Genomic DNA, 71254 nt, shown 5'->3' with positions numbered 1-71254 from the left:
TTGATGATTTATGATTAAATTCTACAAACTCATATTCACTGAAATTTTCGGTAACTTTATCAATTTTTATTCTGGATCACCCGAACTAACCAAGTCCTTAAATTTTTACCACTGTAACTTTTATGCGTTAGATACTTAAATGAATTTTTACAGAATTTATTTTGTACTTGAACTATTTTTAAAAATTCGATAATTACAGACTAGTTAATAAATTCACTGTTTGCGCGCAGAAAAGTTTTATAAACGTTAAGGGCCTTCAAAGCTTCCAAAAAAATCCAAATTTTTACTGTACACTCTTAACATCTTAAAAATATTTCTGGAAAAAAATAATCTTCCAGTTCATAAAATTGACCAAGATATGACTATTTGAAGTAGTCCTAAATCTGTTCTGAAAACTCAGTTTTGCGCAGTTTTGTTATAAAATTCGTTTGACAACCTTAAACTTCATATTTTTACACGAAACCAATTCCACCAGAAAGTAGACTTCCTGAATTTAATTTTAGACACCAAAAACTTGACTTAACCATCTTCCATGACCAAGATACGACCTTTCAAAGTTAATAAACCGAATCTGTCCAGATTCTGAAATAACTCAAACTTACTGTTTTAAAAACTACTATAACTAATATACATATATAAACTTTCAAATCTTTCCAACACCTATTTACATCTGTTATTATGATTTCCATGCCTTCATAATTGGATTTCTTTAATTACATTAATTATTATGATACAATAAATACGTAGAGTTTTAACATTAATATGATTTATACTTCAAGCTTTTGATCTAACCCTAAAAAAACCCTTTAATTCATTATTATAAATTTGCCATAATATGTATTCATCAAATAGGCTACTTATAAACAAAAGATCAATAAAAAAAAATATAGTTATATATATGAAAAGATAAGATAAGTAATTTACCCCAAGATTGATGATCACTCCTTAGATACCAAAATCCAAGAGATCTTTAGGATTAATACTTTTGTTAAAATAGATTATGAAACTTTGATTCTTGGGGTGGCATGTAGATCGATGGCAGCATCAACAAGGGAAAATTTGGTTTTGTTTTTTTTTTGTAACTAAAAAATGTATATATATATATTTGTAGAGAGAAGTATTTGAGTTGGTTTAAAATTAAGATCAATAATTTATTAAAGACAAGAGTTCTAATTAAGTTATAATTCTTGTTGACGTAAATCACAATTGGGTGTTGACCGTACATTGTTATAATTTAAATGTTACTTTTTCTTCAATTATAAATAATGATATATTATAGTTAATTATTATTATATATATATTTATAAATATTATTATTACTTGTATTAATTATAAAAATTACTTTGATAATTATTGATTTTATTCACCAAAATTCTACACTTGTTATACTATATAGGCACATTGACTAGTCAAGAAATTTGGAATTTAAGTTAGAGGCTATAATAAAGTACCAGTTTTGGTGACGGATGTCATACATTTTACGTCTATCCTATCATTTAGATTAACTAGTTAAATTGTTAATAGATTGTAAAAACGGACGTAATAAGAAGAAAAATCTAGATTATTAGAAAGTATTTACATTTAAAAATGTGAGTAGGACATTCAATATATTATATTGTATATTTGTTCTCTGTGAAATAGCAAAAAATTTTACATAAATTTTCAAATGAAAAATTATAAGTATAAAAATCATAGAGATGTTAAATAAGGATTATAATTAACGTACATAAAAAAAATTAAATATTGTAAATTCCCATAAAAAAAAAAAACACAACCCTCAATATTATGATAAGAGTACAAACATTTTATTATTATTATTATTTACTAAAAACATCAAATTTTGATTTTTCTTCAATCTAAAATTGAAGTATAAGAATTATCCAAGATAGAAAAAAAAAATTCAAATTTTAATAGTTATATAAAACAACTTTTTATTTTTTCCAATTCTTTAAATCAAGTTAAAAATCATATCCAAAATAAATAATTATTCCGATGTTGATGATATATGTAAGTAGTTCTTTACAATCAATAAAAGTCAAAAGTTACTTTTATTGTGAACTTAGGGGGGTTTGGGCCCCGCCCTGCAGTTTACTTTTTAGTTTATTTACTTTGAGCCTATTTAAAAATTAAAAAAATGAAAAAAAGTGTGAAAAAAAGCAAACAATGAAAAACCTAAAGAAAACTAAATATGTTTATTCGAGAAAACAAAAAAAACACATGGAAAAGTTTGCAATATCAAATACATACATGTAGTTTAAACAATAAAATTAAGAAAAAAGAAAAAAGAAAAAAAAATAATAAAAGTTGCCAATATATTAATTGAAGCCACAAAAGCAAAAAAACTATAGAAAAAAAAAAGAGAAAGAAAAAAATCGAAAGTTTGCAATATCAAATACATATATTTAGTTCGAACATTAAAATTAACCAAAAATAAAAATGAAAGAAAAAAGAAAATATTGAGTAAAAGTTTCCAATATATTAGTTGAAAACACAAAAACAAAAAAAAAAACTGTAAGAAAAAAAAAAGAGAAAGAAAAAAAATCCAAAGATTGATGCAAGTATAAGATGGACTAATCAAAGAAAACACAAAAGTAATAAAATGTGAAAAAAAACCAGGAAAACAGGGAAAAAAGTTCCAAATGAGATACGATATGACAAAATACAAATAGTGATGCAAGGTTAAGATGAACCAATAAAATAATGCTTGCCCTTAATAATATTTATTTATTTAAACTTTAAAGTATTTTCAGGTGAACAGTAATCACATTTCATAGGTTAAACAAAAAATGTCGTGAAATTTATTTATAATCCGGGCGGTGTATTGCAATTAAAATGGTGAACAGTAATCACATTTCATAGGTTAAACAAAAAATGTGGTGACATTTATTTATAATCTGGGCGGTGTATTACAATTAAAATGGTGATAGACCACTTCATGGCTTGCTTTGAGCCTTAAAATTTTTGGGATACGGGAGTTTAAGCCCGCTCGTCAACATGTGGCCTTTTAATTTTAGACGAGCCAGGGTGTCCGCACGATGCAGCGGTGATTGTGGTAACGACAAAGGTGTGGCTGCGACAATTGTGGCGATGATGTGCGGCGGTAGGGGTTAATATGGTTATTTAAGGATTTGAGAATCTATGTTGTAGTTTATTTTATTAAGGGTATTATAGGTTTATAGGTAAAGATGTTTAAATTAGTGAATAAATAAGAAGGGTAATATAGTCATTTCAGGTTCTTAATTACTTAAAGGGGAAGGACAGTTTGCTTTATATAGTAGTATAGATGATGAGGCACCTTTCCGGATTACCATAATTATTTACCTTTAAAATTAATTAACATACCACCTTTAAAAATAAAAATAGAAAATTTAATTAACATACCAATCATAAATGCACATGTGGCATTTTCATGATAGATGTGTGATATGTACGTGATATCTTTCTATAATATACCGATAATTATAATATGTTCAATTTTTCTAAAACTTTAGTTTAATTATTTAAAAAATTATGGTTTAAATAGGCTATTTGTTTGTGTAATACTATATTATGCTTATCAACTAACTACAATTTGGAGGATAAACACTTCATCAAAATTATCTATAAGGCATGACAAATGCAATTTTTTTCCATTTGGATCATGTTATATTGGAATAAATAGTATAGTTTGTGATCTTCTTACTTACATTACCAAACTATTTTTTTCATTAGTTAATTACATATATTTTTTAGGTTTGATGGTATGAATTCGAGTCTGTCTTGTAGTTATCCCGTGCCAAAGGCCGGAAATAATGCTGGTTATTATCACAATAACTCTTATAATTTATATCTACCATGAAAAATTTATGCATTATTTTGTTTTTGAAAGACAGAAGAATACATATATTAATAATATATGACCTAACAAGATGCTAAAAAGTCATGAGAGTACAATTAAATAATTACAAATGTTACATATATAAGAATACTGAAGGAAAAAAAAATCTGATCCTCCAAGATCTTTATAAATAAATTCACACCATTTTCCGCTTTTAGCTCCTTGAGTCTTACATGATTCTTGATCCACTTACTCATAAACTCTTCTTTTATCTTGATTCATGACGCACTTTTCTATTAAAACATGAGTCCTTTCTCTCTTTCCATAATTTGTTACTTTTATTTATCTGTTTGTTCCATAACTCTTATGATTTCCATAAGTTGTTCCATGCATAATTTGTTCCTTTTATTTATCGGTTTGTTGCCGCTCTAAGAAAAGGTCAGCAACCTACAGTTTCAAGAAATCAGGTACTGCCAAAAAAAAAACCATAAAATGACAACAGAGACATTATTTGCCGTTATTCGACATTAATTTGTTGGCTCATGTTTGTCAGTACTTATTGTAAATGTCTCCGGAAAACAAAAAAAAAGGTATATAGGATATATGGATTCAATCAGAAAGAAACAATGAGTGAAAACAAACAACAAAATTACTTCCATAATCATGACTTTAAAGGTGCAATAATTTACAAAACAAAAAAGGTTGACGGTTGTTATGATGTGTCATTTTCAAATTGTTGTAATATATGTCATGTAAATAAGCTATGTTCTTGTTCATTTCACAATTTGATTTAGTAAGGGAGTATACAAAGAAGTAAACTTGTAATCATTCGCTGATGAATAAAGCTTTACAAACAATTTTCAAGCCATTCTTGCATTTCGGGTTGTTTTGGAGCATGTTTGGGCAAATAAGCTTATGGTTGAATAAAAGATGTTTCCGTATGATTCATGACATGCTTTGGACAAGAAACAAGGTCTGAATGATACATTAAATTTTAAACATATATGTATGTATACTAACATGCAGTTTGTGGCTGCTGATGCAAAAACAATCAAAAAGAAAAAGAAAGAAACAAAAAACTGTATTACAACAGAACATGGGGAAAAAAAGGTAATGGAGGGACCTAGCCACAGTAACACAGTTGGATACCCATCGACTCATCCCGTATGAGCCCTACCGGTACAATACCTCCATCCTAATCCCAACATAATCTGGCACCCCGATGGATCGAACCCATCGAACTTGAAATCTTAAAGTCACGAGCCTACAATAACTTCACATGTGGGTCTAGGCTTAATTGGTAACGGGTACTTTAAAGAAATTATTTTTTGTGTCAAGCGGGGATCGAACATCGAACTTGAAATCTTAAAGTCATCAAGTGTTTTCCTTACCAATAGACTAACTCCTTGTTGGTAACAAAACAGGGTATAGTATATAGAGAATTGAATAAGTCTATTATTTTCTTTATGAAAATTCCTGCCTAGTTCCAGAGACTCAGCCAGACTTGATAATCGACTTTGATAGTACCATATATACTGTATAGTGTTTATAGGAAGAATATGTTGGAATATGATCACGTAAAATGAACGTATGTCCGAAAAGTATTTAAGCCTACGGGGTCACACCTCAACGTGAATGTAACTATAATTAATTAATATATTAAATGTAATTTATTAATTAATTTGATCACGAAAAACTAACGGTCGTCTGTTAAATGTTAATAGTTAACGGTACTTAACTGACGGACTTAACGGAGGAGACAATTGTGATTAAATGAAAAATTAAGAAACCTTCTAGAATATTCCTAGAGGGGAGACGCCACTTTAAGGGTTTTTTAGAAAACCCTAAACTTGTTTTTCAAGCTAAAGTTTGGCTATAAATACAAACCCTTTTCTTAAGTTTTTCACACACAATTATTAAGGTTTTCTAAAACCCTAAAATTCTCTCCTCCTCCCTCTCTCTTGGTTTCGGCCAATCCTCACAAAAACAAAGGGTTTCGGGTTTTGTTTGGTTCTTGTGAAAGGGTATTAACAAAGGGTTGTTTGTTCATGATCAAGTACTAGCATACGTACGTTCCAACGTTGTGCGTGCAATCGTAGAGAGGTTAATTTAAACCTTTTTTTGTTTTAATCTCTCCAATATAAGGTACATATTCTATACTTTGGTTAATTAATTAAACTGCATAGATCTTGTCTTCCGCTGCGTGTTTTGTGATTTGATTTGATAAATAGTTATATAACCCAACAGTGGTATCACGAGCCTACTATGTATGTTTTTTGATTACCAAAAGATCAAAACTTGAAGGAGGGTTAGGGTTCTTGATTTAAAAAATTTTTGATTATATATATATATATATATATATTGTTAAATTGATTTTGTAATTTAATTACATTATTTAAATATGAAAAAAGTTTTAATATATACATATATATATATATATATGGATCGAAATTTCCAGTTGAATAAGAAAAAAAAAGTTTTTTTTTAGGGTTCCTAATCCAAGTTTTGATTAATTACATGTTTATGTGATAAATTGTATGTAATTATATGTTGTACCTTTAATTTTAATAGTTAGAAAAAAGTAAAAATCATGAATTTTTCATGCAAATCATTCATGATTCTTACTTAGATATATTGATATGAAATCTTGATCATTAGGGTTAATTATGCTAGATAATTGTATAATTAATTGTGTGACAATGTGAATTTTTCGTATAAACTTTCTGTTTTGCGACAGTTTACTAAAAAATTCATATCTTTTAATCCGTAATGAGTTAGAGGTCGTTCTTTGAACTGTAGATGCTCAACACATAGGGATAAAACTTTGTAGTTCTGGTTGAAATCTGAATCGGACCAGAAACAGGTCTAAACAGGTCGTGAAGCTACTGGAATTTCCAGTGAGCAGACTATGTGATTATATGATAATTGTTTGTGTTGTATATGTTTAAGGCTTACGCAATCAAGTCGACTTGATGTATGTGGTCCTTTTCTTTGAAGGGGGAGCCGGATTAGACATGAATAAACCATAGTGACATGTTTAGGTGGCCTACCATAACTCGTTACATGCTTAAAAGTTATAGTTTATGATTTTACATATTTATTGTGATATAAATTGTGATGTAAAATTGTTTTGAGAAAATATAAACTTGACTAAGCAATATCGAAATAGAGATTTTTTAATATAATTGGAGTCTTACAATCCTGAGATACACCGGCTCACCCATTTGAACAAACTCTAAGAGAGGTATAAGCCGGAGTGCGCTAGCCTTCTAAAAGGGCGGGTTTTTAATTGCGTTCATCGCAAACCTTTGCCCTTGCGCTTCTTTGTGCGTTCAAATGGAGCTACCGAGCTCTCTTGTGTTGTTAAGACTATACAAATGATTTTATTAAATATTATGTTTAGAAGATACGCATGAATCTTCAAAACATAACTTTTTGATCACATCTCAAATTGAATGACCCAATAAACTTAAGTCATTTGCCATCCAATTTGTCAAGGACACATGGGGTCGTTGTTTTACTCACTGGTACACAGTGGTGAAATGGCGATTTCATGGCGAAACCCATTCACTGGTACACAGTGGTGGTCAATTTTGCACGTTCTTAGTTGGACAACTTAAAGCGAGTTAAGCGGTGAGACCTTGACCCGTGGCAAAAGATGGGACAAAACATGACTACAAAAGATCACTTGATGAATCGAGTGTTTTACGTAGGTCCCATACTTTCTAGGAATTGCACTTGTAATGCAATTATTGATCGTCACTTACCTTTTGAGTGTAATCATTTCTAGCAGATCAACTGATGAAATGGTTGCATGTCATTGGGATCCTAGCCTTAATAAAATTAATTGTTTATTCTATAAACATTGGGTAATTAATTTCTTAAGGATTTATTATCGAAAATACCGATAATTGAACTTAAATCTGTTTTGTAAATGGCAACAAATCCTTCACAAAACATACACCAATCGGCTTTCAGGTCGATGCTAGAAAGAGAAAACTTTCTGAAACCAATTTCAATGACGGTTTTGTCAATAGAGAATTGTTCTAAAAGTTGAAAAGAAAACCGATGTCATTTGAAACTCAGATACCGCTATTCCTGATGCGAATGCCACTGCTTTGCAGTTGGAAGCATAAACTACTCGGTACAATAGACATATTGAGGTTGCTTATTTGATGTTAGAAGCATGTCTCCTGAGCTTCAAAAAGCAATTCGGATTGCAAAATCCGTGTGATATGATCAAATAACTCAAGTCTATGTACGGAAAACAAGTTGGAGATGAAATTACTTGAGCTAATTGAGTCACTCCATAACTTGAACACGAGTATGGGAAACCGGTAAATGCTCATGTACTCAAGATGAAGAGTCACTTTGAGCATTATGGAAAGGATTAAACTATGTGTATCTTCTTTCAATTCTTATTGGTATAAAAGATAATTGTAGATTTGCATAGTTGGACTTCATATCAAGTTGATTGAGTATGAAGAAAACCTTTCAAGAAATCTGAGATACCTCAAGTTCTTATGATCAAGGGAGGAATGGTTTAGAAAGCAAAACAACCGTAAAGCTAAAGGCAAGAACTTAGGTAAGAGAAAACAAAGTGTTTAGTCTCAAAACCTTAAAAGACCCTTTGGAAAAAGGAGCATACGGCTAAAGACCAGGCTTGTCATCACTATGCTATAGTGAGACACTGGAAGAGGAATTGTCCTAAGTATCTAGCTGAGTTGAACAAGAAGAAGAAGAAGCAAGTTGGTTTAACCAGTTATTCAAGTATCTTCTTAATTGAATTATAAGTGCTGATGAGATTCAAATGATAATTCAATAGCAAAAGAGTCAAGTTAACTTGGACTCTATCTTTGACATGGTCATCTTGTTTAATTTTTGTCAAGAAACGCCTTTAAAAGACTTCCATGTGAAGATATCTTACAAATCAAATGATGAATCATTTGATAAATGCGTGTCTTCGACATTATCATTAGCAAGAAACGCATTAAAAGTCTTCAATGTGAAGAGATCTTACAAATCAAATGATGAATCGTTTGATAAATGCATGTCTTACGAATTCCCATTAGCAAGAAAAGCATTGAAAAACTTCAACGTGAAGGGATCTTACAATCAAATGATGAATCATTCGACAAATGCATATCTTGTATTTTCGGAAAGATGACAAGTATATCTTTTCTGCATAAAACCGGAGAGGGCTAAGGAACTACTTGGACTAATACATATTGATGTATGTAGCCCTTTTAGACATATGTCAAGGAAAAATGCTAGCTACTTCATTATTCTATGAATAATTTCAGTCGTTATGGTTATGCTTACTTACTTAAACATAAACATGAAGTCTTTGAAATATTCAAAGAGTTTAAACATGAAGTAGAAAATCAACTCGGTAAAACCATCAAGATTCTTCGATCGGATCGAGGTGGTGAATACTTAAGCCAAGAGTTTAAGGATTATCTTAAAGCATGTGGAATTGTCGAACAACTTACTCCTCCATATACTCCTCAGCATAATGGAGTGTCTGAAAGGAGAAATCGAACCTTGTTAGACATGGTGAGATCAATGATGACCCGTACAACTCTCCAATTTTCGTTTTGGGATTATGCTCTAGAGACTGCTGTACGCATATATGGTTCCAACAAAGAAGGTTGACAAGACACCGTACGAATTATGGCATGGTGATGTCCCTAATTTGTCTTACTTAAGAGTCTGGGGATGTGAGGCACTTGTGAAGCGCGATACGCATGACAAACTTGAACCCAGAACTACTAAGTGCATCTTTGTCGGATACCCTAAGGAAACGATGGGTTACGACTTCTATGATCCCGCCAAAAACACTGTTCATGTTGCTTGATATGCTGAATTCTTTAAGAAGAAGTTAGTTCAAGAGAACAGTGGGAGGATTGTAGAACTTGATGAGACTCAAGAGGAAGATGTGTCACCTTCTGAAGAAACTAGCAATCATCAACTTGGGGGGGGGGGGAATTGTTCAAAGTGATGAACCTCAAGTCGATGATAATGAAGCGATTCCACTTCGTAGGTCCGAAAAGACAAGACGTCCTACTGAAAGACTATGTCTGATGGTAGAAGAAGACATTGTTGGAGATCTCGATGAGCCTCCGAATTTCAAAGCTGCATTATCAGATCCGGAATCTGACAAATGGCTTGAGGCTACGAAGGTGGAAATGAAATCCATGAAAGACAATCAAGTTTGGAGCTTGGTTGATCTTCCACAAAATGCTCAAACTGTTGGGTGTAAGTGGTTCTTCAAGAAGAAGACGAACATGGATGGAAATGTACACACCTATAAAGCTCGTCTCGTGGCGAAAGGTTATACTCAACGTTTCGGTGTTGACTATGATGAAACCTTTTCTCCAGTTGCGGACATTAGAGCTATTAGGATTCTCTTAGTCATAGCAGCGTACTATGACTTTGAGATATGGCAAATGGATGTTAAGACTGCCTTCCTAAATGGTTACTTGGATAAAGAAGTCTATATGGATCAACCGGAAGGTTTTATTGATCCGAAACATCCCAACAAAGTATGCAAGCTTCAAAGGTCCATTTATGGACTAAAGCAAGCATCAAGAAGTTGGAATAAATGGTTTGATGAAGAAATCAAAAAGTTTGGTTTTGTTCAAAATCCCGATGAGCCATGTGTATATCGCAAAGCTAGTAGGAGTAATGTTACTTTCCTTGTCTTATATGTCGATGACATATTAATCATAGGAAAACACATTACAATGTTGCAAGATGTTAAATCCCATCTTGGAAAGTGTTTTGCCATGAAAGATTTAGGAGAAGCGACATTTATTCTTGGAATCAAGATCTACCGAGATAGATTAAAGCGGTTGTTTAGGTTAAATCAAAATGCTTATATTGATAAGATCTTGAAGCATTTCAAGATTAAGAATTCTGAGCGTGGTTTCGTTCCCATGCAAGAAAGACTTAATTTATCTAGCAAGAACAGTGCTTCTACACCTAATGAGGTGGAGCGTATGCGAAAAATCCCTTATGTTTCGGCTATGGGATCTGTTATGTATGCGAAAAGATGCACTACACCTGATATTGCGTTCGCGCAAAATGTAGTTAGCCACTATCTGCAAAATCCTGGATAGGATCATTGAATTGCTGTAAAGAATATTCTTAAGTACATGTGTGCTACTAAAGAGTTATTCTTGGTGTATGGAAGAAATCCTGATCCAAAATTCAAAGTGAATAGTGATAAATGTGATTCAAAATATCAGTCGGGATACGTCTTCATTGTTTAAATGAAGGCACGGTGGAATGCTATGAGCTAAAAACCACAGTTGCCATGTCTACAACAGATTCTGAGTACATTGCCGCCTCAGAAGCCACAATAGAAGCAGTCTGGATAAGGAAGTTCACTAGCGGGCTTGACGTGATCCCCTCAAATGAATTACCCACTGATTTGTACTGTGATAATACCGGTGCATTAATCATTGCCAACGAACCCGGAGTTTAGAAAGGTGCCAGACATTATGCTAGAAGATATCACTATGTTCGTGAGCAGATCGAACTAGGTGAAATCAAATTACTCAAAGTTCACACAGATTTTAACTTAGCTGATCCTTTCACAAAAGCTTTGTCTAGGCCCAAGCTTGAAAGGCATGTCGAGGGCATAGGACTTAAATTAGCTAGTTATTTCATGTAAATCTGTTGTTTCAGTATTTGGATAAGGGATGTTAAACAATTTATATTTTCCGTAATGAAATAAAGTACTTGATATGTCTGATTTCATTCAATATTAAATTGTGTCCTATATTTGCATGTTTAATCCTTGAATATTTTATTAAATACTCTAAATCGTCAATTGTCGATTAATTATATGGGAATACAATTAAACAAAGACAAATGTGAGTGATTGGTTATATTCTTGGAATATGTAATGGATGGTTCCCACCAAACTCACATGATATTCATAGCGGATGCATAACGGACTACCCCACTAACGAATTATCACTTTATGGATCGACGTCATTAAGTGAAATTCGTAAATGGTTACTTTTATTGATCCTTTGACTTGAGATACAAGTAGGTCAGCATGTATGAATCGAACTTACTAGATGTAGTTCTAACTCACCTAAATAAGGAAGTACATAAAGGGCTATTTTCAGAAAGCGTCGTGAAGTATGATGACTGACACGTGTAGTCAATATAGGATTTGTTCCTTCAATGTGAAATTGAAGCATGATACCTTTTGGCGCCCTCATTAGGAGTAATTAAATATGTTTGCATGGTCGTGCCCAAATAAATCCAGATAGTTCTCGATTATATTTGGTAATCATTAATTAGTTATAGAATGAGAAACATAATCGTTAAATTATGAAATGACCTCGATTCATATTCATATTTAACAAAGGTATCTGAACAAAGGGATAATAAATGACTTAACCGTTTAAAACTATACTTAAATGTTTTCGGGAGCATTGGCGTGCTGCTAGACGCTAACCAATGTTATTACCTTCATTCATTACGAGCTCAAGTGGAAGCTGTTGAAATATGATCACGTAAAATGAACGCATGTCCGAAAAGTATTTAAGCCTACGGGGTCACACCTCAACGTGAATGTAACTATAATTAGTTAATATATTAAATGTAATTTATTAATTAATTTGATCACGAAAAACTAACGGTCGTCTGTTAAATACTTAACTGACGGACTTAACGGAGGAGACAATTGTGATTAAATGAAAAATTAAGAAACCCTCTAGAATATTCCTAGAGGGGGGACGACCACTTTAAGGGTTTTTTAGAAAACCCTAAACTTGTTTTTCAAGCTAAAGTTTGGCTATAAATACAAACCCTTTTCTTAAGTTTTTCACACACAATTATTAAGGTTTTCTAAAACCCTAACATTCTCTCCTCCTCCCTCTCTCTTGGTTTCGGCCAATCCTCACAAAAACAAAGGGTTTCGGGTTTTGTTTGGTTCGTGTGAAAGGGTATTAACAAAGGGTTGTTTGTTCGTGATCAAGTACTAGCATACGTACGTTCCAACGTTGTGTGTGCAATCGTAGAGAGGTTAATTTAAACCTTTTTTTTGTTTTAATCTCTCCAATATAAGGTACATATTCTATACTTTGGTTAATTAATTAAACTGCATAGATCTTGTTTTCCGCTGTGTGCTTTGTGATTTGATTTGATAAATAGTTATATAACCCAACAGAATAGACTTCAATTCGCACGAATATGCTACCTAAAATGCTGATAAACAATTAAAAATGGGAATCTAGCCAGCTTTATGAAAAGTTGATAATTTGATTAGCAAGTTTTTCAATATCTAGAGAAGACGATCCATTAGAACTGGTAGCCATTTCCGCCATTTTCTTCCACTGCATAGCTTTTTCCTTCATTCTTTTACCCTCCAATCCATCCATTAAGAGCTTCACGAGTTTCTCCACTTCATCCCTTTTGACACTCCTTCCGATCTCCATTCCAACGTCCCAATGGTTGCACATTTGCCTACAATTAGTACGCTGGTCCCCTGAATATGGCCAACAAATCATTGGCAGTCCAGCCGACAAGCTCTCAATAATCGAACCCCACCCACCATGAGTCAAAAACCCACCAACAGATGGGTGGCTCAGGACCTCTTCTTGTGAACACCATTTTGCTAAAAATCCCTTCGTGCGCATTTCCTCTTCAAGTTCTTGGGGCCAAACCACGGGCTGTTCTTTAACCAAATCAGTCCGAATAATCCACAAAAACTCATGGTTACTGTTGACAAGTCCCCAACCAAATTCTGTTAAATCTTCTAACGACATTACCGCCAAACTTCCAAAATTAACATACACCACAGAACCCGGTTCTTTTGACTCTAGCCATTGTAGACACTCAGGTTCTTCCTTCCATAAACTATAGCAATTGAGACCAGTCCTTTTGTTTTCTTTTTCTTCGATCTGATTCAAAAGCAATTGGAGAGGTCCAACTGTATAAACATTAGGAAATGTGTATTTAATCTCGTTCACGAGCCTAGCTTCTAGTTCCTCAAAAGTATGGATGATCATATATGAAACATTATGAGCCGCCTGAGCTGTTCCGTAGTGATATTTAAAAATAGGATCATCCAGCTTTGTGACTAGCATATACTGAGGTAGATCCTTCAAACGACAACCTTCCATTCCTGGAATCCAATCTATTTCCATTTCAAGATACCCATTTGTCAAATAACTTTCATCTGCCAAAACAGAGCAAGATCAATTATTAATTATTTAAATAAATCTGATTTTTGCTAAGAGTTTTACAAATTGATCAACTTAAATTCAAATTACCGAACCTTTAAGTGGGAGAAGCCCCTTATCAGTTAGAACCTTCACTTGGTAAAACCCCATGAATCCACAAGCAGCCATGGTCCAGAAAAGGATGATAGGGATCTTAAGCTTTTCGGCGGCAGTAATCATATTCGTGTAGGTCATGAAACCATCACAAATGATACATGTTGCCGGAGTACTTTCTAGCCCAGATACAATATCAAGAAAGGAATCAAAGAAATTGTCTGCAAGGTACATCCAAACTTCAGCAAGTGTTGGCGTCATAGGTTCAACACCATCATCCTCTGCACCAGAAGAAGGATAATCCGAAACAGTTCTGAATTGAAAACCAGGAATATCCTTGAAGTCATGAGCCCCACCAGACTCTACGAGTTTCTTATGGTTGGACCGGGTGTTGATGAAGGTTATGTGGATACCCTTGTGGTGCAATAGCTTGGCTAGCTTGAGCATACACTTGATGTGGCTTTGGGCTGGAAATGGTATGAACACCACATGAGGCTGCTTCTCAACAACTCTGGTCATTGTATTCATCTCTATGTGTTCGGTCTTGTTTTCTTGTTTTAATTTTTTATATCAAGTGATCTGGAATAGCTCTACAAGTGGTTATCGCTATCAGTATATATGGTTGAAAAACTTATCTATCATTGTTATGTTGTCGGGACCTTTAAAGTAATCGAGTGATTTGCTAACTAGCTCTACAAAGTAAGTTTTTATTTTTTATATAATCAAAATATACATTGCTTATTAATTCAACTTAATTATTATTTTTATACCAATCATAAATGTATATTTTCATATTTTTAGAAAACTGGACTTTATTAAAGTGTCCAACGACACTAATTAACAAATCCTTTAAAATAAATTTGTGTTATTAACATAAGGTTTTCTCCCAATTTAGCGTCGTGTAGCGGCTAAATTGGTGTGGTTTTCCCTCGATGTGGTTTACTGACTCGTGGATCGGTCGCTAGTGACTGTCTGCCTAATTGGATGTAACGGCTAGCCGTCCCGTGATACGAAACAAAGTTGCTTTAATAACTTATCGACCAATCACAACTCTCGATTTGTTAATGTTGACTTTTTTTTCAATTTTGACTTTAATTTACATTTTTTTGTTTTTCATCACAAATTTACACTTTTTACCCAAAAGTTTTAATATAATAAATAAATAATAATAGCTTATATATCCGATAAAATAATAGCTAATATTTATCCAATAAAATAATAGCAACTCAAATTATGATTTCTTAAATTTTTTAAAAACGTTACAAAAAGTATTTTTATTTAATTTTTTAAAGTTACAATTGCCACTCAAACCAAAAGTCCTAATTGTTATCAAACAATATGAAACCAATCATAATTGTTATATAATTATCATTGGACAGTGGTTGAAAATAAACATATTCATGTTATGGGTCGTATCATGATCAAACACGTATACTTGAATGTCAAATACGGGATCACAAGTATGTTTATATTTTAATTCATAATAATTTTTCATAATAATATCACAATATGAGTACAATTGGTTTCAAAAAATTATATAATAGAGAAATTATTGTAGCATGTGTCTTGTGGAATGACTATTACAAACATCTCATCAATGTGTATCAGCTAATAATGACTGTAACGAACATGTGGTTATTGTACTACAACTTGCAAAGTATATCACTTAGAACCGTATATCTTCCAAATTATAAGTTTTTATGAATTAAATGTATGAATATCTAATATTGATAATATTGTAAACCTCGTGTCCAGTGTCGGACACATGTCTAAAATCTAGTTATTTTTTAAAGGACATAGCCTATTAGGTAGGTTACCCTATATCACCAATCATCTTATATGACCTATGACTTCCAGCAGTTACCCTTATTAATATTCTAAAGGGCAAAACCATTATCGTATCTTTATATGTATAGCTCACTAACTCCATATATAAAAATTTTTATTCATATTTTTACTTTTTTTTATATATTTTGACTTAATTAATTTTTTAAAAAAATGGAAAAAGTGAAATAAAGTAATCTCAAAAAATAAGCTAAAAAAATGAAGAAGAAACCTTAGACAATTTTCATTTAGAAACCCTCTTTCAAAATTTCAACTCTCTCTCTCTCTCTCTATATATATATATATATACTAATGGGACGGAGGAAGTATAATTTAAAGAGAAGGTTAGTGGTACATTTAACACTCCTTAAAGCTCTTTTTAGACATAAAACCACCTAATTAATCTAAAGCTCTTTTTTTCTTATTTTTTATATTTTTATTTGCTTACTAAATAAATAATTATATTTAAAACTTTATCATAAATCTTTTTTTATCCAAACAAATCTTTTTAAAGATATATAATATCCTTGTAACTCTCACAATAAATTATTATATATAACCTACTTTTTATTAATTGTTTTCATTCATATTATTTCTCACATTTCTACATTTTATAAACAAATAAGTTAACTTTTTTTAAAACAAAACATACTTTTTTTTTTCTTAAAAGAAGAACATTTGTTTGCCACATAATTAAAATGGGTCAAATAAGAGTCTTTGGCCTTGTTTCATTTTTATTTAATAAACTTAATAGTTAAGAACTTAATTATTCAGTCAAATTTCATGTTTCTTTTTTAACTTAATAAACTAAAATAACCGTCAATTACTTATATTTCACTTAATACACTCAACACTTAATGACTAACAAAAAAAACGGGCACTTATTATAAGAGATTTTTTTTAGAAATAGACATAATTTTGTGTGTGTTTGTCAAAATAGGTTTTGGTAAAAAAAAATTTGTGAATCTAGTAAATCCGGTAATTCGAAAACCAGATTCACTTTTTTTGGTCATATCCGGTGAGTGTAAATCCGGACTAGAATTCAAAAACTTAGTCCAGTAATCCGAATACCGGACTTTAGGTTCGTGTAGCTAGAAGACAAAAGTGGCAGACAACTTGCAGTGTATGGCAGACGACTTGCATGCTTGAACAGTGGTGTTTGGCACTTTGATCAAGTCCGATTATATATATATATATATATATGTATATGTATACAAGCAGCCATTAATATTTTTTTTATCTCCATTCCTTCTCATATATCTCAAACAAAAATACATATATATCTATACAAATGGTCAGCCAATCATCGAATGGTAGTGGTGCATTCCCAAACCTCACTAACTTTGGAATGAAAAACAACATTCGGGAACACATGCGTTTGGATAACAGGGATAAAACGGAGGTGGCATTTTTAATTCAGTGGTTAAGTGCGAGAAAGTTGGATGTCGAAGCCGAGATTGCAGAACGTTTAACAGTGTTCTGCCCTAACCCAAACGACACTAGCTACCTAGCATACCTGCAGCAGAGGGTTTAACCATTCACCATTTTACTCATGTCGGGATTTCTGGCTAAACGATGATCGGGTGCCGCGTCTGCGTCATAACGTTGGTAGTCGGCCTGAAGGTTACGAAACTGATCCGAGAGAGGAATACGCTGACGACCCCCAAACTGCAGAACCTGATTATGAACACTATGAATACATTCACTGTAATGATGGTGACAGTGACTTGTCGTCTGATAATTCTCGATTTGGTTCGCCTTATAGATGCTAAAATAATGATTGTAATTTTAATTATTAGGATTTATGTAATTTGATTAAGTTTTAAATAAAGTATCTATTTTTTTTTTTAGTTTTTAATGTTGGTTTTATTTGTTTTTTATTATAATGTGACAAGAACATCTAATAACAAAAAAAAACTGAAAATTGAAATTAAAAAATGCCACATTACAAGAAAACACATAAATTCATTTAACACAGGAAAAAAAAAACAATAAGGGAGACAGATAAAAACGACAAGATTATTGTTGAGGGCATGTTTTCCTATTATGACCCAATCCGTTGCAAAGGCCACATCTTGCTTATTGTCTTGAGGTTGAAGACCTGCTGATAGAACTCTCATCCATCTCATTACGGTACCGTTTGGTGCGTCTCCTACCTCTATGCATGACCAGTTTTGTCGGGTCTCCTTGGATCTTCTAATCGATCTCTGCCCAGAGGGGAGCAAGTGCACCACTATATTGATTTATCCAGGTCCTGGTTGAGTACCTCTTACTTGGAAAATTAGCAGCTCCCCCCGTCTAAATCTGCAAACAGCAATGGCATGAGAACATAGAAACCTTTGATGTTGCTAAGCTCCATATGAGCATTTTTTCCTATTCATCATTGGTATAAGGTGCCTCATCACCATATTCATCAAGTGGTGCAATGTCATGTTCATCATCTTCATCGTCATCGTCTTCATTGTGTTCATCTTCTTCGTTGTCGTCATCTTCTTCATTATCTTCATCTTCTTCATTATCTTCTGACTGGTTACTCGGTTGAAAGAAACATTGACTTTGAGTCAAGCTTAGCAACTGGTTCGTAAAAGTAGGCTCAAACTTCACTTCAAATTGTGCATCACCAAGATGATAAATCATCCCCAAAGTATTATCACCAGTAATTAAATTTCTAAAAGGAACACCCTTAAATTCATACCATAAATATAATTACAATTTGAAAGCTTCTTTTGAAACACCAAAACAACTGTAAGTGATATCACAAATTTCTGAATAAGTCATTACATTAAAAAGAGGAAAACTTCTTCTTTTTGATGGATCTTCATTTTGAAGAATCCCATTTACGAATGATACACAATCATTCTAAATTAACTGCACCATAATTGGGTTAAATGATGATGAAGATGTCATTTTTAAAAAAAAAAGTTTAGTTGAATATAGTAGGTGTTTGAAAGTATATAATGAGTACTGATAAAGTTTAATGTTTGAATGCTTGAAAGTATGCTTCTGAAATACAATATATACATCTAATATATAATAGGGTTACATTAGTTAGAGTTTCATGATATAAAGATACGTGTTAGGGTTTTTTTAATCTGGTATTATAAAACCCAGATTAAAGCTCATGTCCCATCACTGTGCTAGTCAAACTTCACGCCTGCCACTCATCTGCCAAATTTTGTCTTCTAGCTTCACGTTCTTCTAGTCCGGTATTCGAATTACCGGACTAACCTTTTGAATTATATTCCGGATTTACAATCACCAGATTTGTCCAAAAAAAGTGAATCTAGTTTTCAAATTACCGGATATACTAGATTCATAAATTTTTTTTTTTTACCAAAATTATTTTGACAAACGCACAATAAATAATGTCTATTTCCAAAAAAAATTCTTATTATAAGACACCCACGGCTTTCAAAAAGCCCAATCACCCAAGTGAATATGGGCTAACCTTAACATACAACTATGCAAGTATACCATTGATTCCAAAACAGGAAAGCCACCGTTTGCAACTTTGCATTTCATCGCTTCAAATAAAAGGAAAAACAGTTTATCTATATTTATTTACAAAACAAGAACAAAATAAAAAAATGGGTGAAAATAAAAAAGAAATACGACCTGAATATGATCTTAATGCAAAGTGGGACGCCTGTTTGGATTTGGGTATTCGCCGGTTTGTTTATGCCTCCGCCGCCGGTGCTTTTTCCGGCCTTCTTCTATTCCGTGAGTTTTCTTTTTAATTAATCATATTATTATTCAGTTTTATTTTATTTTATATGAAATGATATTTGAAATTCTTGAAAAATGTCAATAAACTGCTACTGTTGGATTTTTGTTTACCCCTAGTTATTTTATTTTCCTTTTTTTTTTATGGGTTTTGCTTTTGGTAAAAAAAAATGGAATTAATTTAGGAAATTTAGTTAGAAAGTTATTTAATTTTGTGACTTTGGGGGGTTCGGGTGGGTAGGACTTAGGAGGACGATGCGTATACGCTCACATTGCCTTACGGATCAACGTTGCTGGTTATATACGCTTTGTGAAATTGTTTTACAAAAGGTTTAGATTGACCGGGTGCCTTTTTGGCACAATGCATTGTCTGAACCACAAAGAATAGGTTTAGGGCCCAGGCAACTCGGCAGGGCTTGAACCCAAGACCTCATTAATATCAAAAAGTCCTTTCAGTGTGGGTACCAATTGAACAAAGCTATGCGCAATTTGGGCTTCGCGAAATAATTAAAAGTCCATAAGTATGCCATATGTGGTTTTTTTAAGATACATTTCAAGGTTTCTTATATATCACGGAGATATAGTGTAAGCATTCACCACCCAACTTTTGTATAATCGAGTGGGATGGATTTCTTGGGTTTTCATCTTACTTCAATTTTTGGTGGTCTGTTTTTTTTCCTTCAATTCATTGGGTATTGCTAGTACCCTTTTGTATGTTATATCTTTTTGACATGGACCCTAAATCTGGCAAGTTTATAGCTAGGGCTTAAACAAAACCAACTTGAAAGTTGGGTGGTGTGTGATGTTGTTTTGATATTAGGCTGGCCAAGTATGCTGTTTTGACATGGGTTGGCCTATACGTTGTTTTGATATATTGGTGTCTTTATTGTAATTTTTTAATTCTCCGGTGGCATATCAGCCGTTCTTCCTATTACAAATGTGGCGTCATGCAGGGGGTAACCCCTTTTACTCCCTGTAACAAATCTGCAAAAAGAAAATAATCATAAAACACATCTAATAGTGAAGACATATTTAAGTTATTTTCCAGTGCTGAAAATCTAGTATACCACCCTCAAGGTATTGTTCGGTTCGGTGCAACCTTGTGCATTCGTAACTCGTTGTTTGTTACATTGTATGTTATGCGTGTTTATACTATATATTATGGGTGTAATGCTGACATTGTTTTATGTTAAATGGTACTCTGTATTATCGTATAGTTGTTCAATGGGGGACAACAGTTAATAGTGCTAACATTTTAAACCTTAGGAACCATGCTTTCTTTACATGTGTGAAACTAATTTTGTTGCCCGTTTTTAAATTATACTAACATTGAAATCTTTCAAAAATCTATTATTAGGTACCCCTGTTACACGCTGGGCATCAATTGCTTTTGGTGCCGGAGTGGGTATTGGATCTGCATACTCAGATTGCTCTCAAAAGTTTGATTCACCAGTTGCCAAGGTAAGTTTTGATACCATAAATTTTGTATATCCGTTGTTGCTATAAATAAAATGTACTTGTATGATATAATCCCTGTTGGTTTATAAGTATTGCATGAATTTCCATTTCAGTCGAGTGCAGTTGGTACTTTTTGTTAGTCAAATGCTTAAATTGTCGTGAATCTACAGATTTAGTTTTATATATTCCTTTTTGTTGATGTTCTTTCTGGAATTTGTCTACACACAAAAATATATACATGCAATGTATATATAAAATGAAACAAACGATGCATGCGCATTGCATTTTAGATCTGTACCTTATTGGTATGTAGATGTTTTACAACATATGTATAAAATAAAATATTTTATAGAAATGAGCTTTACTTAAATACTTACAATTTTTCAGGACTGAAAAATGACTCAGGGGCTCCATGTGGAAGTGTAATACAGTAGTGAAGATTATTGATGTTTGAAGTATCAAGCGAATGGCTATTGATTTTAACTTTTGTATGAATTAGAAGAGGGTTAATAATTTGTGGTAATGCCCTCTTATTACATTACATACATATGGTGTACAATCCAATCTATTTAAGTGTTGTCACCCGATTCATGAATTTGGGAGTTTTGAATTGCTAGATGTTCACGGCCTATTGTGTTTGGTTGCGAGTCTTGTGTACATTTTGGGATGAAAAATGATTGGAACTGGTGAACCGAACTGGGCAGATTGAAAGCAAGGTTTTTCGTGTTATAGCTTTTGGTGAAATGTGAAAATACATGTCTCATGCCTTGGGCAAGGTTTTACACTTAGCCAAGTCATTGTTTATAAACTTCATTTTTATCGTTTTGTTTTACAAATAATATAAAGTGCAGGCTATAAAGCTTAGCAGATAAAGCATGATTTTGCTTTCTTTTTTTTTTTTACCCGTGATTGTGGTGTCGGGTCTTTGGCCAACTAAATAAATGACTGTCACACCGGAGAAAGGTCTTTGAAAGGGAGACGGGCTTTATAGTTATATATACATGTGGGACACAATCGACACAGCTGACCATGTTTGATTAACCTTAAAACGAATCAATAGCTTGATGATGGGTCTGATGTAGGTTCTGACTGGGGTTGTGAAAGAAATATAGTTGATTCGAGGGTTCATGTACCTCAGAAAATGTGTTTTACCCTTGTATATGATAAAACAATCTTTGGGGTTGAGAAAGGGAAAGGGAACGATTAAACATGTTTGGTCTCAAAAGGCTTGATAATATCTCCTATGAAAGTTATTATAGCCTTTAACTTGACTCACGCTATGTTTTGAGTTCATTAAGCTTGAGAAATTTCAAACCAGTAAAGGCAACTTACTCGATAAAATCTCGACTTGTATGTACCTTACTGTAAAATGCGATCATTTCATGTCTGCCTAGGAAGTGTTAAATCCCAACAAGATGTTGCAGGGGAACCCAATTATCAAAGATATATACATGAAATATATATAATCCCATAAAGGAATACAATTCACTTTTTCTCTACAACCAAACCATTATGCAACCAATTCCTCAAGATCACAAAAGCTTCTTCTGCATCTTTATCATCTTCAGCTGATGCAGGTCGATGAACAAATCCATGGCCTCTTCCCTTGAAAACAAACACCCTTGACCCCACTACATTGTCCCTCTCGATATCCTCCACCACGTTCATGGGGCACAAAGAGTCCTCATCACCAGTAATGTACAAAATTGGCACCTTGCTTTTAGCAGCAACAGACGGTTGGATTCTTGTGCCATAAAAGGAGACTCCAAGACCAAAATAGCCATCATGATCCTCAGCTAGAACCTCAATTACTTTTCCTCCACCAAAACCAAAGCCAACAATTCCGAGCTTCTTTGAGATTCCTGCAGCTACAAACTCATCTACCATCCACTTTATGGATTTTGTAATGTTTTTACTTGCGGTTTGTGTATGAGTGGCTAGCCATGGTTCAAATAAGGCATTTGGCTGGTCTTTTTGCCATGGATCACCATTGAATAAGTCTGGTAATAGAACACTGTTACACAAGTTTAGTAGCACAATGAGGTTAGTTGAGAAGCTTGCACTCATGGCCTATGGGCCTATGGTTAGATGTGGCATAATCGGCCGGGTTGGATTTCTAGCATGGGTCAATCACAGATATTTTTTCCTTATTTAGTTTGCAACAACTAGACCCTTGTATTGAAAAAGAGAAAAAACCAAATAAAGAACATACTTGTAGCCATTGCAGGCAATACGGTAGGCGAAATCTCTGATAGATGAGTCCTCAAATCCAAATGAATCCGACAATAGCAAAATACCAGTTTCATTGTTGTTCTTGACAGCGGTGAGAAGATAAGCATTAACAGCATCAGATCCTTCACCTATGGAAATCTCAAGTCCATTCACCAGCTCACATGCCTCCTCATCGGTATTCTCTTCAATCTGCACTTGACTGCAGCAAATTCGACGACATGTATTTTTCTGGAATGAGGATCTTTGCCGGCGATTTAGCTTTACATTGCAGATTTTCTGAACAACAACTGAAGCTTTACTGTCAAATTTCAAATTGACATGAAATTATACTTGAGCTATAATGTTACCGTGTATTTCCCTTCCACAAATGTATTCTTTTATACAACACACTACTTTCATACACCCTAAGAATCGATGTAAAACTATAATTCACTTTAAATTTGCAAAAGATGTTCCATATAATTAAGTCTAGTTGCTTTGAAAGTCATTTAAACTTGAATGTTTGGAACACACTCTACTAGTTCACGACTTCTGAGGTACAAGAAAAGGAAACAGTCTTTAAACGTCAACAGGAATATTGGTTAGACCGTGCACATTAGAGCCAACGGCTGGACATTTCCCGGGTAGCCTGAGCGAATATCCCTTTCCGTTTACCCGTTTAAATAAGATTGATAATGATAATTTGTAGACTTACAGAGAAATAAAGTTGTGGAGAGAAGGCAGTGAATGGTGGTCTGACAAGGAACTTTGAGCTTGTTGCTGCAGAAGCCAAGAAAATGGCAGAAGTCAACCCCATTTCTGGTTTCCCCTAGTCAAAATGTACTCTGTGTAATGTGGCAATAAAAGGAAGATTTTTTTTGTAGGAATAATACAAATAGATATCTGTTGGGAGAATTTTGGCCTCATAGCTGAGGATCATATAATACAAGTATGCTTTTAGATATTTATTTACTTTTTCAATTATTTTTTGTTGAACCCGGATGTCTAAGATTGAACCTAGACATATACCCCAAATACTCCCCCGCCACGCAGCCCACCCCACAAATGTAAGAAGTGACTCTCAAACCTGGGTGACATAACCTTAAGTGCCAAGACTTTACCGGTCACCAACTCTATTGGCTTTTTAAAGTCTTTTAAATCCAAAACTTCTTTTATATTTGACCATCTAAATTCGGGTGATAAGAAAGTGAGGTTCAAAACTTTCTTAAAGTAAACCAATTAGGGCACATCGCACGTATAGTTCTAGGCTACTCCCAAGTAGTCTGAAGGAAAGTTACTTTTTGTTTACATGTTCCATTTTTTTAAATTTCCATTTTCTTACCATCAAAGTTCAATTCGCATTATGTTTTGACTATAACACACTGTGTAACCGAAAAGTACTTGTGTTATTTTAAACCATCTTGGCTAAACATCATTTCCAACTCTCATAGAGTCGATGGAGAAACATCATTTCCAACTTTCATAGAGTCGATGTAACTCAAAATAATACCCATGGATCATGTAATGATAAATAGAATAATAATGTACAAAACATAAACTACTTATATACAATATCATCTATTGCATGTTTAATGACTGAATAGCAAGCTTGGCAGCAGTCATGGATACTCTATTCTTGACAAAGCTCACAGAACTTTCGAGCCGTTGTAAAGTTTCTTTGACATCCATTGCTTTCAACTTTTCTGCCTTCAAATTCAACATTTCTGATTGTGTGGATCCTGTCGTAACAACATCCAAGTACATTTTATCCGAAGATCTATGAAACTTAAAACAATTAGAACATCTAAACTCTAAAAAAAACTAGCCTTTTTCTGATAGTGTGGAAATAGTATAACTAGCAACACGAGAAACTTAGATTATTACTGTTTTAGCATATACTCCGTATTTATCATGCATATTAATTAATATTATTATGAATCATGAACTGTTAATTTTACTTTTAGGGTTTTTGGATTTAAACTAGTATGTACAAACCTACACCAGCACATAGACACATGTTAACACGGTAACACACCCCTGCATCCTTATTGGTTAGAATCTCTGAACCTTGGTACTCATACTCACTTTATCTTGCAGATGTAATATTGGTTGGCTAAAGGGTCCGCTTCATAAAAGCACGGGTCAAAACGGATTGGGTGGGGTTGATCTGTCAACACTTTCTTTTTTCATTTTTAAAAAAGTTCATATAAAGTACTACTTATGTTCTATATATGATTGCAAAAACTATATTATAACAATTATAATCTAAATCCTTGAATAAAACAACTTAGAAAATTATATAAATAATGCATTATCATAGAACTCAGGCAATTTTCAATCTGTATGTCGAGTTCGACCCATTTATTGCACTGTCTTTTGCCAACTGGTTTAGTTTGACCCATTTGACATAAAACACAATCCAAATCAACCCCAATCATAAATCATAAGTAAATGGTCAAAAATTTCACCTCCGGTATCTTATATCAGTATCCTTGCAACATAGTGCACAACCAAAAATTAAGAAAAATAAGCCAACAGACCATGCAGCTATTTACCTGAAAGATTTTGAAGTGCTGCAAAGGACACACGCTCAGCAAATGATGGAATGAAACCTTCTTCACAATCTATAGAAGGTTCTTTTAAAGCCCATTCTAAGGCATTCGCTGTTTGGGTCTGCAACGGTTCATCTTTGGCAGCCTAATCATCAGCTAAGGAAAATGAGTTAACAGCTTCGTAAATGCAAATTGCCTCATGCCTTTTGTCTTTGGGTCTGTAAATTATCTTTTTTCATATACTATTACCATTTGTAGGATACAATTTATAATGCATATTGTTACCAGGTAGTTGGCGAATTTAGTTAGATGCAACTTTAAATGCACAGGGTACCAGAGACGACCTTTAACTTTATTTCCAGGCTATTCAAGCCATAAATAGCTTCTTTCAGTTCCAAAACTTTAGAATTTAGTTCTACTTCACTCTGTGGAACATTATCTTGCAACGGTAATACGATGCCTTCTAAGAAAGGATCTGCCTGCAAAATCAAGTATTTATACTAAAGGTGAAAAAACGGGTGGATCAGTAGGTTGGGTAAAGGGCCAATATAGAAGTTTTAAGTATAGTTCATAAAAGCAGAGCTGGGTTGACCCACAGAAATTTTTCGTTATTTTTATAACTTCTTATAAATACTGATGCATTGACTACAGTAGAAAGGAACACGCGATGCGTTTCCAAAAAAGTCGATTTAGAAAGTTCTGCGCATTAAAAATGAAGTCTGGGTGACTGTTAACCAAATTGTCCCGTTCTGTTTGATTTTTATCCATTTGAGGTAAAACAACCCAAACCGACCATTCATAAGTAAATGGGTCAAGAGTGCCACCTCTACTCTAATAAATTGCAAAAGAGGTGACTGGTGACCAATAGAAAGCTACCACAAGACATATAGCTAAAAGTAAGAAATTTTCAATAACCTTAGCAAATTTGACTAGTGTGACACGACCAATTCCTCTAATAGTAACCAAGGCCCCAACATCTAATTGTTCAACCTGTCACAACACTGAGACAGTCAGAAAACAATGAGTTTCACTTTAGCAAAGATGGAAAACGAAAAGAAAATAAAACTTAGAACGAAAAAAAAGTCTAATAACTACTGGAAGTTTACCTTGTCTATAACAACCAGACAAGCATATCTAGCGGCGAAGGATGCCTCTTTAGACGAGGAAGTCACAACGATGGGATCCAACACGAAATGCACAAAAAGTTTCTTCTTTTTGAATAAACTCTGTGGCCACACAGAAATGCAGATTAAGTATAGAAAGAGGCTATAAAGATCTTCCCAAATCAAGATACAATGTAGAGGAGGAAAAATAAGAGGATGGTCAATATGGGTAATGGGTCAAAATGGGATAAGGTCAAAACAGGTCAACTAGCAAAATGTTGTCCCAAAGTCACAAATGCTATACAAGATTACGGATTAAAATATATGAATCAATGATTTAAGAGGTTTACGAATGAAAATACACTCAAGGAGACTTTAGACCCATTTGACCATTTATCTTAAAAGCCGTTTTCAAAAGCTACACATTTCCTGTTATAGATAAAACATAACCCATATCAATCTATATTTTTATAGATAATATCATCAAAATTGCAAGTACCATATAAAATTAAATACCTCGTCCAACAACTTAAGGTATCGTGCTTCAAACAGATGAAGTGTTTTGGTCTCGGATGGAACCATAACCTACAAAAGCATCACAAGGGTATGTAACCGCACAGGCTAAATTACAAAATGTTTTCAAACAATCTAGCATGATGTAACTTCTGATAATCTGATCACAAAGTTCACACTAACAACATTTTCCTCATATGTAAATCTAAGACTATCTAAGTAGATTTCATCAAAAATGAACATAGATTCTTACCTTCCAACAAAAATTAACGGGGATGAATCAACAACTGTCAACTGTGCAGTGTCAGACCATGAATATAAAGATACCTTTGCTGGAGATGGAGCTCTTCTAGAGCTAGAAACCGAGTCTTTTTGTCTTGATGCTAGTATTAATAGTCTTAAATTTAGGAGCTTTTAGAGGCGGAGACAACTTTGTAAAAGCTATGTCCAAACACGTCTTTTTTTCAGTAGGAGTTTTTCTTTAAAATCGTAAGCTTTAGGGTGTGATTGCCTAGGGCATTTTCAGAGCTTTAATTCTCTGGCTTTTTTCCTTTTTTTTTTTTAACGGACACCTAACAGAATTTCCTAAATACTCCATATGGAGTGACTCATGGCGAAAGGTCACCACCTAGCTTGTCAATTTAGGAACCCCAAGTAATTGCAAATCCGGAGAAAACTCCAATAACCTGTCCGCTTGTAGGCGCTACGACAAATGGTAAAACCCAGCAAAGCACCTAAAAGCCTATAAAATAAAGGTAAAACTAACAAAGTTTCCTTCATATGCAAAACTAAAACTATCAATGTAAATTCATATATATAACTGAAAAATTATATCATACATTCTAAGTTTCTAACAAAAATCACCATAGATGATTAATCACACATTGTAAGCTGTAAGCGACTCCTCGTTATGTAACTATACTTGTTCCTGCTAACGGTTGAGGCCCCTTTTCAACCGCCAAGCTTTCTTATTCTTAATAAAATTGCTGTTCAAAAAAAAAAAAGATTCTCATATGGAAACTACGGGTATGTATTCAATTACTTATTTAGCAGTTAAAGCATCTATAGTCCACAAGCGCCGGTACCACAATTGGATACCCGTCGACTTAACCCGTATGAGCCATATGATGCCTAAACAATACCTCCATGCTAATCCCCAGGTGACCTCGAAGGATCAAACCTGCATCTTTAAACTTCAATGGGTCTAGGCTTCATTGTTAACAAGTACCTTATAAAGGATTTTTTTTTTGTGTGCCAAGTGGGGATTGAACTTGAAACCTTATGGTCACAAGTGTTTTCCGTACCACTAGGCTAACTCCTTGTTGGTCACATTTAGTTACTTAGATAATAGCAAGCAACAAAAATTTATAATTTCCAAACACCACTTCACCAAATGAACAAAAAAAATTATTAACAAACAAAAGAAAGAAAAACCTGCTCAGAAGGAAAAGGAAGAAGTGGGAGTTCCAAGAAACCAGCATATGTCTTGAAACTGCATCTTAATTTCTTAATATTTCTTTTTCTTCTTGTTGTTGTTAATGTGAAGAATGAATTTGGAGTGAAATTATTTGAGACAAGAAGAGAAGAAGGTTTAACAATGTTTGTTGTGAATCCATTATTATTATTAAGGATGTTTCTGCAACTCATTTTCTGATGATGGTATCACTAAAAAAAAAAAAGGGTAAAAGATTGGTTTGAGAAGGGATTTGTTTGGTGAGGATTGATTGGTCTTTTTTACCGCTCAAAATGGTGTGCGGAAACATGAACACCCACGTGTGACCACTTTTACACTTGGCTTGAAGTAGTCAATGAACTCAGTTTGAGGGAGTCCTTCCGCAATGAGGTGTGGATCCTCTAAAGATGAACTGAAGTTGCACAATTTCTAGCTCTTTAAGATAAAAAAAGATAGCCTAATTATCCAGTATTCAAAAATGGAAATGATAAATGTACCATAAAAAATGATAAACATATTACAATGTACAATCTTCATAGCATACTGTACAAGTATGTGTTGCACAGTTGTGATAGATTCATTGTATGTTGTGGTATAAATATCAGCTCCTATTCAAAAATTCATTTAGAAAGTCTTTTTCAGTTTTCACTAAACCCTCAACAAAAACGCAATGAAAAAGGCAAAATAGCAATCAGATTCGCAAAACCGTAACCAAAAACGGAAAATCACAGCCAAAAACGAGAAATCGCAATGAGAAACCCGAAAATTACAAATAGAAACCCGGAAAAAGGAAATACAGAACCCGAAAGATCACAACGAAAAGTCATAATCGCAACAAAAAGTCAAGCTGGCAACGAAAAATTCAAAATTGTAAAAAAAAAGTCAAAATCACAACAAAAGTCAAAATCGTAATAAAAAGTCAAACTTGCAGCGAAAAGTCAAAGTTGTGTTTTCTTGTTTCTCATTGCGATTTTAGGGTTTCTCGTTGCAATTTTAACCTTTTGGTTGCGATTTTACGATTTTGATTGCGATTTACCGTTTTTCATTAGATTTGGTTGGGTATATAGTGAAATTTAAAAAAAAAAAAAAAAAAATTTGACTAAGATAGGGGTGCTAAAAGGTCTTATATAGATTATCTTAATAAATTTGTGTTAAATGGGCATTTTGGAGCAAATCCTGTTAAAATTCTGGTTTCTTGGAACACGTACTATTTAAATTGTGGAAATTCTAATCAGATTACAAAAAATTAAATAATATTAAAATCATACAAAGCCTTCTCTTTTGTTGCGGTTTTTTGTATTTTTCTTTCTTAACCATTAAGCAGAACAGAAAACGAAAGTCAATAAAAATACACAAAAACACACACATAAGGAGAAGCCACTGTGTGTAATCAAAATCAAAATCAAAATCAAAATATTGGTAGTGTGTAAAGTATGGACGAACCGCCAGTAAATGATTGTTGTTCAATCTGCCATGGCAACTTCCATATTCCCCATCAATCCAATTGCTCTCATTGGTATTGCGGTACTACTTTTTTTTTTTTTTAATCTCATTATATATCTCTTTTCAATTTCATTACTTTTTTTTCAAGATTTTTAATTTATTAGTTTTTATACCATTCTGAGTTATACCCACATATTAATTTTTGTTTATCTTCATTCCCTTTAAATTTTATCTAATATGCTACACTTTTTATCCAGAAAGCAAGGGTTTCTGTGTTTTATTTTGAACTTTTTTTTTTTTTTTGTTAAAAATGAATAACCGCCTCATTAGCGGTCTCGTGATCGGTCACACGGTCCAAATGAGAGAATGGGAGTAGGTAAATCGTGTACACTGTAACTTCCGTTTTCATGTTGTATGTCCCCCGCCACTAGGCTACCATTACGGTTTATTGTTTGTAAAGTGAAGTGGAATATTGGATTTGAGTAAGTATACATAACATATTAACATATGCTTGTTGTTGTTTTTTTAAGGGCGATTTTGGTTCACAGAATGTTTTTTAAGGAATGGAATCTTGCAACGGAATTAGATTCTGAAGGAATGGAATTTGATGGAATATTTTTTGTTTTCTTAAAATTCAAGATAATGAAGGAATCAAATTCCATCCAATAACCCCATGAATTGGAGATTCCATCATTTGATGGAATGTTTACATTCCAATGGAATGATTTTCCATCATCTTTTGACAATCAAACGTACCACGGAATGGAATTCAATTCCAATTACATCAGATTCCATAAGAATCTGTGAACCAAACGCACCCTTTTAGTATATGGAATATTCATATGTATCATGGCCTTAGTTTGACACGTGAACCGTTAGTATTTCTTATAACAATTAAATTGTTATATACGAGTGCAAAATATTGTCATTACAACTCATGATAGCGATCTAAATCTTAAATAAAATGATATAGGAGGAAATGTATGTGTTTAAGCTTCCACGATCTTCAACCTGTGTAACACGTTTGACCCATACTCCTTTTTTAACTACGAATTGTTGGTTTGATCGGCTCAGATATAATGCATCATAAGGGACATGTTCATAATTAAACGTGAGGTTTTGGAGAAAAAAATTTCTATGGAGACATCAGTAGGAAAAGTTCTGGTGCTCACATGTGGTTGATGCCCTCTTTTTTAAACTTTGCACCATATACTCACATAGATGCCCCAGATATTTCGTTGCATCAAAGCATAAATATGCTGGCATCAGACACGTGCCTGCACTAGTAGGCTTCCCTTCTGATCCTTGCCCCTACAAGTGAATGGGTCAAAATTGCTATATCTAGTTAAGTTTAGCATTTTTCGAGTTTTACAAAGGGAATATTCAACGAATTGTAGTGCCTTCTTCTCTGTACGGTATGAAGAAATGATCAATGATTCATGATAGAATATTCATATACTTCATGACCGTTTTCATGTCTTGATACTAAGAAAGGAATGTTGTTTGTTAAAGCTGGTTTTATTTATGTAAATGCTTCAATGTGGGAGAACTTAGAGCGACTTAAGTTTTGATAGCAGATGGGGTCCCTGCAACATCAATATTTCCATGACACACGTAACCTATTACTTTTCTACTTTTCATGGTAGTTACACTTGGTGGAACCAATGGCAATACATTACCTGGTAAAAGTTACTGGTGTCAAGAAGGGTAGTTGGATATGGGTTGAATAATGGGTCATGGGTGCATCAAAAATGATAACAGAAATAGAGAAGTTTGGAGGTGGTCATGAAACTTGGCAACTTTTAACAAGTTCAACTCATTCTTAATGTGTGTGTGTGTGTGTGTGTATTGTAATGTGTGCGATAATGTATACGAGTATTTCAAATGACCCGTTCACTAGTAAATGGGTTAAAATTTAAAACTTTCACCTTCTTATATAGTTTACACTACTCATTGTCATGCGTTGAGATGTTGAGTTACATGGACTAGTAAATGGGTTAAAATTTAAAACTTTCACCTTCTTATATAGTTTACACTACTCATTGTCATGCGTTGAGATGTTGAGTTACATGAATATCTGTTCAAGGTTGGGCGTATAATTACCTTAGTTGCTAATATGCATCTCTCCTTTCTCTGTTAGGCAATTGTATTTTACAAGTATGGAATCACGGGTCAGCATTACAGCCGTGTAGATGCCCTCTTTGTCGGAGACAGATTACTTTGCTGGTTCCTAGTAAGGCTTCCTCTCAGCAAGCTCATAATCCCGAAGCTTCGGAGATTCTGAAAAGGATTGAAGCGTATAACCGTTTCTTTGGTTCACAGTCAACTGGTTTCGGTCAGGTATGCATTACATGCTCATAGTATACTTTAATTGTAACTTTAGCTGTAAGGTTCCCATAATAGCATACGAAGATTCTTTCGTTTTATATTGTATACAGCTTGTGGATGTATGATGAGAGTCAAATGGATTGTTTTCAACTTTAGAATTGAATTGATACGAGTTCTTATAACCTGTTAGAATAAGAGATGACTAGATTGAGTGCACAAGAAGTATCTAATACATATCAGGATATAGTAGCTGTTACAAATGCAGAATACATATACCAGTTTGACTTTTTTTCAAGTACTAGTTTGAACTCAAAGGTCAAAAGAGAATTACAAAGGAAAGTGTCTTGGACAAGGAATAACTTCACCAAGTAGAACACAATGAATTGGCAGTGCCTTCTGCATGGCTATACATGCTGGGCTTAAAGCAAAAGATAGCTGTACTTACAATTCCCAAAGAGAAAAATATCCTAACTTTTTTTTTAAATCAGCAGTCTACTTCCAATCCATTTTATTATTACCAAACCTGACTTTCATGAATGATATGGTAACTATTAAGTATTAACCATTGCTTGACTTATTTTTTTTCACTTATGTGGATGCAGCTGAACATTATTTCGCATGTTTTCATCCATGTCATCTCAGCTAAACCAACCATCAGACACAAACCCTACCTACTCAACATGAGAAACACTTTTACAAAAGCTTTGATGCACTAATATATTTTTCTTCAAATCAGCAAGATGATATGGCATTAAACGGTTAAAAATCTGTGTTACATCAATATCAAGTTACAAGCTCACCTATTGCCATAATTAGTAGATCAATGGGAAGTGCATTACTTCAAGTAAAAATTAGAATGAAAGTAGATTGCAATATTAAGGAAAACTGAAAGTACATTGCTGGAATAACAAATGAAATGAGTGCAGGTTGCTGTTTCATGCAACTAGCTCAATACTGCTCCACATAACTTCATAGTGAAGGTACAATGTTGATACATAAGTAGCAAGGCTAAGTCCCACAGGTAGAAGAAAAGTACTGCCTTTATCAACAATGTATACATGGTATTACCGGGTTGGCTAACTCTTGCATATAGTGAAGTGAGATGTTTGTCCATAGTGCTGTAATGTTTATAGTGCTCCTTGGTTTGGAATTATGCTAGTAATTCCACTGCAGAACTTATGTTTCAATCAAGTATTCTCTCTACCTACGTTAAGATCTTGCATGGATTTTTCTAACTAACAGAAGATTAACTTGGCACTTTTATTGCTGAGTTGTATAAAACATATGGCAGTAACTTCTCTTTTAATTGCTATGTGGTAGTTTGAAGATAGCAGTAGTTAGTGACAACTATTTATCAACAACTATCTAAAACAAGGGCCTCTAAAATGTGCTGACAAATTAAAATGACAGGAAATAATAAGAAATACGCCGGTCATATTTCAAGACACTTGTCGAACCCTGACTCATTTTCTGTTTTTGCAGAGAGTGCAAGACCTTCCGTTTCTCCTCAAGAGGTTGTTCCGAGAGCTCCTGGATCCTCAAAGATCTCTCCCATTTGTCATTAAAGCACGAGTATATCTTGCGGTGAGTTGATTATAGTTAATTTCTGTTGCATATACGATGGCTTCCTACCATAAGTATATGCTAATTGTTACTCTTACATTATGCTACATGTTTGGTGATAAGTTATGTATTTATGTTTGCATGCTTCTTATCTTGTTATAGCTGTATGTGTGTTTTTTTTTAAGTAAAAGGCTTTAAGCCCAGTAAATGTAGCTATATGTGTTTGCATAGGATGAATATCAATATTTATTATTAGGAATTGCAAATACTTTTTTGTTCTTATATCACTGTTATATTTCTAGATTAGGATTATCTTAATTTAGGATAGGATTTTGAAATACTTGGTTTTAATAAGTTAGGATTCTTAGTTGGGGACTGAAGACATGGATGACAGAAATTGGTATTTAATGATTATCGTCCACAACGAGAGATTTCTCCTCTTGAAAGGTATCAAGTTTGTTCTTTCTGATTTGGATAAGATATTGTCACATGTTATATTCATCTGGTACTAGAGTATGGTTTTGAGAGCAATGACTGAGAAGAGTGTAGATGAGCTGGTAGGACAGTTAATGAAAGCAGCTAAGCTTATGTGGTTTTAATGATGATGGGAAGTGGGTTGTTGAGCTGCAGACTCTGATGGTTGCTATGATGGGTTAGCTACCGCTCGAGGGAACTCTTGTTTTGATTTTAGACCCAAAGAGCAAGTAGTTTGAAGCCAGACTTGGAGAATAAGTTATCTAGAAGAGGAACTTATTATTTGACATCTACCTTGATCTGTCCCCCACAAATATAATGCCTACATAGTTGTGAATTTTGTATCAGGCATTATTGGTAGATCTCTGTTACGGCCATCGGTTACACTGATCAGTCCAATCAGCTCAACCATGTAAAATTCTATGTTTGTTTTTTTTTTCCCAGCAAATATATTCGTGTTGCTATTGTTTGTGTATCTATAACCAAGTGATTTTGAGTATTGATTTTCCTGACATTAGTAGATGCTTTGGTAACCAACTCCACTTAGGTGGGTTGGCCAGGGGTATCTTCTAAATCCACTATGTGGGCCCCGGAGGTGAGTTTTCCCCAAGGTCTCGGGTTCGAGTCTTGGGTTTCTCATCTCAAGGTATTTTCCATGAGGGGGTTGGAGGTCCAGCGATTTGTTGGTTAAAATTGTCTCCAACACGTCTGAATCGAAACTAACTTTACAAAGAAAAAAAAACAAAGAGTAGATGCTTTGGTGATCAATGTTAAGCAGCAGATTTAGGATCTCATGACTGAAGGTTTTGTTGGGGCTAGAGGGATGGGCTTACTTTGGGTCTTAACTCGGTAGCAAGAAATGACCTTCAAAAGGAGACTATTTAGGGCAAGGTAAATAGGCAGTGTTAGGCACTCCGAAGGAGGTCACAGCCTCATAGGCCTTGACGGGTGTGTTCCTTGTATAATATATTGATATCAAGATCATGAAGATGGGGACTGTGAAAATGTGCCATGTTACAAGGGTAAAGGGGGTCAACAATGGTTTGAACAGAAGGATGTCTAAGCCTGTGAACGTGTAAAAGGTTGTGTGAATGCTGATGGTTGGCGGTAAAGCTGTAAATTAGTATATGGGGTTCTTAAAAGTTCAAAATGTAGGTCTTTGAAGGAGATGGTATGTTGCTTGGTAATCAAGTAGAGTTGAGTGGCAGTGTGACTATGTTTGGATGGGGGTTATAAGATTGATCTGATAGCTTTGGAGCTTATTATTGTTCATAACGTGGTATTATATTTGGCATCATGTCTTGGAAGTGAAGGATTGTAGATTTGTTGCCTATGCCATCAAATGACTCCAACCTGTTTTGTGAGAGAACCCTAGGAAACATCGTTTGTAAAACAATAGCCGAACTGACATAAATGAACCAAAACTTTTTCATATGATAGAATCCTCTAACATGCTAAAGTAAATGAGAAATTAATGTGTAAAAGAAATTGTTGTTTGGCATCAACATGTAGACTTTGCCTTTTGAAACTGCCCACTTGTGTTTTCCGTTACATTCTAACATAGCATGGAAATTGTCCTGGGCCATAACAGAGTATTCTAATCGTTTTGCTTTCTACTCCTCATTTTGTGATGGTACTTTAAACTTTTCATCTATTTTACGTGGTTTCAAGACTAATTAGAAGTTTCCTTGCTGTTATTTTCTTGAACCTGTTGAATTTCAAATTGGACAAGTATGTTATGTGCAATCTGATGTATTTTTGCATAAGTTTTACGTTATCTTTTCAATTGCCCAATGCTCCCTTCACTTGTTACTTATGCTATTGCATTTTTACCCACAGCTAATATCAACTGCTATTTACGTTCTCAGCCCGATAGACATTATCCCCGAAGGTATGTTGCTTTGAAGTCCATAAACTACTACTTTTATCTATTAATTTAGATTGTGGTTCAAATTTCTTATGTGGACTCAAATGTTTGTTTGACAAACTTTTGCTTACTTTCACAGCATTATTTGGAATACTGGGTCTATTGGATGATGCCATTATAGCCCTGATCTTTTTCCTTCATGTTGGCACTTTGTATCGGGCTATACTTGTGCGTCGCTACGGAGGATCCTCGACTTGACTGCTTGGAATCTTAAATGACAGTTGGTTGAACTTTGTTGTCATCTGCATCATTGAATACGATAGTATAGGGACGTTACAATATTTAATTTGTATGGTGGACAAGGTTTTCTCAATTCATAGACTTATGTTTTTTTAATTAACAATTATAATCTTTTGAGAAATTGTCACAAATAGTCCCTGTGGTTCTTCATATTATTAAGTTGCCCCTATCTATTTTTTTCATTGCAAACGGTCCTTGGATTTTCCATTTTCATTACCAAACAATCCTTAGCACTAACTTCTGTTAATTTTAGCCGTTAAATTCCTCACGTCCATATCACGTGAGGGTATAATCGTCTTTTTCTCAACCATAAGGACTATTTTTTTATAATGATACAAAATTCCAATTTATTTCTTTTTTCCATTATCATCATCACAATCATCCTAATTTATTTCTTTTCCTAGATCTTGAAACAAAATATCATCAACAACAAATCTAAAATAATCCAAATCCAAAATCAACAACAAAAATCTAGATGAAAATCAAGTTGAAATCCTAAATTAAAATCAACTAAATCCAAAACTAACTCATCGTCAATAACAAATCCCATCAAATACAACTCTTTGTATAATAAATTCATGAAGGTTTGCAAAAATGTTAACTAAATGATAGAAGCTAGCATCATGAGAAACAATATACAGTGATCGGATTCAGATTATTTGTATATCAGCTAAAAATGTTATCACATAAATAAATCCCACTGCCGATATCTTTATCTTCGTTACCACTACCACCCTGAATTCGAAATCTCCGGGGTGTATGTATTTTTCCGGCGAGAATTATCTTTGGGTATTTGCTAAAATCCAAGATTTGTTATTTGGGTATTAGCAAGTGAGTTATATTTAAGCTAGTAAACGTAAATGCCCATATTTAAGGTGACTTTGTTGGTTTACAACAAGAATATGAATGTAAAGATATGCGACAAACCTCCATGGCTACATTACTTTTGGTTAACTTTTCTTCATTATTTTGAAATTGATCTTAGTAGCTGGCACGTTGGTTTAGATGTAGGTTTGATTTTATGGATTTAAATTTGATGATGAATGTGATCTGGTTTGGTATTAGTGACAAGTGATGATAAATTGATGATGATAATTGGATTAGTATAGTTTATGTATTAATTTATGTGTTAATGTTTTGAAGATTTAGATATGTGTTTGAAGATCTGGGTAGTGATGTATGAAATAGTTCATGGAAAAAGGTTTAAATACATATGGATTAGATATATGTATGTAAAAAACATCTTTGGTCGGAATTGGACATGGTCGTGGCCGGAAAAAGAAAAAAGAAGATAAATAAGGAGGAAGAGGGTGTTTTTGTAGATGTATGATTTTATATCTTATATCACAAATAGTCCTTATGGTTGAGAAAAAGACGATTATACCCTCACGTGATATGCACGTGAGGGATTTAACGGCTAAAATTAACAGAAATTAGTAATAGGGACTGTTAGTAACAAAAATGGAAAATCCAGGGACTGTTTGTAATGACAAAAATAGATAAGGGACAACTTAATAATATAAACCAGATGAACCATTTGTGATATTTTCTCTAATTTTTTTTAAGCAACTTGTGTGATGCATTGTTGAATATGTCAAGGTATACATCGTTTTGTTGGCAGTCAAAAGTACATAACAGACAACAATGTCCAGACAATATTGTTGATGCCACCAATGAACTATCCTACGTTGCCCCATTGGCCTCATTGACATAATCACCTCATGTAAATTAATAACTTAACTTTTTATTACTTCCTTAGGAGTTCATATCAAAATAATGGTGTAGTTTTAAAAGTATTTACCAAAATAATAGTTTTTTATATAAATATTTACCAAAATGATGTTTTTATTACTTTTGTATCATTTTCATATAAATATTTACCAAAATGGTTTGGTAGATCGAGTTAGTAAACCAAGTAAAATCTAATATTAATGATACAAAACTAATAAAAACACCAATTAATTAGTTAGTATTTTCTTGATGAAAACTCTATTTTGGTAAATATGTTTATAACTACACCCATTTGGTATATTTTTTTCATATGCACCAATCTAGAGATTAATATAATTTAGTGGCAGGGGCATGAAATTATATGAAATCTGTTACGTTTTGTTCGACACTTATGACCTCTATCATACGTATGTGACCTCTTAGAACGGATACCCGTTAATATTACATTATTACTCTAGTTTTCACGATTTGACAACTTATATGGTTCATATATGTTAACAAAAACACTGGTTGCTGGATGTAAAGGTAAGTAGATATATAATTAAACAAAAAGTTCCATACTTGTAATAAGAGGTTTTAATAGTTGAATATGTACACATAATAACGAGACAAGTTTCCTATATCTATATGTTGTATATCCCATATACTCAAAGTGGATAACAAATAACGGTTTGGTTTCATGTAGGTCCTTGTAATTCCTACTTTATATCTAAAATAATATTTATATTCTATAATTATATAGTATTTATAATGATGTTTTTAACTTTTTGTATATAATGTCTAGATACTAGCACGGTATCCGCGCGATGCGGCGATAGTCGTGGCGGCAACTGTTGGTGATGGAGCGGTGTTGAGTTGTGTATATAATTGATGTAAAGGGTTAATAAACATATTTTAAAACATAAAGGATTGATAGTGTAATTTAATCATTAAGGTTAAAGAGGTATTGAATGTAAAAGTATTTTAATGGGTATCAAGTGAAAATATTATATATTTTCAACCTTACTAAAAATAAAAAAAGATATTCTTTTTATAATATAGTATAGAAGTATCGATAAAGTTAGAAAATAAGACGAAAAGTGTCACATGTTCCTTTGCCGCTACAAATGCAACCATTTTAAAGTTGACCCGTCCGTCTGACCCGCCCATTTTTGTGCTTATATCCTCATCTGCGTCAACATTGATATAATCATCAAGTGTTATTCTTCTTTTTTTGTTTTGTTTATTTTTGATTGTTTCATTAATGAACATTTGTCTGTCTTTATAAATACAACAAGCTAGTTGCACTAGAATACATGGTAATCTAGACACAAAGAAATGGAAGCAGTAGTATCTGAAGTTGATGATCAGAAGAAGCCTCATGTGATCATCATACCATTTCCGGCACAAAGCCACATCAAGTGCATGCTGAAACTAGCCAGGGTGCTACACCACAAAGGCCTTGACATAACTTTTATCAATACCAAGTCGAACCAGAAACGCCTTCTTAAGCATGGGGGCTCTCACGGTCTCACTGGCCTTCCTGGTTTCCAATTCAAGACGGTTCCAGACGGTCTCCCTGATACTTGTGGTGACGAAACTGAACCAACTCAAACCCCAGAAGAGATTAGTTTGCACCTTTTAAACTATTTCTTTGATTCTTTTATTGATCTTGTAGACGGGCTTGAAACTCCTCCTACTTGTATTATCTGTGATGGTTGCATGACTTTCACGAACACTATTTACGCTGCCGAGAAGCTAAAGGTGCCGCTCATCCTTTACTGGACTATGGCTGCCTGTGGCTTCATGGCATATTACCTGCCAAAAGTTCTACTGGACAAAGGACTTGTCCCCCTTAAAGGTTAGTTCTTTTGTCAGAGTTTAATTGCATTGTATAGCAACTACTTACCAGGAGCCGTTTGGTTCTCAGAATGTATCTGGTGGAATTAAATTTAATTTTCTTCTTTGCCATGTTAGGTAGGTTAACATAGAAATTCTAAATTTCAATATATCAAATTCCCACAAAATTCTGGTACAAAGTGTGAAAATGATTCTGGTGTTCCTAAAATCATTTGTAAAATTTTTACAGCAAGGAGACTTTTTCTCTTGAACATTACCCTTAAATCAGAAGCAATAATAGTTATTTGCTATACGATGGCAACCAAACTAAGTTATATTCCGTATTTGATAAACATGTGAAGATAATCAAACATGTACGGTTTATGCAGATGAAAGTGATTTGACCAATGGGTATCTTGACACCTTGATAGATTGGATTCCGGGTATGGAAAAAGTCCGTTTAAGGGATCTACCCAAACTTATGCTAGCCACAAAACCTGATGATCCTGGCTTTAATTGGCTTTTGGAAACGGCTCGGAGGGCTGATCTAGTTCCACACATGATTATCCATACTTTTGACGGCTTAGAAGCAAGTCTTGTTAAAGAGGTTAAATCCATTTTTCCTAATGTCTACACGGTTGGGCCTCTGCAGTTACTTTTAAATCAGATAACAGAAAAAGAAACCAATAGCGCAAATTTAAATGGATATAGTTTATGGAAAGAAGAGCCCGAGTGTGTCCGGTGGCTGCAGTTGAAGGATCCAAATTCTGTGGTGTATGTCAACTTTGGAAGTTTGGCAACAATGTCTTTACAAGACTTGATAGAACTTGGTTGGGGACTCGTTAACAGCAACCATTACTTTCTATGGATTATACGGACTGATTTGGTTGATGGGAACCCTTCCCTTTTGCCACAAGAACTCGAGGAGGTGATTAGAAAGAGAGGCTTTATTGCAAGCTGGTGTTCACAAGAGGAGGTCTTGAACCACCCTGCAGTTGGCGGGTTCTTGACCCATGGTGGGTGGGGTTCAGTGATTGAGAGCTTGTCGGCTGGGGTACCAATGCTTTGTTGGCCATTTTCTCATGATCAGCAGGTCAATTGTAGACAAATGTGTCAGGAATGGGAGGTCGGAATGGAGATTGAGGGTACTGTGAACAGGGATGAAGTCGAGAAACTTGTAAGGGAGTTAATGGATGGAATAGAAGGTAAGCGGATGAGAAAGAAGGCTATGGAATGGAAGGAAACGGCGGAAATTGCTGCAGGTCTTAAAGGCTCGTCTTACCTAAATATTGAAAATCTTGCTCATGATATCACCATATTGTCAAGAAACTAGTTTCTCTTACTTTTTTATTGCATCTTTCTTCTTTGCTATTTAAGATCCAAAGTAACAATGGCTTCCCAATTTCAAGTTCATTAATTTCTATCTAGCTGTAGCATATCATAGAACTTGTCCAGGGTCCTAGCTAACACAATATGCTAATACTCTGCTCCTCATTCCCTGATAGTACTTTTTCGTCTATTTACTTGGTTAGCCTTTATATCAAGATTGATCTGAAGCGTTCTTGCAGTTTTTTTAAAAATTCGTTATATTTTAAGTTGGACAAGTTTGTTAGTTTCGTTGATGATATCGTTACATCTTCCGTCACAATTTCTTGATGCTCCCTTTTCTTGTTGCTGATGTTGTTACAATATTGACAGACGACTAATATTGGAAAGGGAGGGGTTTGGATACGATCCCAAGATAACCGGGTTAAACCTGTACATCTGAGACGACTAATATTCGTTTACCCGTATAATCATAAGTTGTGGGTTGAAAATTTTATATATGGATTAAAATATATGTTTATTTTTTTTCACAACATTATTCGGAATACTCTACCATCATCTTCCCCTTTGTTAGGATATTAATAATTTCTGTTGAATTCTACTTTTTTAGACTAGAGGGGCTAATATTGTAAGATGGTCTTTGGGTATTTAAACCTCAAAAGATTAATAACTTATAAACTTTTTTTTGCCTCATTTCTACCCTAGTCATTTTATGCCTTCATCCTTGCTTAAATTATTAGTTAAATTTTAACCCTTACCTCACTAGTCATAGTCACTACCACATCAGCATTATAGTAAACACTAAATTCTCATATTTATCCATTTCATTGTAATATATAATGAAAACTCATTTTCACAAAATAATTTCATTAGGTCACATATTAGATAGATTAAACAAATAAATAAGTATATATTCCAGTGAAATTGATAAATATGAGAGTTTTAGTGTTTGGTATGGAGATATATTGTAATCGATAGATTTAAGGTTAAATGGTGGAATTGTGAGTTTGGATCTAGTGTGTGTGAAAAGTTTGTTTTTGTGAGTGTTGAAGTAATTGAGAGAAAACCGGTAATAGTATAGAATTAAATTTTGTTATATGAAAAGTGTTGTTTACAAAATAAGTAGGGAAAGGGTATTTATACATTTAACTAATTATTGTTAATACCCTTCCACTATAAAAATTTTACAATTAAACACCACATAAATATATTTCTATCATATATGATATAATATAGTTTAGATAGGTATTAGAATATAAGACCAAAAGTGTTGTTCCATGCCGCTACAAATTTATCTTCACCCATCTGTCTGATCAGCCCATTAATTTCTATCCTTGTATCTTCATCAACATTGATATGGTCATCAAGTGTTATTTTTTGGGATAAAGGCTCGAATTGCCAGCAAACATTTCTTGTTATGACCAACTGCAACATGAATTTTTTTATTGGCATACTTGTCTAACAAACTTTCAAAATCATTCACATATGAGATCGTACTTTGTAATTACCTTGACGCTATCCTAACACGGGGTTATGCGGGTGTCAAAAAGGCACATGGGATCAGACGGTTCCTATCAATCTACCGTTTTTTTACTTTGTAATTACCAATAAACTTTCCATCTATTATAAAAAAAAATAGCCTCATGTTGAAATTTACATGACGAAAAATGTATAAAATACATTTAAAGATTATATTACACTATTAGTCCGTTATCTTTTAAAATATTCTCATCAACCCTTTACATCAATTATTTTTATATCATTTATCTACATCACTTGACGCCACCTCTATCATCAGCAGTCATCCCCACCACCAGACCGTCACCACCACGAACACCATCGCACTGCGCAAATACCATGCTAGTTATTGTTAAAGAATGTGAAGTAAAAAGTACGTTGAAGTGTTCATCCCTTATTTTTATCTTTTTAATTTTTCATTGTCTTCATTATTGAATACACCTATATTCTTATGACACCGGTCTCTAGTCTCTAGATATATATAACAAGCTTAGTTGAACTAAAACACTTTGTAATTTAGAGACAAAATAATGGAAGCAGTAGTGGTGTCCAAAGTTGATGATCAGAAGAAACCACATGTGATCATTATACCATATCCAGCACAAAGCCACATTAAGTGCATGCTGAAACTAGCCAGGCTGCTGCACCACAAAGGCCTTGACATAACCTTTATCAACACCAAGTCGAACCAGAGACGCCTTCTCAAGCATGGGGGCTCTCACAGTCTCACTGACCTTCCTGGTTTCCAGTTCAAAACGGTTCCAGACGGTCTCCCGGATACTTCTGATGATGGAACTGAACCAACTCAAACCCCACAAGAGCTTACTGTATACCTCTTAATCAATTTCTTTGATTCGTTTACTGATCTAGTGGCCGGGCTTGAAACTCCACCCACCTGTATTATCTGCGATGGTTTCATGACTTTCACGAAGACCATTGACGCTGCCGAGAACCTAAAGGTACCGCTCATCCTTTACTGGACTTTGGCGGCCTGTGGCTTCATGGCATATTACCAGGCAAAAGGTCTATTGGACAAAGGACTTGTCCCACTTAAAGGTTAGATTTTCTTCATGGTTAACTTGCTTTGTCTAGCAACCATTTATAAATTACACCATCTTTAACCCACTACACTAAAACTAACTTGGTTTTTATTACGTCAGTAATACACTGAATCACCTCACAAATAGTGGAAATGATTCTCTGTTGCCAGACGTCTAATCCAAATCATCTCCAAATTTTTTACAACCCTTAAATCAAAAGGGGTCGTTATTTGCTATAGGATGGTAATCAAACTAATTGATATTCGATAAACACGTGAAGATGATCAAACATGTATGCTTTATGCAGATGAAAGTGATTTGACCAATGGGTTTCTTGATACCTTGATAGATTGGATTCCAGGTATGGAAAAAATCCGTTTAAGGGATCTACCCAAAGATATCTTAGCCACAAAATCTAATGATCGTGCTTTGAATTGGCATGTGAATTCAGCTCGGAGGGCTGATAAAGTTTCACACATGATTATCCATACTTTTGATGACTTAGAAGCAAGTCTTGTTAAAGAGGTTAAAACCATTTTCGCTAATGTCTACACGGTTGGGCCTCTGCAGTTACTTATGAATCAGATAACAGAAAAAGAAACCAATAGCGGAAATTTAAATGGATATAGCTTATGGAAAGAAGAGCCCGAGTGTGTCCAGTGGCTGCAGTTGAAGGAACCGAATTCAGTGGTGTATGTCAACTTTGGAAGTTTGGCAACAATGTCTTTACAAGACTTGATAGAACTTGGTTGGGGACTCGTCAACAGCAACCATTATTTTCTATGGATTATACGGACTGATTTGGTTGATGGGAAGCCTTCCCTTCTCCCTCAAGAACTCGAGGAGATGATTACAACGAGAGGCTTTATTGCTAGCTGGTGTTCACAAGAAGAGGTCTTGAACCACCCTGCAATTGGCGGGTTCTTGACTCATGGTGGGTGGGGTTCAGTTATAGAAAGTTTGTCAGCTGGGGTACCAATGCTTTGTTGGCCTTTCTCTCATGATCAGCAGGTCAACTGTAGACAAATGTGTAAGGAGTGGGAGGTCGGAATGGAGATTGAGGGTAATGTGAAGAGGGATGATGTCGAGAAATTTGTAAGGGAGTTGATGGATGGAATAGAAGGTAAGCGGATGAGAAAGAAGGTTATGGAATGGAAGGAAATGGCAGAAATTGCTGCAGGTCTTAAAGGCTCGTCTTACTTAGATATTGAAAATCTTGCTCATGATATCACCATATTGTCAAGAAACTAGTTTCCCTTACTTTTTATTACAGCTTTCTTCATTGCTATCTAAGATTTTAAATCCAACGTAACAACGGGTTACCATATTATTGATGTTCATTTTCATCTATTCGTACCATAGAATATGCTAGCTAGCAGAGTATGCCAATCTTCTGCTCCTCATTTCATTATAGTAGTTTTTCCGCTATATACTTGGTTAGTCATTATATCAAGATTGATCAGAAGCACTTAATTTTAGAATTCGTCACATTTGAAGTTTTTAGTTTAATTTGTTGTTACAATCTCTTAATGCTCCCTTCACTTGTTGCTGATGTTGCTGCACATTTTGACAGGCAACTAATATCAACTGCCATTTACATACACAACCCAGTGAACATTATTCCTGATGGTACTTGCTTTAAATCGAGTAACGGCCACGGGATACTCTGGTTAGGCCATGTACATCTGTATAGAAGTAATATGACATTTGTATGTTGGACAAGATTTTCTGAATAATTCTTATTTTGTTTTTTAATCAACATTATTTACATTCCTTTAAGCAATCATTGAGTGATGCATTATTAAATATGTCAATAATAAGGACGGATGGTGATATCATAGACTTTTGCGAATCAAAAGAACATATAAGACAAGAATGTCCAGACAATATTTTTGATGCCGCCGATGAACTATCCTAGGTTGTCCCGCCTTATTGTACACGGGGTTGAGGTCTTTTTAATTTTTTCACCCTCTCAAGTTGAATTTTGTGAAAGTGAAATAGGTTGGGACTTTAGATCGATTTACTTCTTTAATCATTTTATCATAGTTATAGGACACTTAGTTTTGAAAGTATCGTTATGTTATTTATTTGAAAAAGATACATGTATCGACTCTTTAATACTAAACACGAATGCTACCAACCCACGACAATCATTACTAAAAAGTAAATAGGATTTTGCTAATGATAGCTTTTAGTGAGTGTTTTCATTAAGGTGTGTAAACATCGCGGAGCTACATGGGTGGTAGAGGTGGCCGTGGCCAACCCACCTTCCAAATTTACCCTTCTCTATTATATCACAACCTTAAAAAACCCACTAGCATTATCGTAATGACGTTATATATTTGCCCAAATTAATATAGATAGAAACCAAATTAGAGGCATTATAGCTTTGTGCCTTTGTGTTGGGTGTATAATTAGTGGTTATAATATTTTTAATATATTAATAATTGAAGATAGTGATTCAAAAAAGAAAAAATTATTGCCAGGTGTGTCATTAGGTGGAAAAAAAAAAACTTTCACTTTCCATGGCAATTCGTGGGTATTAAATCGTTGTAATAATAATTGGGAAAATTTTAATTTGCTTATATTGCAGATATGATTATCAATGTTAGAATGATAATATTAATCTTATAAATAAAATATAAAAGATACATAGATAATGTACAGCTAGCAGACTCATGTCCACGTAACTAAATAACCGATTATACTACTTATTTTTGGTATTCCAATTTGGGTCCAATTCTACTAGCGAGTCAACTCTCGCCTATATATATATATATATATATATGTTAAAACCCCTGCTTTCTCGTGAAAAATTGAATCCCCATTCATTACGTTTACAACAAAATAGAAATCGAAACTGCAAATCAAAAAATTATCGTCATGAATTCACGATTCAATATTCTTTTCGTTTTCTTCTTTCTACTTTCTGTTTTCTCGTTGGTTGCAGGCGCTAATAATGAAGATATCCTAATCCAAAAGGTGGAATGGGATGGAGAGGAATACCGCCTCCAGCACGATTTCAACGTCTTCAAGCACAAGTTTAACAAAACATACGCCTCCCCACAAGAAGAGGCTTTCAGGTTTTCCGTTTTCAAAGCCAACATGCGCCAAGCAATGCAGAGGAACAAGAATCTTGATGGATTCACTAAGTATTCAGATATGACGGCAACTGAGTTTAAGAAGTATCTAGGGCTGAGGACTTGAGGTATATCGAGAGTTATCCGATTATCAAAGATTTTGACTGAAGGGAGATCTTGGTGATATTATTGATCGATGTCAAGAATTGGGAATTCAAACATGTTAGGATTGGGACAGAGGATAGTCGATCTTTTGGATAATCAATATATGTCGATAATTTATATTCGATAACTCTAGCTACTTTATGGCATCGAATTTTAATGTTTGTACTAGTAAAGTTGTCGATAGAATATAATTAGCACAACTCATTAATTGTACGTAATTAGTGTTGGTTCGTTTTGATTTTTTTTAAAGTGGTTATCGTGTACGTATAGTATATCAATGCTTGGATATAGTAGTAATACAGTATATATTTATAAATCAAAGATTATATATAGACCGTAATCACATGTATCAATCATCGAAACAAAGACCCTCTATCCTCCGGCCTTGATATCCTGGGGCATTAATCAAGATAGCCCATGGTATTTCACTAATTTGGTTGGACTATGGACTCTTTACTCGTTCTCAGCCCATTAGAATGTCACATATCCCAGTTTAATTGTCTTATTTGTCTATATTATGTTATTCAAAGTATTAACTCCAGAGTTTCTAGACCATTGAAAATGATGTACACTTTGTAATTGCTATTATCTATATCTGTACCTACACTATAATATAAAACAAATAGCATTTATATCAAAACTTTCAACTTTCGCCATTTAACAATTTATCAAAACCATACATGTTACATCAATTACCTACACTAGTTGTCACCGCTTCTACCACCACTACCACCAATCGACACCGCCACCACCGTCACCACCTGTTACCGCCACTACTGTTACATCATCACCGCCGCACACCACCACCACTCATCACCGTCGTCATCCTTGTTCAAATAAACAAACATTTCCGTCATAGCCTCATACGGATAAATTATATTCAGTTTATCCCAAAATAATTAACTTTCATAAATCATATACTGATTAAAAAAATTTTACCCAATCATACATTTTCATTTTAGTTTATTCCCAAATAATTCACTTTCATAGATCATATAAATTTTGTGCATCCTTCATGACTTCACAAAACTTATTCCTAATTCCTATCAGTACGTCTATGTTAAAACATAAAATGCAAGATAATATTGGCATATTATTACTATATCCAATTCAATAATTAAAAGTATTTCTTGAAATATTTGTTTTCTTCTCAAACAATGTTTAATTTTGGGCGAAAAAGTAGTATAAAATAATTGAAATTTATATGAGCCGTTTAAGTTGAGGCCCTAGGGGAATTGAGGAGCAGTGTTAAAAATGGGGGGTCAAAGACATGCACTGGTCCATAAGATATGGGTCAGGGCCCACGAACTAGACAGGCCATATGCGCCTCAAAACTGCTGACCCAGACAGCTACTGTCGGGTATGTATCAAGATCAGACCACCTCTTTGTACTTATACTTCATTTCCAGTTTTGTTCCCTTCGTATTCTCACTGAAAGAATAATTTATTAAACTATTTCGTTGGGCTGATTTCACACGTAAAAGTCTAGAAGATTGTATGTTTAAATTTCGTTTAAGAAAATGTGTATCCAAAGCGTAAGCTTGTGCTAAGGTGATTTTACAACCAAAATATTTCATGTTGGAACATGGTTTAAGAAAATGTGTATCAAAGGTGGTGATTGCATGTGTTTTTTACGGGTTTTTTTTTAGAACACCAAGGGCCAGATCACAGGTATCCGGATTAGATATCATGGACCTACCCGATCCCCTCCCCCACCCGCCCCACCCCGGTAAAAGTTTCACGAAAGCCAGGACAAAATCCTGACGGGCAATCACAAGCCAAGAGTATCGAACCTGTGACCTCTTGGACAAAAGTTCGGGTGTCCAACCACTGAGGTAATTATTTGTGATTTGGGTAAGATTAAATTAACCTTAATCGATTCATTTAATGAATTCACCTCTAATCAGAACTTTTTAAGTCCCAACGTTCAATGGATTTATCAAGTAGCTAACTCCACATTGACAATTTTTCATGTCGTCTAACCGAATCCACCCATAAAGTACATATACGTTGTATAATTCTACATAAAATACATATAACTGTTATGCAAATAATGAGCATTTGTACTTTTACACACGTCCACAAAGATATAAATGAGAATGGATGCATAACCATGAAAACAGGAAAAGTACTTGGAAGCTAGTAGTTACTATACCGTTGGTCCACTTGCTTGATACATGAAACTTTGTATCCTTGCTTGTGACATAAAAGAGTCATTGCCATCAATGTATGGCTTGTTAAATCATTGCCGGTATCCCTCCACTTATCTAGCTTTTTGTAATCATACTAGTCACTTATTATTATTTCCATTTCAATAAGATTGATTCTTATTACTAGAAATTCCATCTATAAGTTAATTAACTTGTCCACATACAGGCCATATCGATAGAAACTCGAACGATCTTAGATATTTAGGCCAATATGTTTATTATTTGTTGCCCAAACAACACAACCGAATTAAAACCTAAACAACAAAGTAAAATTTTGTTTGCGTACGAGTGATGGTCAACACAACTATGGTTCAAGAAACTAATGTATGAAATGTGCACGATAACTACTCCAACACCACAAGCAAAAACCAAAGCGTATGAGCCATGGTAGTCTTATTTGGCATCGAGAATGTCCCTCAAGTTATCGAGGTTTTTTATACAATTGGTGGGTTGTGTGAATCCTAAAAGAACATTTGGATCCTCTATTCTAAAATAGATTTTTACTTCAAAATAGCACACTTAGTTTTTCATTATCTTATTCAACTGTAAAATGTTTTCGATCAACAAATTTATAAGAAAAAGTAAAAATTAAAAGGATCGCTTAATAAAACTATGATATAAACTATTAGCCACGGGGCTTTAGGTCTAAACGTCCAGTGGTGTTGATGTGGCCTATCAACCAATATGTTAGGATTCAAGTCTCATTTAAAATGTTATGATTATTGATATTGAGTTATAGTTTATCTTAAATTGTAGCTTAATTATTAGTTTTTATTAACTTGTAGCTTAACTAAAAAAAAAAATTATTTGTTTCTGTGTATTTTATAATATTTTTAGCCTTAATAATGATTTTTATTTTTAAACATTAATTACTAAATAGTTGATATTAAGTAATAATTTTTATAAAAAAGTTTCATTCTTTTGAACATTAAAGTGTGGAGCAAATGAAAAGTTAATTGTCTATATCCATTTAAATCTTTAAATACATTATTATGGTTATAACTTTTTCCCCATTCCCGTATATATTTTCTGTTTCGTTTATATATATGATATATAGTCAATGCTAAAATACTTTATTCCATCGTGTCCAATTATTATTGCATTATTTGATTCACTATTTTTCATATCAATTTTTTATATGTAAGAATAAAACAAACTTGCAATTATTCCTTTTAGTAAATATTATTGATTATTGATTAGCAAAGTTATCTTAAAATGCTCGGGTTGCACCCGGGTTATTTAGCCAGTCAACCAATATGTTAGGATTCAAGTCTCATTTAAAATAATGTAAATATTGATTGGTTTAAAATTTTTAATTACGTGTATTATCTTTGGAGAAATTATTAACAATTTAAAATTAAAAAAAAAAAAAGTTAGGGTGAAAGTCATGTTTTTATTAAAGTATCATATCAATACATTAAAATCGAAGGCAGACGAGAAACAAGTTGCTCCGTTATCACTTAAACTTTAAAGGTGAAATTTTATTAATATTCACAAATGTACAATATTTATAAGACATGGACCTATCCATATATACAATACCAAATCCTAAACAAATAGCAACAACACATGACCTCAAATACTGAAACAAATACAAGAATTTCAGATTAATGCTAGAATGGATTCAAGAAGCGTCATCTTTCACCGCTCTCTATACCCATTTGCACACATTAATCCAACAATTCTTAACAACAGAATCAAGAAGCATGCTCAGATGCTGCTACAAAGCCATAATTCTACCAGCATAAACTCCACTTTGCAGCTATACCATGCACAGCCCTTGTATTCTTGACTCTTAATGAAAGCAATTTGAACTTGACATTTTCCTTTATGATGCTGCATAAAAGCTCCTCATTCCTTTCAGTTTTCCTAAATACTCTCCTATTTTTCTCCTGCCATATAAAATAAACTGCAGCAGCTAGCACCGGTTTACTCACCACCACAACAATATTATTCTGGACATTCTTATCAGCAATAACATTAACCAATTCCTGTAGTTTATGTCCATTGCTCAGTAATGGAGCTAACTCACTCATATCTTTCTAAACCTTCTTAAAATAAGCACATTGAAAGAAAAGATGATTATGACTGTCTTCACTTTCATTACATAATGCACACTTTAAATCTGCATTCTGTTGCCACTTCCTCATCCTATCATGAGTCATCAACTTTTCTTGAATTGCCAACCATAAAATGAAGGCATGTCTAGGTATCATTTGACTGGCCACACAACATTTCTCCATTTCACCTTTGGCCAATTATGCCTTAAATCCTCCCAAGCTTGTTTGGTACTAAAATCAACTATTACCTCTTTATTATTTACCCATTTTACATAATCATATTTCTCATCCCGCAAAATAGGCACATTAATATTCTTCAGAAACTGAAATTTATCTACCCAATCAACAGGCCATTTCCATTCCCCATCACTCACTATCTCAGCAATCTTCAAATCATCCTTTAATCTAGCTTCATAAATCGTCCTTCTATTAATTTTGTCATACAATGGTCCTTCCTCACACCAATTGTCATAGCACACTGAAATTTTCATTCCATTACCAATTATATACTTAATATGGCCCTTAATCATATCCCTTATGTCAAACATAGTTTTCCACCCCCAACTATCTTGCTCCGTTACTACTTTTGTATAGCAAAACTAAGACGTTGAAGGACACATTTAGTTGTGAATATGTTTTGTAGTTTTTTATTTTTAGTTTTTAATTTTTTTTAAAAGAAGAGTTTTTCAATACAACATTAAAAACCAAAAAATATTAAACATGTTCATTTCCTCATAAATGATAAAAGAATATTTTAACGAGATATTAGAATAGTAAATCTAGGATTATCGAAAGATCCGACAACAATAAAAGGATCCGTCCATATTCCACTTGTACTTGTCCACATCGCTATAAGTTGTGTAAGTCTTATATTTTGTCATTATATTTGATGTTGACCGATTAACTTTATGTAATCAACCTATGATGGTATTTACCAATTCCCAAAAAAATCTATTATCGTATATTTTAAAACTAATTAAGTTTATAATTGTAAAAACCAATGAGATCCATACAAGAAATGAGATGACATGTTTAAAACAGAGATAAGGTTTAAAACCGAAAAATCATTGAAGACGGTCTAACAATATTGGTTCAATCAACATTTTATCATAAACTTATCTAATTAATTAAAGATTCAATAAATGTGTTATTACTTTAGACATAGAGTTTATAATTTCAACTTTCCATCCTATATATATAAAATGTTTGATAATAACCATGTCTTATTTGTTTTCTCTTAATATTTGTTTTATAATAACCATTTATTTAATTTCACTAAAACCATGATTAGAAATTCTTATCTATATAAAGTTTATCTTGTTAACTTTCGTCCACTATAAAATAAGGGTGTCACAATCACTTAAATTAAATTAAATCCCTCATAAGTTCCGTGTAAAGCTTAAAAAACATTCAATTAAATTTCGGAAGCAATAATGCCGAAGACACACGAGTTGGCCCGTTTCACCTCCTAATGGGACCATCAATTATTCAACTTGATCGTATCATATTCAAAACTAAATTGTATAGAAGGTACATAATTTCTGTTTTAATTATCATATTCTTTAGGTATTAAGTTGTTTTCTTATTCTTCTTTATTAAACAACAAACATTGATTTTCTTAGCTTGTTTAGAAGGTGATAATGAGCACTAGAATATCATTTTCCGACAAATAGTTGGGTTTTTCAAAGAATAATAACTATCAAAAATTTACTAATTAGGAAAAAACGGTTTAAAGTTAGAGACAATACTTTCTTCATATGTTTACTCATTTTTTTTTAGAAAGAAACAAAACAAATATACACAAATTTTACATATGTTTAAAAGCATATATCTATGGGAAAATTACTACAATGATCAAATTTGAGAGTGTATGTCCAAATATGGACACCTAAAAAAAAATTACCACAATGGTCATGGATTCCTTACCATCTAATTATCTTAGTATGAAATAATAATAACTTATAAGATTATGCCAAGTGTTTTTTTTGTAGGCTTCATATATTGTACTAGATTGTTTTTATGGATCACTTCTTTAATAAAAAAAATGGATAAAACTTTGTATAAGGTTTATCAATAGATTTATTTAAATAATTGCTTCCCATAAAAATTAATCAAAAGTTAACAAATTTTATAAATATTTATAACGGAAACAAATTGTATTATTAGATATAGTATTCTTTTTCTCTTAGATATAAAATCTATCTCGAACTATTTAATATAGAATGAATAGATAGATGCACTACTATAACACCCCAACAAGGCGGAATAATGGGATATCATAAGAAAAGCACAACACGACATGGAAATTAAGTAGAGCTAAACTAAATGCATAAAAGGATTGGACAATCCATACAATTCGCTTCAAATACAAGTACAAAATCAACAAACATGCATAAGGAGCACGACCATCAAACGTTTACAAATTTTAGTTCAAAAGATGGCTTATAATCCTAAGCATAACCCAATAACGGAAACTATGAATCAAGGATCCACATAAAAGTCCAAGTCCAAATCCTAGCATGCAATCCATCAAAAAAAAAAATCATCCAATGCGTCTTTGATTAACTTGTTCACCTGAAAAGTGTACTAAAACGTGTCAACATAAAGTTGGTGAGTTCGTAGGTTTAAGTAATGAAAATCAAGTGTCGGGATATCAACCGTTAACGATACACGAGGATTAGGATACCTAATCACGTCCACACAAATCAACACAAGTTAATGTTACGTTTAATAATAGTTATAACGGCTCGACTTACATAATAAATAATGTGCAATAACCGGCATGACTTACATGATGAACAATGCGCGTAATACGTTTCTAGCACGACTTACATGATAAATAATGCGCGATAAACCGACATGACTTACATGATGAACAATGCGCGAAATACGTTTCTGCCACGACTTACATAATAAATAATGTGTAATCATAAACACATACAATCACGTGAACAAGCAAAACAAGTTGGCGTTTAACGTTTCATTTCATATAATAACAAAGTAAAAATCAAACAACAAAAATTTAACAAACGAGTACACTTTTCAACCCAAATAAAGTAAACGTAGGGGCTACGAAACTCACATTTGCCTTGGAAGTCGTTAGAAAGAGAGTAAGCGGGTGAGCGGGGAGCACAACGATCACAAACCTAATGCATCAACGTTTAATCATCACATTATAGTCCACATTACATTACAAGACATCCCATGCCAAACCAAGACACCCCACGATCGATAAATAAAAATATAAGTTTACGTTGTACCGGAAAGATACACTTTTGGAAAGATGCGGCGCACCCTCAAAAACATGCGGCACATGTTTTGGTCAGAAGAGACAAAGATTTATATGCGGCGCATATTGTCAGAAAATCCTCAACATGCAGCGCGCCCTCCAAAAACATGCAGCGCATTTATTAGTCAGAAGGGACAAAGGATTTATATGCGGCGCACCCTTGGAAATATGCGGCGAATTTCTGGGTTGGATGAAGATTTGATGATGTTTTTCAGAAAAATGACCCGATATGCGGCGCATGTCACCTATATGTAGTGCATATTGCCCAGACTCATACCAAAACTCTAATTTTGACACAAATCGATCAACCTAGAAGCCAATTCAAGTTACCAAACTTTGACACAATCAAATTCTAGTATAATCAAGTCACAAAATCATACTTTTACGTAAACCTACTTCTAAAAATCTCAAGATTCGTTTCCAAACACAATTTGGGGCTAAAACACCCAATTTACGTCAAAGTCGACCACCAAACGTTTAGATTCACGAAGGGGAAGAATTGTACAATAAACAAGGGACGTTTTGAGCTATAAAACACTTACCAATTCGAGACCAAACTCCAAATCCGTTTTTGAGCCCTAGAGAATGGATGAACACTTGAGACTTAGAAACTCTTGGATTTTTGATGGATATTATTATAAGGGTTGTAAGATTTAGCTATTTTAACAATAAAGACTCAATATTTATGAAGATTAAATGAGAATTTATGATGGATCTTCTAGGTTGTTGATGAAATGAAAGTAAGAATAAATGAGAGGTGAGAGAGAGAGATAAGAGTGAAGTGTAATGTTCAAAAAAAAAAGAGTGAAGTGTAAGAATTGAATGGATGGGGTGGAAGACTTGGTTGGGTGGTTTGGGATAGGGTTGGGTCAAGAGTGGTCATTCATGGGTCTTGGGTCGACCCATGGATCACCCGATTACATTTCTAATTCAATTAAACGTCAACTTACGTCCTAAACCGAATCGATATGTCCACGTAGCTTCGACTAGCATAAATACACGTTTCAAATTCATAAATAAATAAATGAATTATTTAAATCAATTAGAGTAATACATCATTTAGCACGTTCGAGTCAACGGGTCGAGAATAAACTAAGCCACAAAATCATGGAATTAAGTCAAAATTAATCACGTTTAATTCACGTTAATAGAAGTCAAAAATCAAGAATGTTACAACTACTGTGCATATCTAAAGAGAAAAAGTTTAAAAATAGTTTGAGGTAGATTTTATATTAAAGAAAAAAAAAACAAACTTAATAATATAATTTGTTTCCGTTATAATTATTTATAAAATTTGTTAACTTTGATTGATTTTTATGGGAAACAATTATTTAAATAAATCTATTGATAAATATTTTACAAAATTTTCTTCATTTTTTATTAAAAAAGTGATCTATAAAAACAAACTAGTACAATATATGAATCTTAAAAAAACACTTGGCATAATCTTATTAGTTATTATTACTTATTAGTAAGATGAGTTAGGTGGTAGAAACACATGACTATTGTGGTAATTTTCTTTGTAGGTGTCCATATTCGGACATACAATCTCAAATTTGACCATTGTAGTAATTTTCCCTATATTTATCATACACATTAAGGTATTAAGGAGTGTTTGATAAGATGGAATGTAAGTGTGAATTTAGAATGAGAATTACTTTTCTGGTTTGATGATTAAAGAATGAAATAATTTGAGACGTTTAGTGTAATATATATTGTTGAAAGTATTAATTCTTTTTTGTATCGTTACCTACCAATTTTGGGGGTGTAGTTTGTGGGTAAGAGTTCTTCACACAAAGAAATACGGAGTAATAATTTCTTTCCTCAACCACATCGAAAAGATATAAATAAAAGGAATATCTACATATATATCCTACTTTTTAGAAATAACTATGTATTTACCTAAAGTGCAAGTTTTTAATGCTTAAATACAATGCTTCTAAAGCATATTTGGGTAGATATGTAATTATGCCTAAAAAATAATATATATATATATATATATATAAATCGCCATAAATAAAATAACCGATACGTCCTTATAAAAAAATCAGTCTAATATTCTTCTTCTTCTTTTTTGAAAAGTGAAATTCTATTGATAACTCACCCCGGCGAATCGCCGACAATATAAATGTACAATTATTTACATGAATTTGAAAGAACACCAGTTGGTCCAAAACACCCTATTATTTTTAGATCTATTACAAAACCACATAAACCCCATTGACTTGATGTTGTGCATGATTGTCTTCTCATTTTCGCTTCCATTGGCAAACTTGATCTCGCACCTCGTCTTCCAGATGAACCAACAACTCGTCATAATAATACCCTTGATAACGGATTTTTCAATGTCACTCTTCCTTTGTTGTTCATGGAACAATAAAAGATCCTTAACTTCAAAAATAAAAAATGGGGACGTATTGCACTAGTCTTGTACTCACTGCCAGATCTTGGCCACCATAATACAATTGCAGAAAACATGTTCCACAGTCTCCACCTCCTCCCTACAAAAGACAGATAGAAGGATCAGGGATATAACAGTTACGGGTTTGTAAAGCTTCCGAGGTAGGGATTCTATTCATAGCTGCCCTCCATAACAAGATATTACATTTTCTTGGAACCCATTTGCACCATTCAAAAACGAACCTGCCACTAAAGTCCTGACCACTACTGATGAAATCTTTCATGCTTCTAACCGTCATGACTTTATCTTTACTACCAGACCAGACTCACATGTCCGCTCTAATACCCAAGACCACCCCTTCCATCATTCTCTCTAGGCTGACCAGATCACCCTTCTCCTCGTTGGATGGTTTTTTGGTCCATTCCCAAGTTATACAGTTGATGCCCGATCCCCCAACAACCCTGTCAGCCACCATAGCCTTTTTATTCTTTTCGAGCTTAAATTGGAGAGGATACTTATATCTAAGCGGTTCCTCACATACCCAACTATCCAACCAGAAACTAATATCATTCCCATTGCCCACGTCACCTTTAAGTGCACAGTTAATTCCTTTTCCAGCCACCTTAACCGACTCATAGCACTTCACAATGTTATTCCATGTACATGGTAAGTATTTATTCACCGTGACATGATGCCAGCCCCTCTTTGTATCGTGAACTGAAACGATAACCCTTCTCCATAGACTGTTAGGTTCATTTTTAAACCTCCACAACCATTTTGAAAGAAGTGCGACATTTGTGTCCCTTAGTTTGCTGAGCCCGAGACCACCCATATCGACAGGAGAAGCGACTCTATCCCAAGCCACCTAATGAATTTTTCGACCTTCACTCGAGCTGCCCCAAAGAAACCTTCTTATTCGAACTTCTAAACATTCAATCACCTTCTGAGGAGCTTTATACAGGGAAAACGAGTAAGTAGGTAAGCTTTCCAGAACCGATTTAATGAGAATGATTCTGCCAGCAATCGACAAGCTTGCAGCACGCCAATGAGACAATCTAGCCTTGAATATGTCGATAATAAAACTCCAATCGACTATCTTGTTCATATTTGCCCCTATCCAGACTCCCAAATGCTTAAAGGGGAGCGATCCAGCAGCACAGTTAACCACTTTGACCATATTAGCCACCTTGTCACCCGTAACACCAATTCCGTACAAATTAGATTTTCCTAAATGAATCTTAAGCCCTGAGCACATGTTAAAAACCCTGAGTTCTTCTTAACACCTTGATTACATGAAATGGGTAATGCATTAATTCTTTCTTGTTTCTGTCTTTTAACTTTACTAAATGTCATAATCGACTGTTTTTTAAAAAAAGATGTCACAATCAACTTGTTAGAAAAATTATTAAATTGACTTTTAAAAATATATCATTTTCCAAAACATATAATAAAAATTAGTACCTTTAAATAATCTAAAGTAGGACGCTCAAAAATTGCTATAGAGTCATAGAGTGAGTATTTTATCTATAGGCATTTACTGGACCACATATATTGTTTAGAAATTTGCATATATAGGATGCCGCTTGAAGTCTGCACAATTGTTTGCATGTGTTAACCTTTTAGAGCACCCGATATGAGCCCTTCCTCGTCTGGCATCACGTTCAACATTGAGCTCATTGTATACGGTGTGGGAGGTGATCGGTGTTCCCGGCTTGCCAACATTATTTCGCGTCTGATATTTTATTTTATTTTTTTTTGGTTTTTACACTCACATAGTCACATATAATAAATGGATCCACTGGTGTATGGAGTAGTGAAGACCGAAGATAATGAGAACGAGATAAAATAGTGTGACCGAAGTAGAATTAGAAAAATAAAAAAAAAAAAATGAGATCACATCAACGTATGTTTGTGATCGTGGTAGATCGTATTTGCCATGCCCTCGGCTCTTGGTAACTTCGCTAGCATGAAAAAAATCGAGCAATAGTACAATTTTCCGAAACTAACTTACTAGTACAAAGAACGTGTTTTTTTTTTTTTTTTTTTTTCATTTTGTTATTCACTTCCAACTTTAAATGTTAATGCTATTCTTTCTTATCCACAAATTATCTGTGAAGTTTAATTGGTTTTTTTGTTCTTAAATGATAGAGAAAGTAATACGAGTAGTTTTTAGGTGTAAATAAAGTTGCCTAATAGTGATTGTGCTATAGATGAAAACTGTTATATACATGATATACATGATATGGTATTTTTAAAGAAAATGATTAATTATTCTACTAAATAGCCTAATTATGAGTTGATGACACGTGAAAAAATTAGGGGACAAGATTGGGAAAGATAATTAATGGATATCACATATCACTTTTTAATGTTTTAGGAGGATTATTAGGTTATTTGGTTATGAAGATTTATCATTTTTTTTTTGAAATGAGGTACTAGAATATATAAAAGGGAAATGATTAATCATCATAACAAAATAGCCTAAAAATTCTCCTAATTAATAGATGATGTCATATGTAAAAATCAGTGGACAAGATTAGGAAAGGAATTAGTGGATACCACATGTTATATTCTTATAATTTTAAGATGATTTTTAGGCTAATCTTTAGTGAATTTATCATTTTTCTATATAAAATAAGCATAAAACGGACTTTATCTTGCCAAAAAACACCTTTTAAGGATTTAAGAGTTTGATTAATACGGAGTAATATTTTACAGACTTTACCTAGTGGAAATGTTTTTATCAACGGTTGAAGTTCTGAAAAGCATCTGCCAATGCTCCACTTATGTTTTGTAACGTTAATATATTGATTTTTTTTATTTTTTTTTTATTGTATCAAAATTTGATTCCACAAACATGAAATTTTTAATTCAATTGGAAGTTCAGTAGAAACGTCTAAACTCAAATGACAAACTTTGATTCGAAACTACAATTTACAAACATATATTTGAAACTAACCATCGATTTGAAACCAAATTAAGGAGCGACTATGCTTGATTAAAAAAAAAAAACACAATCACAGAACTTTGTTGCATGAAAAACAATTTAAAGTTTAGAGGTAGTTGTATCGACCAGGATATGATATTTTTTTGACCACTAAGACATACATCATTTTTCCTTAAAAGAAATTACTCCATTTGTTCCATTGTAAGTGCAATATTATGAATATTTAAAGTTTTATTTTTAAACTTTGACTTTAAAATATAACTTTAATAAAATATTATCTAACATAAAAAAAAATTATTTACGATCTAAATGTTAGATTGTGAAAAATTAAAACATGACACTTCTAATAGGACGTGAGGGTAATCTTTATGAATTAAGCGGACTCGTAGCCTAAGCAAGGCAGTAATGGTATCCCTTGTTTTAAATTTGTCTACTCGATAGTAACTTTCTAATGCCACCTCTAGACAAAAAGTCTTGTATCTAGATATTGAATGTTCGTCGATTGAAATTGATTTGGATAAAACACAGCCGTTGCCATCAAACTAACAATTGAAGTTGAATATTGATCCATTTGAGGCTGAAATTGCATAAGTTTTGAAACGCTTGATGTGTACGTCTACTGGAATTGATTTAAAGTTGCTTATAACAATGAGAGTCTTTCTAATGACCTTAAACCGATTATAGAAAAGGATATATTCAAAACAAATTTGCTCTTTAACAACTTGAAGATCACAAAAAACACCACACTAGACATGCAGTAACCATTAACCAACTGCTTTTCAAAAAAAAAAAACATTAACCAACCACGAGGTTTTAAACTTCAAAAAAAAAAAATTCAAGTACTGTAGTTTTTTAGTCATGTACTTAAAGTTTTCATATCCTTTTTAATTTGTAAACTATCATTTCTAACACATACCCAATTTGTTTTATCATATGGATATAAAGTTACGGATTTCATTTCACATAAAATGTTTAGTTAAAACAATTTTTTTTCTTTAACGGTCGAATATAACTTGCCCAACTATCCAAAAGTATACTATGAACTCAGTCAAATTTTTAGCCTCGCTTGAACAAACCGAAACCAACCATGAACGGGTGTCATAGTTTTTGCCAAAACAGAATCACTTACAGTTTTAGGCCTTTGTCACTCGTTTGCAACTTCCAAAGAACAAAGACAAATTATGTAACCATCTAATTATTGAAGATATTAAAAAAGAATCACACGAATAATAATAATAATAATAATATCTTAGTTGTGAAATCATGATATGAGCTGTGAAAGATAAAGTTAAAAGCTTTATCCAGCTCATGATGTGAATGAATTTAAAGATAATCACCAAGAAACAACTTTAAACAAATAAAAATTCAACAAAAGGGACATTTAGGAGACAATGACAAAAGCATCTTCGGCCACAAACCACTTGTTGTGTACATATATATATAAGTAAAGAATGAACTGTGTATATACAAAAATTTTCAAATGTTTACTTTACTTTCCTTGGTCCAAAAGTCCAACAATGCACATAGAGTATTTGTATAAAGCAAAGTAATCACACACCCAAACAGACAAATCCCAAAAAAGAATCCCATGTAAAAAAGATTCCTCAAATCCCCAAAGATAAATATAAATCCATGAATAAAAAATTTAATAGAAATAATAACAATGACCCAACAAAAATGAAACCTATTTTGGTAATTTAAACAAACAGCCAGCCATTTTTTGATCCTTCCTTTGTCTTTCAGTGCTTAATCAGATGACACTTTGGTCTTGCTCCTGTATAGGACTTTCTTCTTCTTTGAGGTTTGGTTGTCAAAGGTCAAGACCACTTTGCCTGGTTCACCGCATTTAAATGATCCGCATAACACTGGCTCATCGGTCGTGGCTGAAATCTTTCGTGACTTTTGAATGATCACGGTGTAGCCGTCTTCAGCTGCAGGCACAAACTCGGCTACGTATGTGATTCCATAGTCCACCACTCTAGCTTCCCATACCAATGTGCAAGTCTGCCAATTTTCGCAAAAGTCCCATATCAAAAACTCAAAATTTTGCTCTTATTATGAAATTCAAATTTAAACAATTTTCCACTTTAAAAGAACAGACATATATCAAATACATAAACAAAAAGAAATCATTCAAAACAATATGTTTCAACTTTTAAGTTATGTATCATGTATTTAGCATGATTTCTAATGAAATCCTCACATGCAAAGCAAAAAGGATTTTGATCAAAATCATCCCCAAAGTAGTACTTTAAACATAATTCCCACATGAGTACTATGTCATGCATCATCTGTATCTACATGATTTGTAACCAAGTTCTCACATGTAAAAAACCAAGATTTGATCAAATCATCAACAAAAAAAGCAAGTACTTTAAAACAGAATTTTAACATGAAGAGAAAAAAACAAACATAATAGCATTAGATGTCTTGCACAAGTTTTTTTTTAAATTCCCACATGGTAAAACTTTTCATACTTTGATCAAAACTTTTCCAAACCATAACCAAAACCATTAGTAACTAAAAGTATACTCCTATGAACAAATCAATAACTTGATGGAATCACACTATTCTTAGAAAACTCCCATATGCAAAAAACACATAAGTTGATCAAAATCACACCAAAAAAAGCATAGAACTATGTAAAACTGTAAAAGTACCTCAGGAGCAGCAAACTCAACACAGTGTTTGGAAGCAGGTTTAATAATCTCTTCTGTGACAGAGTCACTAGATGTAAATTCTTGTTCTCCTTCCCTGCTAAGCCCACCATATTGAACTGGAACCAACTCTGGTGCTATGTATCTAATAATATTCATCAAACAAACAAAGCAATACTTATTAGCCAAAACTTATCACAAAACTAAAGTATAAAGTTAAAAAAAAATACTAAAATTATTACTCACTTGAAAAGTGTTTCAGCAGTCTTTGAAGGACCAGCAAACACAAACTTACTCTTGGTCCTTTGGGTAAAAAAAGGATTCACAACCTTGTAGAAAGCCAAGTACAGGAATGGAACATTGATAAACACCTACCCACACAAAATATAAAAAACGTATTATGATTAGGACTGTCATAACAGGTCAGATAAAACACCTATAAATAAACACAATAACTAATAGTGTCAATTTTCCCAAACACGATAAGACCTATTAATTGAAATCAACAAAATAATCTCAAAAAACATAATATAATGATGAATTGAAAATTTTACCTGTTTAGCAACAAATTCAGGATAATTATCCTGAAACAACTGCAAAGCTTGTTTAGTAACTTGTCTCAACTCCCACTGAAAAGGTCCAGGAGAGTTTTTAAAATCAATAACTTGCACAATTGTGCAAATTCCATCAGGACTAAAATCAAGTTTCCTGATACACTTTTCAAGAAACTGAATCCTCCATTTTATATACTTAGTCCTTTTCTCTTCAGTTGAAAAAGTCTCATTATATAACTCTTTATTTCCATATTCACTATATGCATTGTAACAAACAGGATGACCTTCTTTGTCTGTTCCATGCATATACACAACTTTTTCTTGTTCTGTTCCTAAATCTTCGGTCAACAATTCTTCAATTCCGAATTCTTTGCGCCACGTCACCACGCTTTTTAGCATTGCAAAAGCTTCTTTCACTTTGAAGTCACGTGCCCTGAGGAATTTTAGTAAAATAACGTCACTTCTTTCATCTGCTAACAACGGAATCCCCCATATTGAAACTTCCTCTGGCTCGACCGGCACTGGTGGCTCTTCCACCACCGGCACCGCCGTCTGCGGCGGCGGTGTTGTTTCTTCTTCAGTTATAACCTTTTTTTCAACTTCTTTGGCCGCTTCGCTTTCTGGGGTTTCCGTTTTCACTTCTTCCACTACCTCTTCTTTAATCGGTGTTGCTTCTTTTTCAGTTTTACACTCCACCGGAGGCTCAGATGTCTCCGCCGCCGCCGCAGCCGGAGTTGGATCATCTTTCTTAGTCTCTTCTTCAACAGGCTTGGCCGGAGTTTCTTCCACCACCACCGCCGCTTCTGGGGTTGTCTCATCTTTCTTACTTTCTTCTTCCACCGCCTTCGTCGGAGGTTTTTCCGGCGCCGGCGGAGCGGAAAACTCGTGCTTATTAAGGGCCTCTTGAACTAAAGCTTTAAACTCATCTAAAGCCTTTTTTTGTGGATCAGGTAATTCTCCGGCAACATTAGATTCTTCTTTAAAAGAAGCCGATTCCGAAATCTTTTCTTTTTCTTCATCAGTTTTTGGTTTTTCTTCTTCCGCTTCCGGCGGCGGCGCGTCTTTGTCACACGCCGTCACCTCTTCAACAGCCTTACTCTCTTCAACTTTTGTAACCTCTTCAGCCGGTGGAACGACGGCAGCCACAACCTCCGGTGCCGCCACCGTAGCACCACCAGCACTTGTATTCAAAGTTTCTTCAGCCATAATAAAAAAAAACAATTAATTTTTTTTCTTAAAAAGAAAAAATTATAATTATTTTTGTTTTAAAAAAGATATGTTATTATGATTTTTTGAGGAGAGGGGTTTTAAAGAGGAAGTGGTTTTTGGGGTAATGGAGATGGTGGGGGGGATTTTAAGGGCGGTTTGGGGGTTTGAAACAGTCTGTTTATTATTTTTTTATTTATTTATTATTTAATTGCCAGCTAGTTACCAGTTAAATTAAACGTGGGGCCCACTTATATTTTTTCCCAACCGCAATCTGACAACTCAGGGATGTACTGTATAACGATTGTGTGTATATATTAATGTTTTTTAAAAGTATGATAAATCTTTCTCAAATTTATAATTTATCTTCTATCTAAAAATTTATAATAAAAATAAGAGTATCTCCAAAATTAAAATGCTTTTAATATTTTTTTTATTTTCACCTTATAAATTCGTTCGTTTTAATTATTTATTAAAAAAATCTAACTATAGCTTTTCCAAAAGATTTTTTTTACTAAATAGTTTGATTTGGAAAGCTTTGTTCAATAGCTAGACCATTATTAAGTGTTTTTCAAAAAATAAATAAATAAATAAAAGAAAAAAACCTTTGATTAAAATAAAAGTTTTTAAAAGATTTTTTTTTAGGGGTTAATATATATATTGCTACTGCACATATACTTTGGTATTGCCATGTATATTATCAGGAGCATTTTTAAGTCTTTATAAAACATGAGGGTTGAATTTGCAACTATTTCTTTTATTTTTCTTCTTGTTGTGCAAATGGTTAAGTTTTCCTTTTTTTAGAATAAAATGCATTTTTGATCCTTGTGTTATGACATCGTTTGCAATCTTGGTCCAAACATTTGCAAAGTGGCGATTTTGGTCCATTTTTAACTTTCCGTCCATTTGCCTCCGTTATTGACCCCATGTGCGTGTCACGTGCGGGGTAGATTCGTCAATTTAATTCTAATGGACCATTTTTGCAAAAAAAAAAAAAAAAAAAAAAAAAAAATTATCCCACCTGTTATTTCAATAAACCATTAAATTATTTGATTTTTACAGAAATCATAAACATGTTATCATCATCATCATCTCAATTTTCTTCATTCACAATTAACCAAAAAACCAGATTGACATCTTTATCTTTATATGAAATATATCCATTTCAGCCTAGAATACAAACATGGAAAGAAAGATGTGATGTTACAAAAAAAGATTGAACCTATAGCTCTTCCTTAAAAGATCTATATACTTTGAAAATTATATAAACAAAACAAGATTTAATACCCCACGTGGGTATCTTCTTCCTTTTCTATTATAATAAACAAGAACGGGTGATGCAATATCTGAAGGTGATGGCGACGGTGGATCTAAAGGGCGACGGCGGTGGTGAACTTAAAGAACGACGCCTACAGTGGTGATGTAAAAAATTCTTCATCAAAAAATTCCTCAAAATCCACCATAAAAATCTATCGTGTTCAAAGGCAGATTCTTCAATTCAAAAAGATCATTTTCATCACATCTATACATCTTCATCAAAATCTACCATCATCAATCACCACCAACCCACCATCAACTACACAAATTCAACCAAACAAGGTGTGAAGTAAAAAATGGGTTAGTGCGTGTGAGTATGTGATAGGATAGGAATTAAATCAAATGAAGGGGGTGGTGCTAATAATCGTTTTTAATTTGTTTATTATATCAAAAATTTTTTTCCAGATTTACTTTATTAAATGTAATGGAACGGATCTAAAAGTATATATATAGTATATAATTTTGATTTATTATGATGAATGACTTTTGTTGTTTGGTGTTTTTTTGGATTAATTTATTAAACAAAGGTCTTTATTCATCTGAAGATCTTTAAATTTATAAGTTGAGAAAGGAAGTTGAAGATCGTTAAGAATTTGTGTTATTGTTGTTGATATTGATGATGATTTTATTTTGGGAAAAAGGATAAAGGGATAGGTGGGAGAATCAGTTGTGTTTTTTGCAAATATAGTCCTATGGGCGTTAAATTGACGAATCTACCCCACACGTGATACGCACATGGGGTCAATAACGGAGACAAATGGACGGAAAGTTAAAAATGGACCAAAATTGTGAAACTTTTCCATTTGTGGCACCAGACGCGCCACTATGCAAATGTTTGGACCAATATTGCAAACGGTGTGATAACACAGGGACCAAAAATACATTTCGTTCCTTTTTTTATATAAATCTTCTCTCTTTTCTCAAATATAATTTATTAACTACTAACTATTATAACATCTTTACTTAAACCAATTAATTCATCTATCATGAAAAACCCTTATTCAAATTATATCCTTGTTATGATATTTTTTACGACTTTTCCTCTCACACATATATGCTTTTGTCACCACCCTCACCCATACCATCATAACTAATTGCCGACTTTTTTAAGTTATTGTCGTACTACGTGGATATCTTTAAGAAACATGCAATCTATTAAAAAAAATTTATCATCATATCTTTTAATTTTGTCAAATGTATGGCATGTTTGACAAGAGTTTTTCAAGGTCCGGGGCACAAGGGTCCTAGTACTATCCAGGTGCGAAGAAGCCCGAGGTGACTACAATTAGAGTTTTAACTTTTAATTTTAAACAATAAGTTTTCTATGCTAATTTATTTGAAAGAAAAAACTCTAAAATGAAACTTTAATTCAAATAGCGTTTTAGAAAGCTTTTAGTGTGGATGGAGTTTTTTAAATCTTAAAGTTACTTATAAGTTGCAATTACAACCACTGTGACATACAATGAAAAGACAATGTCGTTAAGTCCAATCACCACTGTTGTTTAAGACAAAAAGATATATTAAAGAGTTATCATTGTTTTCATATTAACGGTAAAATGTTTGGGGTCTAATTGTCCAAGAAAAATATAGTGGTTACGTAAATGAAAGTCATAATGATTGATAATGATGTGAATAAAATAATTGTATTTTTATCATAAAATTTAAAGTGGATTTTTCACTTAAGGAATGTAATATTTTTCTACACACAATAATAACAACCCTAGAGTTGTAATAAACATTTTTTCAAACTTAAACGGATTTGAATATATTAAATTAAACAACAAACATTAGTGTTGTTAAAAAAAAAACACACAACAAACATTAGTATTGAATTACTTTCCTATTTTGCATTATAAATGAGCATAGAAGTACAAATATAGAGATTTTACAGGTACGGATCAAATATCTCAACAGGGTCTAGATTATGTTGTCTTGACTAAGTCCACTTTATATAGTTCCCTCACCCAATACTTAGTAAGAGAAAAAAAACATTATTAATTTATCTGAAAACATGACAATTAATATGGATAAATTTTACTCTTTCAGGATTCGAACTTAGTTTTCCGTAAATTCAAGTTTTCATTAGAGCATCTACAATGGTAAAAAGCTTTTTTATTTTGCCATCTAATTATCCACCATCTTCAACCTATTAAAAAGTCATTTTTGCAATGGAAAAACTTTTTTTAAAGCGTTTTTTTTATCACTAAAACAAGAAAAAAACTTTTGACAAAAGATTGAGAATTTTCAAGCTATTCATTAAAAAAGCATTTGTACCCATTAATACCAACCTTTATAAAAACTTTTTTTTTAAAAAATTTTTTTTTCTTCAACCCACCATTAAAAATACTCTTGGAAAGACTTCCCTTCGATGCAATGCTATCAAACCATGATGGCGGAACCCACCGATATTTCTTGACCGTTGGATAATTGTGGGCCGACTATTTACCATTTTTTTTCCGTTGTTTTGTATCATTGTTATTTTTTCTATGTATTTATTTTTATTTTATATTAAGGGATTAATGATAGAGATCGGATTATGGAACGTTAGTAACAAGTGGCATTGATAATAATCAATGTTTAGTACAATTAAAATATGATAAATGTATTAATTATTTCTTTTACACATTAAAAAGTATCAACAATGTTTTAAAATACATTAGCTTTTGGAAAACAAATTTGATACATTAATTATACCTACTTTATATCGAAGAGTTGAAAACAGGATATACGAAATTATCCAAATATGCTTAATGAACCAATTTATAGTTTTACATCACCATTTTATTTATAGTAAGAATCATCATCTTTACATCAATTATATTTAAATTAATTTATACCACTGACGTCGATATTATCAATAGTTAACATCATCACTACCAGTCGTCATGATGAGACTGCTAATATTGTTACTGTCGTCACATTACGCGGATACCCATGTGGTAAAGAAAGATATTTTAAATCATTGCTTTTAATTTGTGGTCTAGCTTTGTTGTTATGTTAGATTAACTATAATTACTCTTTAAATTAAAGTACAATTTAATTATAAGAAATACTCATAGATATTTTGATTTGATGTAAGTTGTTTTCGATATGTAAAGGTTTTAATATCTGGAAGTGTAAGAAATTTTTACACTTTTTCCTATTGTATGAATATAACTTAGATTTGCTGCAATGTAGGAAGAAATTTTATTAAACTGTTCAAATAATGAAAAAGTGTATACGTGGCAAATTATATGAGTTAGCACGTGTAATTTTTCGATTGGTGCATGTCAAAATGTTACATTATTTTAAAAGTTTTACAAAGTTTTTCCTACAATACACCAAATGTAAGTTACATTCATACAATAGAAAAAGTGTAAAAGTTCGTTACACTTCTAAATACTAAACTCATATGTAAAATACTAGCTTTTTTTATGCATGTATTAAGTTACTAGTTACTAATGCTAACTTTTAAGGTTACTAACATTGTACTCGCGCGATGCGGCGGTGGTCGTGACGGCGAAGGTGTGGTGGTGGAGGATGCGTGAAAGAACTCAACTCGACTCGACCAATTTTTATTTTTTTTTTACAAGTTGACTTTATTTTACCAATCCATACTTAGAAAAATTTTAGACAAAATAAGGTGAAAAACTCAAAATGATCAAATTCAAAATCTAACAAATTAGAACACCTTAATATGTTATAATAAACATATCCTATAAGTTTCAGACCTTGAAAACATCGAATGAAGCTCGGAAAAATTTTGCTCGAAGACAGAGAAACTGCGGCCGCAAGCACGGTCGACCGTGCTTTGCATCCGTGCTCTCAGAAACTGAACACCAAAAGGAAATACTGCAGACGCTGAGCACGGTCAGCCGTGTCTGCGTCTGTACTCTTGCTGCACACACCAACATCAAATTTGACTATTAACTCAATTTGCAACCTTTTCCAACTCAAAACCAAACCTCATATTACAACATTTTTGAGTTCAAACAAGGATTTGACCCATTTACAAGCATAGTTATGATATTTATTTGAAACAACATCCATAAACACAACCAAATGGGTCGTTTACCCAAGTTGACAATTTAAACAAAACGACCATACTTACTCTTGAAACCATAAGACCCAACATGACCATAATTCCAAAAATTTACCAAAAACAAGATTAGCAAAACATTCAAGAGTGTCAAGAGCCATAATGAGGGGGGATATCTAAGTGTCTACACAAAATACCATTCTTCCATGAATGGCAAAACCTCCAAGTCTTCCAAAAGCAACTTCAACTTCAAATCAACAAGTTCTTAGTTCCTTCTTCCGGAACCGCCTATAAAAAGGAAACAACTAAAACGTAAGCGAATGCTTAGTGAATATACTTGCATACATCTATGGATACGAAGGAGGGCAAAGTACAAGGACTTTCACATGTAACCTATGGCATCGTCATGTCACATTTACATATTCACCTTGCACACTAACAACACATATATGGATCCATATAAGCCAATCAATTACCACACATGGACTAACAACTTCAACATGGTGGTCTTTCCACACATGGACAAATAACTTCAACATGGTGGTCTTTCCACACATGGACAAATAACTTCAACATGGTGGTCTTTCCACACATGGACAAATAACTTCAACATGGTGGTCTATCCACACATGGATAAATACTTCAACATGGTGGTCAATTGACCCAACATAAACATAAAGGTATGCAAATATACTCACCTCCTCCGCAAAAAGGACAATAAAGCTAAAAACGAATAAGCACTAGCAAGCTTCAACCTATAATCATATAATAAAAATGCATAAGCTTACATTCACACTTGACTAGCTCAACCTAGTCATACTCAATCATTAGCCCTTTCTAAACCCAAAACCCAACCCATTTGTCATTGAGTTACTTTCATCTTAACTATAACATTAGGTAGTTCAACCTACCATTTTCATTCACATAACAATAACTAGTAATATTCATCTTTTCTTACAAACTCAATTTATCACATGAACTTTTCAATTT

General features: G+C 33.4%; 9 protein-coding genes across 10 annotated transcripts; 5 read left to right on the top strand and 4 right to left on the bottom strand.

Moving 5' to 3' along the window:
* Window positions 1–13034: 13034 nt before the first annotated feature.
* LOC122608254 (UDP-glycosyltransferase 85C1-like) lies at window positions 13035–14684 on the bottom strand. Its single transcript, XM_043781341.1, has 2 exons — window positions 14118–14684; window positions 13035–14018 (listed from the first exon to the last, which is right to left on the bottom strand). The coding sequence occupies exons 1-2, from the start codon at window positions 14641–14643 to the stop codon at window positions 13081–13083; spliced, it is 1464 nt and encodes a 487-aa protein (XP_043637276.1). The 5' UTR covers window positions 14644–14684; the 3' UTR covers window positions 13035–13080.
* A 4706-nt stretch (window positions 14685–19390) lies between these two features.
* LOC122608025 (MICOS complex subunit Mic10-like) lies at window positions 19391–21715 on the top strand. Its single transcript, XM_043781107.1, has 3 exons — window positions 19391–19659; window positions 21020–21123; window positions 21508–21715. Exons 1-3 carry the CDS (start codon window positions 19527–19529, stop codon window positions 21511–21513), a joined length of 243 nt encoding a protein of 80 aa, XP_043637042.1. The 5' UTR covers window positions 19391–19526; the 3' UTR covers window positions 21514–21715.
* Window positions 21716–22538: 823 nt separating this feature from the next.
* On the bottom strand, window positions 22539–24239 carry LOC122607075 (carboxymethylenebutenolidase homolog). Its single transcript, XM_043779994.1, has 3 exons — window positions 24047–24239; window positions 23333–23628; window positions 22539–23134 (listed from the first exon to the last, which is right to left on the bottom strand). The coding sequence occupies exons 1-3, from the start codon at window positions 24146–24148 to the stop codon at window positions 22606–22608; spliced, it is 927 nt and encodes a 308-aa protein (XP_043635929.1). The 5' UTR covers window positions 24149–24239; the 3' UTR covers window positions 22539–22605.
* Window positions 24240–24788: 549 nt separating this feature from the next.
* On the bottom strand, window positions 24789–29196 carry LOC122607326. Of its 2 annotated transcripts, none has more exons than XM_043780276.1 (7): window positions 28934–29196; window positions 27503–27571; window positions 26990–27109; window positions 26799–26873; window positions 26228–26362; window positions 25887–26028; window positions 24789–25070 (listed from the first exon to the last, which is right to left on the bottom strand). In XM_043780276.1, exons 1-7 carry the CDS (start codon window positions 29144–29146, stop codon window positions 24910–24912), a joined length of 915 nt encoding a protein of 304 aa, XP_043636211.1. In that variant the 5' UTR covers window positions 29147–29196; the 3' UTR covers window positions 24789–24909. The 2 variants fall into 2 exon arrangements, with proteins under 2 accessions (XP_043636211.1, XP_043636212.1); XM_043780277.1 differs by lacking the exon at window positions 28934–29196 and adding an exon at window positions 27753–28279.
* Window positions 29197–30241: 1045 nt separating this feature from the next.
* On the top strand, window positions 30242–37058 carry LOC122607498 (E3 ubiquitin-protein ligase RNF170). The gene is made up of 5 exons (XM_043780482.1): window positions 30242–30476; window positions 32536–32735; window positions 34206–34307; window positions 36600–36651; window positions 36767–37058. Exons 1-5 carry the CDS (start codon window positions 30386–30388, stop codon window positions 36883–36885), a joined length of 564 nt encoding a protein of 187 aa, XP_043636417.1. The 5' UTR covers window positions 30242–30385; the 3' UTR covers window positions 36886–37058.
* Window positions 37059–39874: 2816 nt separating this feature from the next.
* On the top strand, window positions 39875–42020 carry LOC122608039 (UDP-glycosyltransferase 85C1-like). Its single transcript, XM_043781121.1, has 2 exons — window positions 39875–40498; window positions 40866–42020. Exons 1-2 carry the CDS (start codon window positions 39976–39978, stop codon window positions 41807–41809), a joined length of 1467 nt encoding a protein of 488 aa, XP_043637056.1. The 5' UTR covers window positions 39875–39975; the 3' UTR covers window positions 41810–42020.
* A 1830-nt stretch (window positions 42021–43850) lies between these two features.
* Window positions 43851–45611, top strand: LOC122608740 (UDP-glycosyltransferase 85C1-like). The gene is made up of 2 exons (XM_043781833.1): window positions 43851–44376; window positions 44668–45611. The coding sequence occupies exons 1-2, from the start codon at window positions 43851–43853 to the stop codon at window positions 45609–45611; spliced, it is 1470 nt and encodes a 489-aa protein (XP_043637768.1).
* Window positions 45612–45889: 278 nt separating this feature from the next.
* On the top strand, window positions 45890–47567 carry LOC122608830 (cysteine proteinase 15A-like). Its single transcript, XM_043781910.1, has 2 exons — window positions 45890–45989; window positions 47311–47567. The coding sequence occupies exons 1-2, from the start codon at window positions 45890–45892 to the stop codon at window positions 47565–47567; spliced, it is 357 nt and encodes a 118-aa protein (XP_043637845.1).
* A 14410-nt stretch (window positions 47568–61977) lies between these two features.
* On the bottom strand, window positions 61978–65029 carry LOC122606730 (patellin-3-like). Its single transcript, XM_043779588.1, has 4 exons — window positions 63724–65029; window positions 63416–63540; window positions 63173–63314; window positions 61978–62516 (listed from the first exon to the last, which is right to left on the bottom strand). The coding sequence occupies exons 1-4, from the start codon at window positions 64927–64929 to the stop codon at window positions 62259–62261; spliced, it is 1731 nt and encodes a 576-aa protein (XP_043635523.1). The 5' UTR covers window positions 64930–65029; the 3' UTR covers window positions 61978–62258.
* Window positions 65030–71254: the final 6225 nt, after the last annotated feature.

Source organism: Erigeron canadensis, chromosome 7 (assembly GCF_010389155.1).
Source record: "Erigeron canadensis isolate Cc75 chromosome 7, C_canadensis_v1, whole genome shotgun sequence".
NCBI classification, from domain to species: domain Eukaryota; kingdom Viridiplantae; phylum Streptophyta; class Magnoliopsida; order Asterales; family Asteraceae; genus Erigeron; species Erigeron canadensis.
Note: the sequence above shows the minus strand (reverse complement) of the source record. Positions and strands in the feature narration are given on the sequence as shown.

Bases quoted from the DNA above. Each gene is read 5' to 3' on its own strand.
- LOC122607326 (XM_043780276.1), bottom strand. From the start codon at position 29,146: ATGAGTTGCAGAAACATCCTTAATAATAATAATGGATTCACAACAAAC. The intron at 27,572-28,933 runs GTTTTTCTTTCT...ATGCTTTTGTAG, and splicing joins TTCCTTTTCCTTCTGAGCAG to GTTATGGTTCCATCCGAGAC. The intron at 26,029-26,227 runs GTCGTCTCTGGT...GCTGATGATTAG, and splicing joins GCCTGGAAATAAAGTTAAAG to GCTGCCAAAGATGAACCGTT.
- LOC122608039 (XM_043781121.1), top strand. From the start codon at position 39,976: ATGGAAGCAGTAGTATCTGAAGTTGATGATCAGAAGAAGCCTCATGTG. The intron at 40,499-40,865 runs GTTAGTTCTTTT...CGGTTTATGCAG, and splicing joins AGGACTTGTCCCCCTTAAAG to ATGAAAGTGATTTGACCAAT.
- LOC122608830 (XM_043781910.1), top strand. From the start codon at position 45,890: ATGCTCCCTTCACTTGTTGCTGATGTTGCTGCACATTTTGACAGGCAA. The intron at 45,990-47,310 runs GTACTTGCTTTA...CGTTGGTTGCAG, and splicing joins AGTGAACATTATTCCTGATG to GCGCTAATAATGAAGATATC.
- LOC122607075 (XM_043779994.1), bottom strand. From the start codon at position 24,148: ATGGGGTTGACTTCTGCCATTTTCTTGGCTTCTGCAGCAACAAGCTCA. The intron at 23,629-24,046 runs GTAAGTCTACAA...GTTGTTGTTCAG, and splicing joins CTCCACAACTTTATTTCTCT to AAAATCTGCAATGTAAAGCT. The intron at 23,135-23,332 runs GTATGTTCTTTA...CTTGTGTAACAG, and splicing joins ATTGCCTGCAATGGCTACAA to TGTTCTATTACCAGACTTAT.
- LOC122607498 (XM_043780482.1), top strand. From the start codon at position 30,386: ATGGACGAACCGCCAGTAAATGATTGTTGTTCAATCTGCCATGGCAAC. The intron at 30,477-32,535 runs GTACTACTTTTT...TTTCTCTGTTAG, and splicing joins TTGCTCTCATTGGTATTGCG to GCAATTGTATTTTACAAGTA. The intron at 32,736-34,205 runs GTATGCATTACA...CTGTTTTTGCAG, and splicing joins AGTCAACTGGTTTCGGTCAG to AGAGTGCAAGACCTTCCGTT.
- LOC122608254 (XM_043781341.1), bottom strand. From the start codon at position 14,643: ATGAATACAATGACCAGAGTTGTTGAGAAGCAGCCTCATGTGGTGTTC. The intron at 14,019-14,117 runs GTTCGGTAATTT...CTGTTTTGGCAG, and splicing joins GGGGCTTCTCCCACTTAAAG to ATGAAAGTTATTTGACAAAT.
- LOC122608025 (XM_043781107.1), top strand. From the start codon at position 19,527: ATGGGTGAAAATAAAAAAGAAATACGACCTGAATATGATCTTAATGCA. The intron at 19,660-21,019 runs GTGAGTTTTCTT...ATCTATTATTAG, and splicing joins TTCCGGCCTTCTTCTATTCC to GTACCCCTGTTACACGCTGG.
- LOC122606730 (XM_043779588.1), bottom strand. From the start codon at position 64,929: ATGGCTGAAGAAACTTTGAATACAAGTGCTGGTGGTGCTACGGTGGCG. The intron at 63,541-63,723 runs GTAAAATTTTCA...TTGTGTGGGTAG, and splicing joins CTGAATTTGTTGCTAAACAG to GTGTTTATCAATGTTCCATT. The intron at 63,315-63,415 runs GTGAGTAATAAT...GAATATTATTAG, and splicing joins ACTGCTGAAACACTTTTCAA to ATACATAGCACCAGAGTTGG.
- LOC122608740 (XM_043781833.1), top strand. From the start codon at position 43,851: ATGGAAGCAGTAGTGGTGTCCAAAGTTGATGATCAGAAGAAACCACAT. The intron at 44,377-44,667 runs GTTAGATTTTCT...TGCTTTATGCAG, and splicing joins AGGACTTGTCCCACTTAAAG to ATGAAAGTGATTTGACCAAT.